We start from the raw sequence: 72,089 nt of genomic DNA, 5'->3' as shown, positions 1-72,089 counted from the left end.
CTCAGCTTGCTTTCTTATTGCTTCCCGGGACCAATTGTATGAGTAGTACTGCCCACAATGGGAGGCACCATCCCACATCAATTAACAATCAAGAAAATTCTCCCAGAGACTTGCCCACAAGCCAATCTGATCTAGGCAGTTCCTCAGTTGACTTTCTACTTCCCATATGACTTTAATTTGTGTGAAGTTGGGGATAGAAACTAACTAGCACGAATGCTATTCTCAAAGTTCTGGATAGTTTGAAGAGATTGTTACAGTGTTATAAATATGGCCCATAAGCATAGGGGAATGATAAAACATTATAAAATCAATAGAAGGAATGTATGAATATTAATTGAGCCACATTCTACTTTTACAGAGTTCTTCATCTCTCTGGCTTCATTGAATTAGTCAAGACAGGTAACATGCAGCTATATATAATATATATATATATATATTATATATATATATATATATATATATATATATATATATATATATATTGGCTTTATCATACAGTCAGGACATTTTTGTCTGTCTTCACCAGATCCAATTTTCATTATTTCACATTAGAATCATTTCAAAAGTGATTCATAATATTTGGAGATAACATAATAATAATAATAATAATAATAATAATAATAATTGCTGTGATTTTTATTTATTTATTTTGATAATTCCATTCATGAGTATTTTGTTTATGTCATTTATACCCCCTCTCACCTCTATACTTCCTGCTATGCCCCCAGTCTCTATTATATTCATGACCTCTCCTTTCATAATTATAATTGTTATACATACATAGATATTTGCAGAACTTTCTGCATCTGTGTGCTGAAGCTCTTAAGTACATGCATTTGGGGCTGAACACTTGGGACTGGAAAAGCTATCAGGGACTCCTTTCCAGAGAAGAATGACTTTCCTTCTGTCAAGCACTGTTGATTGTCTATGGTTCTTCAATTATGATGGGGCCTTATGAAATGTTCCCAATCTTTGTTGAATTATTAATTTCCTTTTACATATAGACCTCGCCTCAGTGTCTGCCATTCTATTTAATCACTATAATTCAATACATTGCAAGTGTCCTTTACTGTATATCTGCAGTGCCTCAAATGAAGAATGCCAATAAAACCATGTTAACTAAATAAAGGAAGTAGAATTAAATCTCTCCCTCAGCCATCCTTGTCAGTGCCTTATGTCACATCAGTAAAACAGTGATATTTTAAAAATAGTAAAAAAATTAAAATTAATGTATTTTAGAATATATTTGAGTTTTATATTTTCTTCTCTGACATATTAGTACCTTCCTGCTTTCTCTTGGCTATGAAGGCACATTGTTCGAAATTTGGGCCTTGAGGCATTGTCCTTTGCACTACATCTCATCCAAACTATTCACATGAAGACCCTTTATAGAAAGGAGCCAGAAGTCAATGTGTGTACTTACAATGTTAGTGAATCATCTTGTACCTTTAGAACTGGTCTTTCTGGATACAGTGACAGTCTCCCTAGACAGTCCATTCATGAGCAAATTACACTGTGGATTCCTCCTGCCACACTTAATCACTGAGGCCATATTCTCCCACAGGAACAGGTTAGACACCAACACCAGGAGCAATGACCCTGCAAAGGGAGAGAAGCTCATGTTCTGTCTTATCTGAGGTTCTTCAGAGTCACCTTGTCAGTGGAAGACTTGTTTGCTCACAGTGGCCTTCTTTGTATACGTTGGTATTTTCACTGGTGATGGGCAATGCACATTTTCCACTGTGAAAGTTTATCTACTTGATTCTATTTACAAAGATTCAGATTTTGAAAAGGCAATGGCTTTCTGTATCTTTCATGTAACTCCCTGGAGGACTTCTGAACTCTACTAACTTTTGGGTCTTAGGTTGAGCCAGGGTAAATACTTTAATGTCTTGTGGGATTTTTCTGATATTCAGTAATACTACAGTCATGGGCTTGTAATGTTAGCTCAATGCCTAACATTTTGTAAACCAATGTCATAGGGAGAGCACAGTTCAGGCATTTGCTTCTTATTTAATCTTATTTCCTGATGGAAATAAACATATAACTTCACATTTACTGAAATTGAGGATGAAGAGAATGGCATCATAAAACAGATGGCATAGCCTGGAAACACCAACTTGGCTCCCTAATATCATCCACTTCAACCTTCCTCAGAATAGTCAGTTCTTTTTTTAAACCATGGATTTAGTGTGTAGAATAGCTTAGACCTTTTATGGTCATAAAACTATGATGATAAAATGGCCTGCAAAGCTTATGTGATTTTCATAGTTTCGATATTGCCATTCGAGGCAGCATCATGCTCACCCTGGGGACTGTGTACCTCGCCTGATGTCCTGTGATGCTATATGTAAAGAATAACACATTGTTCTTGATGACAGTATAATACTGGCTCTGGGAGATTTATTTTATTTTATTTCCCTGTCTTGTACAACACATGTTGAGAATATTTATTTTTTAACAGTGATTAGTATTGGAATCCCATAAATTTATTTTCACAGGTGGATTAAAAACAGAATTCTGGAATAGCAATAATTTGCACTCTCATGGGGATGAATGAACCAGCATGTATATGCCAAAGAGATAATATATTTAAGTTTAGCGACACTAGTTTGAAAAACCTCTGCAGTAACAAAGCTTTGATAAATGTGATTAGAGATGTGGAACACAAAATAACAGAATTAGCAAACTTTATTCATAGAAATATTCAAAATAAGAAAAAATAGAAAAACTGGCATAATTTACAATATATTCATCACTTTTTAATTCCAAAATATTACAATTATTTTGAAAACTCCTCTTGTAGAATGGAAACTTTCTCAAAGTTATTTCATGCATGATAATTATGTCTAAAATCTATGCATATGTTACATCCATTATCATCTGAAGGATTTTCAGAGTGTATGAAAATACAAACGACAAATCATTCACAAAATTAATTTATGGTTTTTACCAACTCATTTTATTAGAAATACTATCAAGCAAAAAGTTATACCATGATCTTCCAACTCCACTTTTGGTTACTTTTCGATTGCTGTGAAAAGATACCATGACCAAGGCAACTTCTAAATTGGAAAGTTTTTACAATTACAGAGTGTGAGTCAAAGATCATCATGGCAGGAAAAATGGCAAAAGGGATGCAGGGTGCTGTAGGAGTAGCCGAGTGCTTACATCCTGATTCACAGCTTGGAAGCAAAGAGAGAAACTTAGTCAGATCTGGGCTTTTGAAATCTCAAAGCCTACCTCTGGTGCTATACCTCCTCCAACAACCAACTTGGGACCAGGATTCAAATATATGAGCCTATGGGGAAATTCTTATTAAAATCACCTCACTCACTTAAAGTGGTAAGTCAAGACTTACACACAAACCACATCAAATCCACTGAGTGCCTTTGCCAACTCATCTCCAGACAGACAGCCTAAATTCATGCAGTCAGTTCCATATACTCTGGCAAACTCCACCGACCTCCACTCTATATTCCTGGCCTTTTCTCTAGACAGAAACAAGACTCATGCTACCAATTCCTGTAGCTCATGCCTGTAACTCTAGAACATGCATCTCAAATACCCATTAATCAATACAGAGATGAGTGTTTCATTACCAAGAAACACCACTAGGGACCTAACTCTAAATGCCTAGGACTCACCACAAACACAAAAGCTTGCAGTGCCAATACTATAATTGTCCACTCAAAATTAGTGCTACTATAGTAATGACCCCTGAAAATCAAGCAATAGTCATATAGCATACAAGTAAATGGATTAAAAATATCAATAATGAACATGATTAAGGAAGTCATCGAGAATAGGAATAAGTATCCTACTGAAGACCATTAACCATACAATTAGATGAAAAATGAAAACAATTTAAGATGAAAATTAAATTCAATAAAGAAATAGATTCTCTGAAGAAAAAGTGAAATAAAGCATGAAATGAAAATTTCAGGAACTGAAAGGAAAAAAATTCAGAGGAAAGCTTTATAAATAGATTGTATTAAATAGAAGACATGAAAATTAGGTCTTGAAGACAAGACAGAGGAACTTGATAGTTCAGCCAAAGAGATGCCAAATCCTTTCCATAAAATAAAATGCCAAATCCAGAACATGTAGAAATTCCAAGGCTCTATAAAATGTTCAAATCTGTGAATAAAAGTTATGGAAGGAGAAGAAATCCAAGTCATGGCACAGAAAATATTTTCAACAAAGTTAAGGAAGAAAACTTCTGCAATTTAAGGAAGGATGTCTATAAAAGGTCCATAAGGCATACAGAATAACAAATGACAGGACCAGAAAAGAAACTCTCTATGTCATACAGCAGTCTGAATACTAATTGCACAGAATCAAAACCAAAACCAAAACCAAAACAACCACAACAAAAGAAATATCAAAGTTCACTATCAGATAAATAGTTGTTTTCAATAAAGACTCTGAAAATTGGAAAAAAAATAAATGGTTTCTTTACAAACTGTGAAAGAGCACAGATGCCAGCCAAGACTACCATACTCCAGAAAGAAAGAAAGAAAGAAAGAAAGAAAGAAAGAAAGAAAGAAAGAAAGAAAGAGAAAGAAAGAAAGAAAGAAACGACCAGTCTTATTGAAGGAGACAGGAAAACTTTCCATGACAAAAAGATATTGAAGGAATTCACAATCACTAAGAAACCTCCTCAGAGGGTACTGAAAGGAATACTTAGGACTGGAGAGAAGATTAAATCCACTGAAGAAAGTACAAGGACACATCATCAAAAGAGGTCTAATGAAAACTGCAAAAGTGATAAAATACAGGAATTAATATAATTTTTTCAATAATAACTCAACATTAATGTTTTCAACTTCCTAACAAGTAGGTACAGATCAACAGATTGGATAAGAAGACAGGATTAATCTTTTTACTGTCCCTAAAAAACACACTTCACAACCAACAATAGACGCCATTTTAGGTAAAAGAATGGATAAACATATTCCAAGCAAATGGAACTAAGAAACAAGCAAAATGGACTTCAAACCAAATGTAATCACAAGCGATAAGTGGTGAATTTTTATAGTTATTAAAAATATGCTACAGAAAAAAATACCCAACAGAATATCCCAGCATATTTAACAAACACAAATCACCCAATTTCAAAAAAAAGTGTTTGATTTAAGACAGCAGACTGACCACAATGGGTGATTTCAATACTCCATCCTCACCAACGAACAGATGATCATCTGAGAAAATCTAAATTGAGGAACTTGGGAGTTCAATGACATAAAAAGATACAGTATTTCTAACAGAACATTTCACCCACATACTAAATAATAATGCTCTTCTAAGAAAGCTATAGAACCTTCTCCAAAACATACCACATATGTGGACACAAAACAACTTAGAAAGTAAAGGTCAATTGAAATCACACTCTGCATTACCACTGACAACCATGAAAAAGGCTAGATATTAAAAAATAATATACATAAAATATAAAAAGAATGAACAAACTCATGTGAGCTAAACAATAAACCTCAGATTCAAAATTAAGTGAAGAAATCAAGAAGGAAATTTAAAACTATTTTAGAATTGAATGAAAATGAAAATGTGATATATGAAAATCTATGGGATATAATGACAGGCAGCCATGACAGGTTGGAGCTGATCCAGAATAAATGCTCCTTACTGGCTTTCTCCTCATGGTTTATTCATCCTGCTTTCTAACACCAGTGAATATCAGCTCAGGAATGATACCTCCTAAAATGGTCTGGACCCTCCAAACACTATTAGGAATCACTAATGAGAAAAATGCCTCATAGGCTTGCCTACATCCTGGTGTTATGGAAACATTTTCTCTGTGTGAGGTTATCTTCTCTCAGATTATTTAGCTTGTGTCAAGCTAGCTGAGGACATGGTGGCACACAGGTGGATAGAGTGCTGGAGACAGAGAGCTGAGAGTTCTACATCTTGCAGGTAATAGGAAATGAACAGAGACACGGGGCATGGCTGGAGCATCTATGAGACTTCAACATCCACCTTCTCAGTGACACATTTCCTTCAACAAGGCCACACCCACACCAACAAGCCACACCTCTTAATAGTACCACTCCTAAATTGGGAGAATGGGGAGAGGAGGGAGGGTGGAGGGGGAGTGGAGAGGGGAGAAGGGGATGGGGTAGGAGAACATGAGGGATAGGGAAGGTTGAGTTAGAGGAAGGACAGAGAGGGCTAGGAAAGAGATACCTTGACAGAGGGAGCCATTGTGGGGTTAACAAGAAATCTGGCACTAGAGAAATTCTCAGGAATCCACAAGGATGACCCAAACCAAGAATCTAAGCAATAGTGGAGAGGGTATTGTTAACTGCTATCCCTCTATAATCAGATTGATTATTGCCTTAATTGCTGTCATAAAGCCTTCATCCAATAACGGATGGAAGCCTACTCAGAGATCCACAGTTAAGCACTAGGCCGAATGCCTGGAGTCCAGTTGCAGAGAGATTTGGAGCAATAATATGAGTAAAAGAGTCAAGACCATGTTCAGGAAACTCTTAGAAACAGCTGAATGGAGCAGGTAGGAGCTCACTGACTACAGACTGACAGCTGGGGTACCAGCATAAGATGGAACTAGGCCCCCTGAGTGTGGGTAACAAATGGGGCCTTGAACAGTTTATGGGGCCACTGGCAGTGGAACCAGCATTTATTGCTAGTGCATGAACTGGCTTTTTGGAGCCAATTCACTATGGAGGGATACCTTGCTCAGCCTAGATATTAGGGGTGGGATGGGAGGGGGCTTGGTCCTATGCCAAATGTTGTCACAGACTTTGGTGATTCCCCTTGGGAGGCCTCACTCTTTCTGAGGAATGGATAGGGTGGGGTCGGGAAAGAATGAGGGGAGTAGAAGGAAGGGAGGGAGAGGGTACTGGGATTGGTAAGTAAAATAAGATTGTTTTAAAAATAATAAAAAATAAATATAAAACAGAAAAAATATAGTTCCACTCCCCTTAGGTGACATTTTCTTTCAAACCATCACAGAAAGCATTATGTCAATTTATAGCATAGCTGCATACCATATATATATATACATACATATATATATGTATGTGTGTGTGTGTGTGTGTGTGTGTGTGTGTGTGTGTGTGTATTCCCATTCCCCGCCCCATTTCACTCTTTCTGATCTATTATTCTCCCTTTCATTTTCAGAACACATATGTTCTACTTTATTCCTTCCCTTTACATCTCATCATTTCCCACAGGTATCACATTTTCTCATATATCCAATAGTAGCTAGACAACTAATCTATTTCCATTTATGTATACCATAAATAAAGCTACAATGCTCATGGATGAAGATGTATCTCTGTAGTCAGATATAGAAGCCTTTGGATAGGTGGTCTGGAGTGACACAGCTGGGTTACCCATAGAACTTTTCCTAGCTTCTTAAGGAAATTTTACAATTTCCATGTGGGCTCTGTCAATTTCCACTCTCACATCAGGCTTACTACACTACTCTCACTACACACCTTAAATGTGGGCAGCATCATTTCAGGTACTATGTCTCAGAATAGTTAAAAGACACAACAATTGGGGTATCAGCTTTCACCTGTCTCTGCTTCCTGATTGTAGAAGCAGTGTGACCAGATACTTCATCTACTTTGGTATGATGAACTGTGTCCTCATACAGTATAATTCACAACATACTCTTACTTGCTACATTTCCTTCCTTCCTTCCTTCCTTCCTTCCTTCCTTTCTTTCTTTCCAATTTATTTTGTCAGTTTTTTATCACAACTGTGGTAAATGCTATTGGTACCCACAGGTCATGTGTCTTTCTAATTTTGAGGCACATCCATAGGACCACTAATATGCCTTGATATAAGCAGCTACCATTGCTTGTACTGGATAAAACTAATTGGGAAACTGTTCCCATTCTCATTGTAGAATTGTGTTAGATCACCTGGATCCTTGTGTCAGATGAGATCCAGGAAGGCTCTGTGTTTGACAACAATGTGTTTATTACCAAAATCTATTCCCAAATAACTTGCTGAATTCTTCAGTCTAGTTGCATGCTTTAGCTATGTGAATATAAATTCATGGAATTTCTGAAATACAGTTGGGTCAGTGAACAAGCTATGCATGGATGCGGAGACAGAGATATGAAAAGGAAAAAGAATTCGTGCTGTGTAGTTGTGGGCACCATCCTACTTACCGTGTAAGTCCCATCACACTTACAGTGTTCATTTCCCAATTCAGGAAACACTGATAAAGATTCTTGCAGAAATACGTGATGTAACCAGAGTACACAGTGTCACCTCCTTGTGGGAAATGTATCTTGTTTTGTCCTATTTGGCTGTGGTCTCTTGGAGGACTGCACTTATATGAAGAGGAAATGGACACCATGCACAAAACTTAAGTGCAGATGGATCAAAAATCTTAACATAAATCCAGCCACATTGAATCTTCTAGAAGAGAAACTGGGAGATAACCTTGAATGAATTGGCACAGGAGACTGCTTCCTGAACATTATACCAGTAATATAGACCTTGAGATCTGCAATTCATAAATGGGACCTCCTGAAACTGAGAAGCTTCTGTAAGGCAAAGGACACTGTCAGTAAGACAAAATGACAGCCCACAGAATGGGAAAAGATCTTCACCAACCCCACATCTGACAGAGGGCTGATTTCCAAAATATACAATGAACTCAAGAAGCTAGCCAACAAAAACACCAAACAATGAAATTAAAAAGTGGGGTATAGAACTAAATAGAGATTTCTCAACAGAGGAATATGAAATGGCTAAAAGACAGTTAAGAAAGTGCTCAAAATCCTTGGTCATCAGAGAAATGCAACTCAAAACAACTCTGACATACTACCTCACACCTGACAGAATGGCTAAAATCAAAAACACCAATGACAATCTATGCTGGAGAGGATGTAGAGAAAAAGGTACACTCCTCCATTGCTGGTGGGAGTGCAAACTTGTAAGACCAATTTGGAAATCAGTATGGCGGTTGCTCAGAAAAAGGGGAATCAGTCTACCTCAAGATGCAGCAGTTCCTCTGTTGGGCATATACCCAAATAATTCATGTCCATACAACAAGGACATATGTTCAACCATGATCATAGCAGCGTTGTTTATAATGGCCAGAACCTGGAAGGAACCTAGATGCCCCTCATCTGAAGACTGGATAGAGAAAATGTGGTACATTTATACAATGGAGTACTACTCAGCAGAAAAAAATCAATGGAATCTTGAAATTTGCAGGCAAATGGATGGAACTAAAAGAAACCATCCTGAGTGAGGTAACCCAGTCACAAAAAGACAAACATGGTATGTACTCACTCATATATGAATTTTTGACATAGAGCGTAGTTACCAGCCTACAATCCTCTTCACCAAAGAAAGTAGGAAATAAGGAGGACTCTAATGGACAAATGCATGGACCCCAGGAATGTGAAGGGGCAGTATCTCCTGAGCTAATTGGGAGCATGAGGGTGGGGAGAGGGAGCTGCCAGAATGATGGGAGAAGCAGAGAAGATGAGAGGAGAGGAGGACACCAATGACAATGGAGGAGCAGAAATATTGAGTTGGGGGAAGAAAAGAGGAAATCAGGATGAGAGATACCATATTATAGGGAGCCATTACAGGTCCAAGGAGATCTGGCACTAGGGAGATTTCCAGAGACCTACAAGGATGACACGAACTGACAATCCAGGCAATGGTGGAGAGGATAACCAACATGCCCTTCCCCTATAATAAGACTGATGACTACTTTTTATGCCATCCTAGAGCCCTTATCCAGTGGCTGATGGAAGCACAGGCTGACACCCACAGATATACACTGAAGTGAACTCTGGAACTTATTTGCAGTGAGGGAGGAATGAAGATCAAAGCAGTTGGGACCAGGCTGGTGAAACAGAAACAGCTGGCCTGTATAAGGGGAAGCATATGGACCCCAGACTGCTGTCTGGGAGGCCAGTGCAGGACTGATCCAGACCCCTGAACATGGATGTCAATTAGGAGGCCACCATATTCTAGGGGTCCCCTGGTAGTGGATTAGTAGTATTTTTCCCTGGTGTAAGAAGGGACTTTGAGAGCCCATCCCACGTGAAGAGATGCACTGCCAGCCTGGACACATTCTGGAGGGCCTAGGTCAGGCCCAGGATGATGTGGTGGACTGCGGGGAGCCCTGTCGAGGCTCCTACACTGCCTGGGGAGTGGAGGGTGGATGGGGTGGGAAACAGGTGAGGGGTAGGGGAGGGAGATGGAGAAGGGATTGACATGTGAAGCAAGAGTGTCCCTAATTTGAACTAATAAAAAATTACAAAAATGTCTAACTCAAAGTAGCAATCAAAGAACAAATGGAAGAATTGCTACTAGACTAATTTCCTGAAGATAGCCTCACCTTCATGCTAAATCACTCAACAAACAGACACAGACACAGACACAGACACAGACACAGACACAGACACAGACACAGACACAGACACAGACACAGACACAGACACAAACACAGACAGACAGACAGACAGACAGACAGACAGACACACACACACACACACACACACACACACACACACACACACACACATACACACCAGTCCCAAATCATATCTTGAGCATAGAGGCAAATATTTTCAATAAGATATATTTAAACCTAGTTTAACATAGTAAAAGATCATTGATATTAAAAGTGTTGTAATTAAAAGTAAAAGTGTTGAAATTAAAAGTGGAATAATACAGAACATAACGTAAAGGACAGAACTCAAACTACCATCTCAATACAGGGAAGAAACAAAGCCAAAATAAGGAACAATAACCTTCACAAATTTCAATATTCATTCACCATGACACCCCTCATGGAGCTATTAGTAGATGTCTAAGTTCTATAACTTCACCATTCCTCAGTGGTTGGCTAGGTTTAGATTACCAGGCATTAATTCATTCCTATTGAGCAGACCTTAAATCCAATTAGACAGCTATTGGTTATACCCAAGATATAAATGCTGGTCATTGTTATAGTCACTGAAGCTTACATAGTCATTGGAAGCTTACATAAAACCTTGTAGTACTTTAACAGATACTCCTAGGGAGGAATCTTCTAGGCTAGTTCCAGTCCAATTCATCTATTCAAGTGTGCAAAGTGTTTGGATAATCAGGAGTATGGATCTACTTTCAAAATCAGTGGGGGGGGGGGGAGGAAGTGAAATGACAATAGCCTATACTGTTTGGGAAATCTTTTGGAATCCTTTGACCAAAATTACAGAAGGATGATTCTCATGCTTGGTACAGAAGAATTTGTTGGGTTTTGGGGGAAGCATTATCACAACTAGCAGTGTCATTTTATGTACATGGAGAAATGTGCATGTGTAATAAAAGCCCAGGAACAGATATTGGGGTTCAAGCTGAAGATCAGAGAGGGAAACAGCCAAGCCATCAGAGAGATTTTACCTCTACCAAGGCTGGGACAATCCTCTCCTTAATGTGCCTGGAGACTAATTACCAGCAGTGAGAGACCCTGCTCCTGTCTTATATACCTCTTTAGTGCTGGGATTAAAGGTGCGAACTCTGTTTCTCTTTTAGACTGATTCATTCTCATGTAGCCCTGGGTGGCCTTGAACTCACAGAGCTGCATCTGCCTCTGTCTCCTGTGTCCAGGGATAAAAGGTGTGTGCCTGCCCTGCCTGGCCTCTACAGATGTGGCTAGCTTTGCCTTCTGATCTCCAGGCAATTTTTTCTAGATCATAAACCATATGTCACCACATGCATGTGCATGCACACACATTAATTTTAAGTAAGCGAAAAACATGTGAATCCCTATGACATTTTAAAATATCCTTAGTGTCCCCTCCTCTCCCCTCTTCCTCTGCATTTTCCTCCTTCCCTACTCTTCAGTTAACAACCACACCTTCCCCTACTTTTTCCTTTTGTAGCATCTGCAACCTTATACCCTCTCTAGATCTCATTCTGCACCCTGTTTTCCACAGTCCCCCTTTCCTTTCCTGGTTTCTATGCTTACTGAATGTTATATATCCTCATCTGAACATTTACAGCCAGGAAGCACACATAAGACCCTACATGTAGCATTTGTTATTCTGGGTAAGGTTGATCTCCATTACTATAATATTTTATAGTTCTATACATTTACTTATGAATTTCATCACTTCATTATTCTTCAGAGTTGAATAGAATCCCCTTGTATTACATGTTCATTGTCTAATCATCAGTTGAAGGCCATTTAAGTTGCTTCCATTCTCCTTATTAGTGAGAACAGAGCAGTGATAAACATGACTGAGCAGGTTTTGTGGAGTTGGATGCTGTATCTTTTGGGAAAGTCCGAGGAATTGGTATACTTGGATCATATGGTTTCTTACTTTTGATGTCCTTTCTACATACTGATTTTAGAGTGACTACAACAGCTTGCAATTACACCATGAGTCAGCAGGGGTATCTCTTTCTCTATATCATTGCCGGCATTTGCTGACAATTGTTTTCTTCATCTAAGCCATTATTACTGGGATGGGATGAAATCAGATGAATTTTAACTCTCATTTTCCAAATTTGTAAAGATGCTGACTACTTCTTGAGATGTTTCTTTGTCCTTTTAATTTATGTTTTGAGTAATATATGTTCAGATGTCTAACCCGTTTTATTGTGTGTTTTGTTTTTTGCCTCTGTTTTTGAAGTTCATTCTGTATTCTAGATATTAATCCTATGGTAGATATATAGTTGGCAGATTCCTATGCTATCTACCGCTCGAATGAAGTACCTCATGGGGCCAGAAGAGAGCATCAAATGCCCTGGAACTGAGGTTACAAATGCCTGTGATCAGCCCTGTATATACTAGACTCTAAAACTTAGTCCTCTGGAAGAGCAGAAAATGTTTTTTACTCCAGCCATCTGTCTGGGCCCTCTGCCATGTGTTTTAAAAATGTTCATTTTTTGGCATAATTTTTATACTTTGTCTTCAAGTTCTGTTACTATTTCTTCTACTTGATCCTTCTACTTGTAATGCTTTCTACTTACTTTTGTAAATGGGTTAGTGAACTTCTCAATTCCTAGTTTCAACTTGAGTTTTATTCAATATCACTATATCTTCACTAAATTCTGGATTTTCTTCATCATTTCCTTCATCGATAGGACATGTTTTCTTTGGGATTACACAGACAAATTTATTCCTATTTTCACTCAGTCCATTGAACTATGTATTACTATCTTTTAAAAGTCCTTGAGTTTTTTTATTGAATTTATTCTTTTTAAAGTATTGTATCCTTTGGTTCATTTAGGCAATTTGCACTGGAGAATGTTTCAGTATGACTGATGGATTTGAGGGGAGGTTTCTGACTTTGTCTTTCACATTATTTATGTTTTTTTATAATGAGACCAGGGCATGCTGACTTCCTTCCTGAATGTGTGTCTGCTGTGAGAATCCAGGCCATCTAACACTAGGCCAATGTACAGTCTGAGAGTCTAGGGTTGTGGTTTGGCTATGGTGCTGGCAGATATTTTTCCAAGAACTCTCTAGGCTGGATATATGCATAGGCATACATCAGGGGCAATGCCTACAGGTTGGATGTAGTGCAGGATGGCTATGGTTTGGGGAGCTACCATGGCTAGACCTGTGAATAGGATGTGCAGCTATGGCTAGGTCAGGAGTTTGGAGAAGATGCAGGTGTGTTAGGTTGCAAGGAACTCACTCCACTGATCCTAGGCATACACTGTACCACCAGGATGAGGCCTGCAGGTTGATGTGGTGTAACACCTGAAGTGGACAAAGACTGGAGAGAGAATTCTTGTAGTCTACCTGGGTGTTATACCCCTTATGGTGGTTATAACATTCCTAGTAGCAACTGGGAACCACGTGGCCATGGTCAGTGGTCAGTTCTAAAGACAGGAAGACAAGCTGAGAGAAGGGGAATCTAGATTTTATTCTGTATGTTTGTGTGTTTATTAGTGTGTGTGTATGTCTGTTTGTGCTCCTGTCTATGTTAAATGAAAGCTGAATCAGGACTATGATGTTCAGGGAATCGTCCATCTACATAGGGGAGCAGGACTGAAAAGGATGTACTTTCAAGAGTGGATATGTCAAAAGTACAGTTATTTAAGTGAATGAAAGTAGCTTAATATAATACAAACATTATTAAAAATAAATTTCTAAAATGTCAATTAATCTCAAGGTGGTCATTACCATGAAACATTACATAAGTTTTTGAGTCTCATATGCAGTTATCTCTACTCTATCCTTAGATTAACTTTGTTTCTTGTTTGGGATCAGCCATGTTAATAAATTGAGCTTAGTAATTTGTATCCGTATGAAATTCTAACAAATTCAGCAGAGACTCCTTGAATACAGACTTTCATAACCTCTTATTTCGTTCATATTGTCCACATAGTGTAATGCTAACCTATGAGGTTAATTGATTTCTAGATTTTCTGTGCTTCTGTTGGAATAATTATTGCTGTCATTTACTTTGAGTGAGTTGTTTGGGTGAAATGTAATCTTCATGGAAGCCCATAGCAAGAAAAGAAAGAAGACCCAATTTTTTGAAAAGAGAGTAGTTGGCATATCCCTAAGTATTTTTTCTGGCTAGTCTTTACCTATGCTGTACAGCATGCAAGACTGTACTCAATCTTTTCATAATATTACAAAATTCAACTAAATATTATAACCATGCAGAAGACATTCAATAAACATTCAATGATTTGACCAAAGTATTAGATGCATAAATGAAAAATATCTCATGGTTTCATTTTTAGGCATTGCTAAATTTCATCCCTGGCAATAATTCTTAAAGGCATTGGAAATATTTTCAAATTGATGGAGGAAATTTAAGTGGAAACCAAAATAGAATTTGGTTTTCCCAAAAGCAAATATCTAAGGTAACATTTATACACATGCTGAATATAAACTTCTGGCTTTTACGGAGCGGGGATGCTGAAAGATGCTAATATTTCACATGCATGCAAGAGATAGCTAAGGGGTTGATAGACTACTTTGGGACATTGTATTCTCAAGTATACTGAAAAAATGGGGTCACAAACATTAATGGCAGATGAAGGACTTAGGTAAAAACAACTTTAGTATTAAGAAAGAGATTGCATTGGCTGAACAATGAATTTGTAAATGCAACTGACAATTTTTTTCTTTTCAGTGCTACAAATGTCCTTGTTGTCTCACTCAGAGTGTGACTATAGGGGCTATAGCCACTCACCAGATGAAGGCAAAGAACACTGTGGTAAATCAACTTTGGAGAAAACAAGTAAAAGTAGTAATATATATGAATGAAGAACATGGGTGAATATCATGGTAGATTTACCTTTTGAGCAAGATCATATTTTAGTAGCATCCTTTGCTCATACCATGGCTCTCACTAATTTTCCTTCTAATAGTCTTTCATTCCATCACTCCTTGGGCCACAGTCCAATTCACTTCATTCTACACACAACTCTTTTAAATGTCCATAAAGATTTTGTTATCTCTCATTATTTAGAAACTTCTATGAAATCCATGACATCAACCCTTTCCTAGGAAGTTATTAGCAAGTTATGTGGACATTAGGAATGAATATATACATTGGACTGAATCTACCATTTACCTCAAAAAGGAAGTATGTCCTTAAACTGTAAATTACCACATTAAATGTTGGGAGCTCTGGGGCTTTCTTGTAGCTCATTAAAGCAAAGCTATTCTTTCTTGGTTAGAGGAACAGAATCTGTGCTTTTCTTCCAGACCTGGACAGAGACTGGACATTCTAGGCTATGTAATGGGAAGGGGAAATAATTATTTTCTTAAGAAGATACTGAACCACTGTACTTTTGCTTCCCAAACTCCTCCCTACATCATTGCAGATGTTTGCAGTCACATGCAGAGAGTACTGCAGTGCCAACCTGCTCACTTTTCTGAGTTTTAACTCCAAAAATTAATGTTTCCATTTCATACTTCCTATCCTTCTAGTTCAGATACAGTCAAGATGCCATTTGTCCAAGATGCTCTGGACATTCTCTGTCAGCTTCTCTGAAGCATATCCATCACTTGCACTATACAGATACTTGCTAAACTCCAAAGCTGTATCTGCTAGTTTCCTGGACCCTAACTTAATAGCAGTGTGGCTTTCCCTCTTTCACCTTCTTTTAGGCATCTGCCAATATTCACAGTTTGTCTCCTCATCTGCTTATTGCTTTTTTCAAAATTTAGCAAAATTGGATCCTAAAAAATATTTCATGCCTAAATTCTGTTATTTCTACACTGTTTGGTTGTTGTATGCCAATGGCATAGGCAGACTTGGTATTAAGTCAACCAATTAACTTCTTAGACTTTGACTTTTCAAAGACTCAAATTTTATTTTTATTTTTTAAAAAAGAGATCCCTTATATCAAACATGCATTCAAAAGGGAAAGATCTTATGTCTCACAACAACAATGGGCCAAAAGACATCTCAGACTATCTAACTTCTCTTAGGTTTGCGGATTACTAGGGGGTTGATAAGAACTCATGATCTCGAAGTAAGTGTGAATCTTTTGGTAATCTTTATGCAGGCAATATAAAGAGTTATAATAAGCAAAAGTACGAGTCTTTTCAGAATGTGACCTCAAGGATGGCAGCCTATGCCAGATAGGGTAGTTCCAACTTTCTCTATTTGAAATCTGAAACTGATCACCAGAAGGAGAGTTAGTTAAGTACCAAATATATTTTAGTAATTTTTGCTGCATATTCCTTCTAAATATTGAATATGTTTGTGTGTAAAATGATTTGTGAAAAGTGAGATTTATTAAACACACATGGATTTCCATACATGTGGGCTAGACAGAATATACACCATGAATAGGATTCCTGCATGTATAACATAACAAAATATTTCCTCATAGGAGTTGACAGATAGATAGCTGGCAAATTGTTCCTTGATTTTAGACATAAATTAGATAAAGTGACAATGAAGGAACTTTATCTTTTTCATATGTCATTTGCTCAAGAAACTTTTCATGTCCTCAGAATCTAACTAGTCTTTGTGAATTATGCATTCCAATATTATAAATTTTCCTTCCTTATTTCATGCAAAATCAGTTCTGCATCCTAAAACGTAGTCCAAGTAAAGGTTTCCACATGATTAAGATGTCAATAATCAAAGGATGACTAGGCTAATGTTGTCTATAGACATTATGAGAAATCTGTGTTAATATTCAGAAAGCTAATGTTTGAAATACTGTATGGAGAGCCGTTTTCTCCTAAGATCCCAGAATTTGAGTTTCTGAGCAAAGTGCCCCTGAAGAGTGGAATACCAGCATCTGTTGATAGTGATGCACTTATTTTGATACTAAAATTTCTTTTTTGCAAAAGAGATGCATTTCAAAATTCAATTGTAATTGTACAGGTCACCTGGTTAATTCATGAGGGAATAGGATAAGTGCAAGCAGACTGCTTACCTTGTGAAGAATGTTCCTATTAATCCCTAGGAGTATTAAGGTTTTATCCCGAAAGTATCTTCCCTTAGAGACAAGGAAATGAGAAGCTCCATATAATCGTGATGATCCAGTCATCAGAGGGTACATAGGCATAATCCAGGCATTCAGTAGTTTTGTCACCAACTTCGGTAGGGCTCTTGACTAAGAAATCAGAATCCAAACACATTAAAACTAGAGAAACATAGCAGCATATAATGGATACATTTCTTCAGGTACATTTCAGTTATGACCCAGGTACAGACAGAACAACCAGGCATCAACTCTTAGGAAGAGAAGCAGAAATAGAAACAGGAGACAGTTGAAAACCAAGAGCAATTGGTGAACTAGTCAGTCTACAAAACTGCCCACACAGGGTACAATAGTAACATATAAGAAATATACCTGTGTTGGCATCACATAAGCATACAGCAGCATTATTTAAATATAAATGTCATTGTCACTTGAAACATTTCTACAGAGTAGTAAATACAACTAGCAGCATACCAAAGCCAGTGAATAGCGTCAGTACAAATAAGCTAACATCAGTAAGGACTCACTTTCATGTGTTCAGCTTGTTTCTTATTTTCTGGAGTACAAATAGAAGAAGTGTGGCATTTTCCAAGGACCATGTCTGTGAATTTTTGTCCCTTAACATATGTTGTCTCCTGAAAGTATTTAAATATTCAATGACTTGGGGATTGCATGTTGAAAAAACAAATCAGTGATCAGATAGCTGATACATTAGATAGATATTGAAATAGAAAAGTTCTGAAAAATAAATTTAACATACTAAGTAAAAGACCCCTTTACCTACATTCCAGAACCTGTTCTATAGTCTCATGTATAATCATCTAACTTTTGAAGGCCTAAGACTTTTCCTAGCTTACCATTCTCAGCCATCCTAAAAGTTGATATTTTGCAAATAGGACTAAAACTGTCATCTCTAACACCCTGGCTCTCAACTGCAACTGAGGTGTGCCTTCATGAGTAGCCTCTCATGGCCATTTTGCAGAGCAATCAACCCATCACACTTTGTCAAGCCTTCATTGGCTGCATTTTGTATACATTTTCAAAGCATATTGAGGAAAAAAGGTCTTTTAACTCCACTGATGTTTGAACTCACAGTTTACAACTGAGGAAAATTAGAGCAGGAAGTCAAGCAGGCACAAACCATGGAGGCAAGTTCCTGATTTCTATGAAATTTCTTATATAGTTTTTCTATGAATTTTGCAGACCATAGAAGGATGGTATGCCTACATCAATATGCTATCAAGAAAGTGTCCCACATCCATTCCCAAAACAACTGATCTATGCAATTTCCCAGTTGAACTTTCCTTTTATGAGACTACATAATTTGTTTTAAGTTGACAATAGAGACCAATCAACACAAATTTTATGAGTGTATTTTCTGATAGTTTGAGATTAACATTATCATTACCGTGATTTAGAGCAATGCATGATCAAACAAGGGCAATAGTAAGAAAATACTATGTAAGTGAGTAACAGGAATCTACATATTACAAACATTGAACCATGTTCTCACATGCCTTGGAATACATATAACTTTTGGCTTCATTGACTTAACTGGAAAAGGTAATGTACAACCTTCAAAATCCCTTTATTATACAGCTAGAAGGTGCTTTGTTTCTCTCTACAGAAAATAAAAGACCTTTTTGTTATATCATATGTCTTAGAATGGGGGCATGTGAAGGCCAACTAATCTTTTTATACTATTTTTGAGAATTTCATCCGTGAGTACTCCATTTGAATTATTTCAAGGTTTATGACCTCTTATTCTATAATTAGTGTTGTTTCTCATAGAGACATATATATAAAAGCTTTGAACCCATTTACCACTGTTGCTCTTACATACATTTATTTTGGGCAGGCCACCTAGGATTGGATAATCTACAAGAAACTCTTCTTTGCAAAGACTGGTTCTCCATCTCTCAGTAGCTGTTGATTGCCTTCAGTTTTTCAACTGCTGGTGGGATAGCGTGACATTTCCCCCTTTACCTTGAATGACTGATCTTTTTTCTCATACAAATATAGCCTCAGTGTCTTTAACTCTATTTAATCCCTCAATTCATGACAGTGTGGTTTTCCCGTTTTACTGAATGACTACAGTTCTAATTGAAGAATGCCAACTGAGCCCTATCCACTAAGAGGAAAAGATCACCAACTCTCTCTCCCAGCCATGTCTTTTAATGCTTTATGTAACAAGAATGAATTAAAGTGATAGTTTAAAATATAGAAAAATTAACTGATTGGATTTTAGCTCATAGCGGAGGTTTCCTGTTTGCTTGTTCCTCTTATTAGTAGCCTCTGCATACGTGTATGTTCTGAAATTTGTTCACTATGCTCTCCCTTTCTCTCTACATCCATTCCAACCATTAGTATTGAAGTCCTTTAATGGAAGGAAGCTGGAAGTGAGCAGAGTACTTACATATTCAGTGAGGGCACTCAAAACTTTATCACTGACATTCCTTAATGGATTGCCATTCTAAGCTGGTCAATCATGGACACACATTGGTCAGAATTATCTTCACAGGTGGGTGTTGAGCTCACACTCTCCCACAGGAAAAGATGAGACACCAGGTGAAGGTACAGTGTCCCTGCTACAGAAGAAAAGAAGCAAATATAAAGTAATAAACTTTTCTGTGCAATTTTAGTTACCATTTTGTGCAGGCTATCTGTATCTTTTCTATTACTTCCAGAAATGCTGTGGCATTCTCCACACTCTTAGAGCTTGAGTGGAGTCAGGGCATTCAAATGATTCTCTTCAAATAGGTCAATGCCCCGAGGGAGTCTGCAGATTTCAGAAGCATCCCATGATGCTTCCCCTGCAGGGGATGTTAACATCCGGATTACAATGAGGACAAATACAGCTGTATTTACATTGTCTAATTCCAGGAACATTACTAGGGTCCATGTCATACGGTAAATGGCCATAGTTATCTTTACTCCATGAAGAATAAAACGATTTTCATGTCCTATGAAATTAGATACCTCTAAGACCTTCATTCTGTCTCCATGACAGAATATTTATATTTAGGAAATCAGTTCTTAAATGTTTGCTGAATCTGGGATGCTGAATAAAATTATTCCATTGCTTCCTGAGCATTGGAGCACAAAATCAAGTACCTATAATATGCTAAAAATAAGTGAAAATATTAAAAAATGTAGCATACCATATTTTACCAACTTTTGCATCCAAAATAAATATTATCATTTCACATACTTTGTATTAAATAATGTAAACTTAAAATATTATGGTGGTTTCCACATTTATTTTATTCATGATATTTATGCATAAACATTAAAACTGTATTCCATTTATTTTCATGTGAAGGATTTTCCCAGTCTAAAAGGAATGGATGGAAACTAATCATTTTGGCTTTCCATTTTATAAACTAAACTTGAAAATAGTTTCAACAGCTGACTTGACCAAGTGGGAGCACATGGACCCCAGTCATAGAGCTGGGGAATGAGCATTGGACAGAACCAATGCCTTCTGAATGCAGGTGTCAGTTAGGAGGCCTGGGAAGTCTATAGGACCTCTGACAGTAGAGCCAGTATTTATCCATAGTGCACAAATGGACTTTGGGAGCCCATTCCTCATGGAGGGCTATTCTCTTAGCCCTAGATACAGGGTAGTGCCTAGGTCCTCCCTCAAATGATGTGACAGACTAATGATCCCCCATGGAAGCCCTGACCTTCTCTGGGGGTGGATGGGGCAATGGATGGGGGGGTCGGTGGGGGACATGGGAGGATGGGAGGGAGCGGGAACTGGGATTGACATGTAAAATAAGATTGTTTCTAAATAAAAGAAAAAGAAAATGGTTTCAAGAAAATAAAGGCAAATAGTATAAAGGCAAATAGTCTTTTTATAAAATATATTCGGTTTGAAGGGAATTGTTGAATCTGTATAGATCCACATGCTAGCCTTGTCTACTATGTTCCCCAATCAGAAAATATAATTAAGTTAATTGAAATCATTCAGCTCATAAAGGAAACTATGAACTAAAGGAAGAATTCTACTTTCTTCCTTTAGCAACTATTCAGATTTGACCCATTGACCCTTACATTCTCATTCCAATAAATGTCTCATTTTATAACTTTCTGAGGTGTATGTTTCCATTTTCTGACACCCACTAAGCAATTCAAGGTTGTGCATAAATATATCTGTTCCCTTCACTAGACAAATTTTATACTCTCATTTCTACCGCATACCAGTGAGCAATGTAAAATGTCTCTCTCTATATTGTTACATGTCTCCAGTGTAAGACATCTCCCTTCTCAACCACTGGTATGTTTTGAAGTTGCTTTCTACAGCAATGATTAGAAAGCCCTTTGCAGCTCTTTCCAGCTTTACTTCTCTGGTTGCACAGAGAATGGTCACTCGCTCCAGATAAGGCAAAGGAAATACCCCCCAAAAGTAAACTGCCTAATCCAGGTTTGTAAAAATAGTGCATTTTTAAAAACTTAAGAGGATGAATGTAATGGAGGGCAGATACTTACAGAAGCATGGTTGAGTTAAAGAGAGCAGCATCTCTAAGGAATCTAATCAGAGCTTTGGTGGTGACTCAGGAAATTAGTCTTGGTGCAGTTGTGCCTTCAGTTAACTCCATACTTCCTATATATGCAGTACACAACAAACAAGGTCGCACTGCTAGGAAGAGTGATGAAGTAATGTCTAGAACTGTATGAGCTCCCCATGACTTTTTCCCTGCAGGGATGTTGACATTCTCATTACTCTGGGGAAAAATAGAGCTGTTTCTGCATTACCTTACTTCAGGGCTATTGCTACGGCCCATGTCATGTTATAAATTCGAGCACGGTTATCTCTGCTCCATGAAGAATAAAGGCAGTTTCATGTCCTAGGAAAATATATGCCTAAATATTTAAAGATTTATCCAAGATAGTCATTCTTTTTTCAAGGTAAGTGTGTATATTTAGGTTGCCATGTCTTAAATGTTTGCTGAATTTTGGACACTGGATATAAATATTCCATTGTTTTCTGAGCACTAGTAGTAATCACATATTCTAAGAGACTGGATCTCAAGCTGTGGGTCACTCGATAACTCTTCTCTAGGGGTCACATATCCTGCATATTAGATAGTTACATTATGACACATAACAGAAAATGACAATTTTTAAGTAGCAACAAAAATAATTTATGATTGGGGATTGCCACAACATGAGGAACTGTATTAAAGATGGCAGTTGAGAAGCGCTGTTCTAAGCAATTTATCACATATGAACATTGCAAATATTCACAGAAAACTGTACAGAGTTTTTCTCTACAAATTAGACAGAAAAGAACATTAATGGATGGTGCAAACACATATGTACAGAAGGTCTTTGTGTATGTAAATTATATCCCTTTATTGAAAAGTCATCAAAAGAGTTCAGATGGATGCTAGAATATCTATGACCACATGTTTACAAGCAGACATACACTAACAAGTATAGGTTTTGTCCATGGATCTGGGCTTAATTCTAATCCAAATACATTTGGTTGTACCTATAACAGTTGAAGCACTATTGCATAACTCATTACATCTGGTTTTGCTTGATAATTTTCTTAACTTTGAACAGGTCTCTTAGTGAAACTTCACAGCAGTATCCAGCAAAGTGATATCTGTTGGTACAAAAGACAACAATGCAGAATCTTCTACATTTGCCACAGTCAAGAATCTCTTTATCATTCAACAAGAACATGTGGCATCTCATTTCATTGTCTCTTACATTTAGTTCTTTTTACATCTAACAAATTGGTAACTGTATGCTTACAGAGGATGATTATGTGCAAATTTAACCATGGAGTCTAGTCAGCATTGCTCTGGGCCTACATATGTAGGCAACAGTACCCATTCTTCCAAAAGTTGACTAGAATGATCTCCATGAAATGAACTCTCTTTACTGCAGTATCAGGTTCATTGCTAACAACTGTGCCTCTTCTTATCTTCAGTGAGCTGTTCTCTTGGCATTTTAGTCTTCCAGAAATACATAAGTAAGTGTTATATCTTGCCCTTTCCAAACTTTCTCTAGAGATTTGGCTTTGAAGCTATCTGCAGCCTCCCTAAAGTTCTTTCTTGATCCTCCTTCCCCTCCCCTATTCCTCCCATCTCAATTCCTTTAGCAATTTCCAAGCCCAAATTACTCTCCAATTCCTGTTACTCAGATCCACAAACCCTCTCTTGTTCCTGTGTTGTAGTCCAAAGAGAGAATCTAAATAAAAGCATGCACCATTTCCTGCACCTCTTGTTATATTACCATGCCATATATTCAAAGTTTCTTGTTTACCAGGCACAGACAAACTCGGGAACTGATGACTATATCTAAGTAAATACACAACCTTCTTGAACTCTCTACTTATTAGAAGAATAGGCCTAGTAACAAAGAAGTATACCAGGCATGGATTTCAATAAGAATTTTGATTAGAAGTTATAAATTTAGCAGAGATTCTTTGTTTTTGATACTCACCGGAGCTGTAATATATAACCTCAAAATTTATCCAAATGATTACTTTATGTATAATAAAATAAACAGTATGTGACTCAATTTCCAAAGTTTATCTCTTATTATCACCACATATTGCAGGGTTATACCAACTGATGCCAAATATCTATGTTACCTAAATTGTAGCACTAGAGATTAACTATAATCTGAACAAATTAGGAACTCGGGTTTCTGTGAGGAAACCTGGGAAATCTACGGGACCTCCTGTAGAAGTTCAGTACTTATCCCTAGCATAGGTGTGGACTTTGGGAGCCCATTTCATATAGAGAAATACTCCCTGAGCCAACACACATGGGAGTGGGCCTAGGCCCTATCCCAAAGGATACAATAGACACTGATGACACCCTATGGAAGGCCTCACCATCCAGGGGGAGCAGAAAGGATATGTGATAGGTAGGGTTTTAGTTGGGGTGGTGGTAGAGGAGGACAGGAGAGAGAAGGGAACTGGGATTGTCATGTAAATCAATCCTGTTTCTAATTAAAATAAAAGGTTTAAAAAAATGAAAAAATAGGTTACAAAGAGCAGTAAATAAAGTGATTGTTATGATAAATAAAATGTAAATGTTCCTGTCACGTAACCAAAAAAAGTCAAGAATTTTCATTTCCTTAGGAATGGGCACTTTGAATACAAAACCCACATATGGACTGTAAGAGTTCACCAGGGACTCTTCCACTCATGAAAACTGGGTAACTAGATAGTGCTGACAGCTAACTAAATGAACTGCTAAAATGATCTTTCTAATAAGTAGCTACAACTTGAAGGTGACTAACAGGGAACAACATCACAAGAGACTGGAATTTCCACCATCTCAAACACTGGGAACAGTTAATCACTGTTGGGCTCCAGGATGCATTGATCCTGAACTGTTCCTGGACACATATGTCCATGAATCTGTTGTTTCAGTTTTTTTATTTTTCCCAAACATTTGGGAAACACATATCATTTCCATTGAAAGAAAATGGATCATTTTGATTTATCCTGGACAAACATGTTGGGGAGAGAGAAATCAATTTAATTTCATTACCTGTTTCTCTTTTGTAATTTATCCAAGATAGAGACATGGGATATATCATTTATATATGGGAATGTAATAGAACCCTATTGGAAAACTCCAAGGGACAAGGTATGTGAGCAATCCAGGTTGTCTCTAATTTCTATTATATAAACAGGCTTTGTGGGATATATTTTCTTCATTAATTATGGGCTTGACAGATATTGTTTCTAGGTCTATTCTTTTATACCTGGAGAGCAGAAGGCTTCAACTCTCTGTTTTAGGAATTCTTGGTCTCTCCATCCCTACAAAATTGACAAATCCATTCCATGTGCTGCATCTCAGACTGAATAAAAAACAGGAAGTAGGGCAAAAGTATCCGTCTGTCTCTGCTTCCTTTTTGCAGAAGCAATGTGGCCAGCTGCCTCATAGTCTTTGTCATGAGGAATTGTGTCCCATTGCAACAAAACACACAAAAGATCCTCCTTACCACAGTTTCTTTTGTCAGGTTTTTTGATCATCATAGCAGTGGTAAATGCAATCTGCACACTTCTCTTTACTAACGACTTAGTAGTTTTCCTCATTTGTGACTCATTCACCAGACCACTGAGTTGCAGAGGTATAGGCAGTTCTCACTACCTCAGCTGTCCAGGATAATTATGGGATTGGGCCAATCCTTATCTGTAAAACTTTGCTATGTCATCTGGATTCTTGTGTCCAACTGGCTCCAGGCAGGCGGAATGCAGTCTGTTAGTCACTGGTGTCTGTCTGCTAAGATATCCCAGGGCACAATGAGCAGTGCTTACATGCAAAGGCTCTCATGTCTTGCAAACAGGGTTAGATAATTTCACATACTTAGGTGACATTCTCCAACTCTACTATTCATCATGTGCCCCAGTAAGATACATAGCTAAAGCTTTTAATGTAAAATGTATACTGAGTAATATTTTTTATTGACCTAATTACCCAGTGATGCTTTATGCTAATCCATTACAGTTTAAATTATCCATCTCTATATATCTGTACCCTGCTACTCACTGTGTCTGATGAATCAAAAGATTGTCATGAAATTCTTTTCAATAAGGTGAACACTTGCCACCTTAGAAGCAACCCAGCATGTTAGCAGAGGGTTACTTTCAACATAATTACTAGGAATGTTCTGCAAAGGAAATTCCAAAGGTGAGTCTCACCCAGTTACATTTTTTCCCCATGAGAGCTTGTTCAGTGCTAACATCTGCAACTCTCCTATCTTCAGCGTTTGGACTTGTGGTAGCTTTCTGTAATGATTTCTGCTATGAAAAAATGTTTGTCTGGTGAGAAATTAAGGTGACACCTATCTTTGAATAAAAATACTTATTTAGAATATAGTTAAAGAATATTCTGATTTAATGAAATGGCGTAGTTAATTCTCTTACATTAGCTGTGGATAGTTGGTACCAGGCATGAAATAACTCCTATTGAGTGGGCCTTACATCCAATTAGCTGGTTGTTGGGTAACTCCAGGATATGTGTGTCACCATAACCCCTTTAGGGACATTCTACCATTCTGGTCATTGTTGTTTGTAGACATTAACAGTTCTGAAGGACTGTTGATTGCTTTTCTCCCTTATCAGCCTGTATAGCCCCTTCTGGTACTGGTGTTGTGTCCCTCAGGAAGAAGTTTTGTGTAATTTCCTACATAGTTCCTCCAAGTCCCACATCCAAGATTTGTGTTGTCTTCATCAGTAAGGCAGAGTGTCCCAATTCTGCTTCCCAACTACCCTGAAATTGTCATTTAGTACACAAAGGTAAAAAATACTTGTGAGGTAAATATAGTTTTGCAGAAGTAAACGAGAATAGTAAGGGATGTGAAAGGTGAACATGGGATTACTTGTGCCACTAGGCTTTAATATTAAGGTATATTTAGCTTTTAACCAAGTTTAGTGTTCTGGCAGCATCGATTGTTCATACCATGTCTTTTAACCATGTTTTTCCTTATAGTCTTTCTTCTTTCCTCACCACACATGTTGCTTAGTTAATCCATGACACATTTTAAGTATTTTAAATGAAAATTTATTTTTAAATTAAATTTATTTTACATCCGGATGGCATCATTCCATCCTGCCACTTCCCCTTCACCACCACCCCAATCCATTCCTCCTCTCTTTCTGTTAAGAAAGGGGCAGACCTCTCATGAACATCAACAAAGCATGGCATATCAAGTTTCCGTAGGACTAAACATCTCTTAGTGTAGTAAGACTAGGCAAGGCAATTTAATATGTGGAATAGGGTCCCAAAAGCTAGACAAAGCATTCGGCAAAGCCCCTGCTCCAACAACCACAGAGCCTACATGGGGCCTACTTAGTCCCTCTACATATATGTGATGGTTATGTAGCTTCATCTACTTGTGGGAATCCATGTCATTTTATTTCATGTTTCTGAGGATTTTTACTGGGTTGTATTTCACTGTCTAGAGAAATACCTACAAAAATCCTTAATATGTATTGTGAAAGAGCCTGGAAACCATTCTTGCTTTTTATGTTCTGAGAGTGAAGAAAGAGAAAATCCTAGTTCTCATAGAGGCAGAAGACAACCTGAGCTACCCTTAACAAACCATCTTTCTCCAGACTGAATAGAAAATCTTTTCATATATTACTTTAAGCATTAATCCAAAGGAACAGATCAATGACATTCTATCCTTTAGGTAAATGTATGGACATGGATTTCACTTTTTTGTATTTAATTTATTCATTTTGTTATTTATGTCCAAGGATATTTTTCTTGCATGTATACCTGTGAACCAGATGCATGTAGTAGTACTTACAGAGGTCAGAAAACACTTTTATGATCTTTGAAACTAGAGTTATTCACAATGTGTGTTCTGGGAATCCAACCTGGGTCCTCTACATGAATTGTCAGTGACCTTACCCATTTAGCCATATGTCAAGTCGCAAATTTTCTTTCTGAATCAATTCTGAGTCTAGATGAACAAAAGGAGAAGAAATGTGAGAACCCAGAAGGAGAGCAGGAGTGATCTACTATTATTGTAGGATGTGATTGATAACCAAGACACTCTTGAGTGCTTGTTGGAAGAAACCAATTTTTTTTATTTGAATTAGAAACAAGATTGTTTTACATGTCAACCCCAGTTCCCTCTCCCTCACCTCCGCCCCTAACAACCCCTCTCCCCAACTAAAACCCTACCTATCATATATCCTTTCTGATCCCCCTGGAGGGTAAGGCCTTTCATAGGGTGTCATCAGAGTCTGTCATATCCTTTGGGATAGGGCCTAGGCCCACCCCCATATGTCTTGGCTCAGGAAGTATCCCTCTATGTGGAATGGGCTCCCAAAGTCTACACCTATGCTAGGGATAAGTACTGAACTACTACAGGGGGTCCCATAGATTTCTGAGGTTTCCTCACTGACACCCATGTTCCTGGGGTCTGGATCAGACTCACCCTGGTTTCCCAGCTATCAGTCTGGGGACCAAGAGCTCCCTGATGTACAGGTCAGCTGTTTCTGTGCATTTCACCAGCCTGGTCTGTATCCCTTTGCTGTTCACTTGTCCTTCTCTGCAACTGGATTCCAGTTCAGTTCAGTGATTAGTTGTGGGTGTCTGCTTCTACTTCTATCAGCTGCTGGATGAGGTCTATCGTGTGGTGTATAAGTCAGTCATCAATCTCATCAGGGAAGGGCATTTAAGGTAGCCTCTCCTTTGTTGCTTAGATTGTTAGCTGGTATCATCTTTGTAGATCTCCAGACATTTCCCTAGTGCCTGATTTCTCTGTAACACTAAAACATCTCCTTCTGTTATGGTATCGTCATTCTTGTTTTCTTCAATTCTTTCCCCAACTCAACCTTTCTGCTCGCTTTTGTCTTCTTCACCACTCCTCTTCTCATTCTCCTAGCTCCCTCCCCCCTCTTCCTGTGCTCCCAATTTGCTCAGAAGATCTTGTCCCTTTCCCCTTCTCCAGGGGACCGTGTATGTCTCTCTTAGGGTCCTCCTTGTTTACTAGATTCTCTGGCAGTGTGGATTGTAGGCTGGTAATCCTTTACTCTATATGTAAAATCTACATATGAGTGAGTACATATCATGTTTGCCTTTTTGTTATTGGGTTACCTCACTCAGAATGGTTTCTTCTAGTTTCATCCATTTTTCTACAAATTTCAAGATTCCATTGGTTTTTTTTTCTGCTGAGTAGTACTCCATTGTGTAAATGTACCTCATTTTCTTTATCCATTCCTCAGTTGAGTGGCATCTAGGCTGCTTCCAGTGGAAGAAACCAAATTTTGAACCATTTTTTTTACACAGTGAAGGTAGAAAGAGCAGATTGTAATGGATGCCATATATTATGCAGCTGTTCTACTAATAAAGACACCAAACCTTTAGCTGGCTCACCTATGTCTGTCTTGGGAATTCTTTAGTGTAACTGCTAATGGGAACACATGCTACTTCCAGGGACTGCAGTTTCAATTATAACCAACAATAAAACTTTGCTATCATGTTATGAGCCACTGAAATTCTCAGAATGTCAAAGAAAATCCAGAATAAGGGAGGGAATGACATCATGGGGACATTTTTTTTGTCTCAATTTCATTATGCCAAATACCAGAGGATTAGAAGAAAGTAGTACACATTGTGGATATAAGCTGAAGTTGATGGTGGCCTACAGAAGCCTTATTAACCCAGTCTAAATATAAAACACAAAATTTGTTAAGATGAGGCTAAAGAGACAAAAATACATAGGACACTTGTTGAAGAGAGTTGTAGAGAAGTCAAGAGGCATTTCCTAGTTGTATCATGCTATATTTCAGAGTATGTGAACATTTCAGACTATTTAAGGATGGACTGGTTGCATACTACTTGTTGATCAATTCACTGAAAATGTGGGCTGTCAAAAGTGGCTGGATTTCATAACAGATCCAGAAAATTCTATGTTTGGTGGATTGATTGATATTCATGTCACTCCTTGTTTCTAACAATTTGACACACGTTGATATTCTCTCATTCTCAAATAAGTTGTGAATTAATTGTGAAACATTCAGCTGGAATATAACAATGCTATTATGACCAATTCACTTCTTAAGACTCTGGCATTTCAAAAGTGCCAATTTCTAATATTAAAGAACAGGCTCATTGACCCCAGCATGTTGTAAAGAGAAAAAATAAAGGTTACTTCACCCCAATGTATCAATTTATGCTCCTGAAACAGAAGACTTATATTTGAAATGAAAATATTATGATGAACCAATTGTTTATTAATTAAATGATCTTGAGATAAACGCCAATCTTGCTACAATGTTTGTCCAGGCAGCCAAACAGGCTAGAAGAAACAAATAGTTGTCTTCATTGGCTGGCTGCAAGGACGTGAGTTTTAGTCAGACAGGACACTAATTTTCTTCATCTTCAGTCTGAATCTAATCACCAAAAAGACAGTCATTGAGCTAGGATCTACATTTTAGTAGTTTTAGACCCTTATTGATTTTAAATATTGAATACAGATTTGAGAAAAGTAAGGGTTATCAAATACATATTTTTTTTTTTTTTTTTGTGGATGTGGACCATCATACCAACAAGTTGCTACTTGTTTCTAGATATGTATTTGCCAAATGGAGAATGAAGACGCTAATTTCATTTCTATTACTAAAGGAATTTTATATTGCTTAAGTAAAGTCCCTGAATTATTCTTTATAGCTTATGGGTTCTGAGATTACATCAATTTTCTTTCTTAATTTCCGTGAGCCCAGTTCTCCAAATAATGCATGAGTCCTAATCCCGAGAGCCAATGAAGTTTGCACTTGATGGTTTAAAGATGCAAATAGTCAAGAGATAACTGTTCAAAGATCTGTTGAGGTAATTGAGTGCTATGGGAATTTTGTCTGCCCTGTGGTCTGGTGTTCAATGGAGTCAAGGGTTGGTTGGAGAGCCAGGGTTCTCATTCATCTGTTTGGAATAGATCATGGAGTTCCCTGGCCAACTGGGGAGAAAGGAAAGAGAGGCTCTAAGAAGAAGAGGTGGGGGCTGAAGGATTATTCTGGCTTTTCAAGCTAGGAAGAGTTTGTTGGCAAAGTGTTGTGGTTTTACCCTTAATATTTATCCATGTTTTATTTTTGAGAAATTATAAAGAAATCACATAATCATCTCTCTTTCTGATTAAGAAAGGTACTGCAAGAACAAGCTGTTTTTTACTGAGATCCCAGGATGTGAAGTTCTGAATAAAAAATCTCAAGAAGGGTGGAGTTACTAGCATTCCCCTAATAGTGAGGCTTTGATATATGTGGAGGCATAATTCCTTTTCTTGCAAGTTATAGCATTTAAAAATGCATTTCTTGTCACACAGATCTGACTTAAGCATGAGAAAAGCTAATAAGTGTCAGCAGATGGTTTACCTTGTGAAACATTATCTTATGCCCTTTGTTGTCTTTTTCATTTATTTGATTCTTCTCAATCTTTCTGTCTTTGGAACAGCAGGGGCTCCTTTCAGTACAGACAATTCTGTCACTAGATGCTACAGACACTTTTCCAGGCACTCAATAGACTATGTACCACTTTTAGTATGGCTTCTTGTTAAGCAACTGTAGTTGAATGATCATATTGACGTACATACAATAGGTTAACATAGAGGCATATTTTGCTCAAAGTGACTGAAAAAAACTTTTCCTTTGCTTTGCATATGTGTATTGGAAATATTACTTTGTAAATGATACGAATCTTAGAACTGTAAAATGTAGCCATTGACCTTGTGCAATAAAATTTTAGGATTAAGTTCAAAACGGTCAGTAGAGTGCTTTGTGAAATCTCTAGAAAGTCACTAACTCTCAAAACAATATCTTGTTTCCCTCAAATTTAATTTTTCACAGTTTCTTTATATCACAATTTTAAGTGAGAATTTTAGGTTCACAAAGTGCTTCGGCCTTTAAACAAAACATGGAATATGTGTCAGATATGTTGGGAGGTGAAGTGATAGAATAGAAAATAATGGCTGAATTAAATCATCTTGAGATAACTTATGATGGGGAATCAGACATGGGTGATGATAACAATTATAAATAAGATTTGGCATGACGTGTAGCTTTACCATTACACAGGGATGCTGGAGAATATAATACAGAGCTTATTGGACTTCTTTCCAAAGTGACTTTCAGTCATGACACAGGTGAAGTCAGAGAAGTCAGTTAGGATTTAATACAGGAGCAAACAGGAATAAAACCAAGAGAGTGAAGAAAAGGCGTGAAATGGTGAGTTCTATAAACTGCTGCCAACACCAGCCCCATTAGCCACATATGGTAAACACTGGCCATCAATAAGCTTTCATTAATATATAGTATACTGTGAGTGTGAATGTCAGTTCATACTTTCACACAGAATAAGTTGCATACTAGGGGATAGGTATTGGTGAAAGGCTCTTATCTATTTTCCAATTTATAGATCAGTTAAAATAGCAATTTGAAGATTTCACTTATTAATTATAATTTATATTATACAATTTAATTCTTTATCTGCCAGACTTTCCCTACAGATGTGATTGTGTACCATAGTGCCTATAATAACCTAATGTAATGCAAAGCCAATGTGCTGATTCAGAATATTTGGTGAAGAAGTACCCTGGGTGAGGGCACACTCTCACTGCTCAACTTTGCTACTTGTATTCTGGAATAGTGAGGAAAGACGTATGGCAAATGATGAGGTTCCTATGAGTGAACCCTTGGGTTATTTGTCCCTGTTTTCCCTTGTTTACTCTGTTCTCCCTAGCCTATTCTACTCGACTCTTTCTGATCCACTATTTCTCTTTCATCCTTTATACTGCTGCATTCTATCTTCCCTCATGCATCCCATTTCAACTCTTGTCTATCAAAAATTCAAAGAAACTCTTTATACCAGTGGTTTCTATCTCTTGTCCCTTGCAAGCCATGGTCTGTTTCTGCTTAGTAATTTCCTGACCTCTTTGGGAATTTCAAAGTCTTAAAGACGGTATCCAGCTGGGTGGTGGTGGTGCACACCTTTAATCCCAGCACTAGGTTGGCAGAGGCAGGTGGATCTATGTGAGTTTGAGACCAGACTTGTCTACAGAGTGAGTGCCAGGATAAGCTCCAAAGCTACACGGAGAGAAACCCCGTCAAAAAAAAAAAAAAAAAAAAAGATGACATCCATAAATTAGAGAAAAAAAATTATGTCTTGCTGTTGTTGTCAGGTCTGAATTTCTTTACTTAGAATGATTGATTGTTTCAGGTCCCATCCATTTACTTGCAAACTTCATAATTATGTTTTTCATTAAAAAGCTCAATTACACTCCATTGTATAAATATAGCACATTTTTGTTATAAATTCATCAAGTGATGGACATCTAGGTTGGTTTCATATTTTTTTGGCTATTGTAATCAGTAGGTGATGGGGAATGTACTGTGTATATTTATCTTATTGATTGTTAAATAAAATACTGTTTGGCCAATGAGAGGAAGTTAGACAGACTAGGAGTCAAAGAGGATTCTGGGAAATGTAGTAGAGAAATGTGATCCAGGCAGGAAATGACATAGCAAGGAGACTCATATTTAAGCGAAGGAGAAACAGGAAGAGCCCCTTTTTCCTTTCGCCTTCTCCAGCAGCTGGATGTGAGCCATCGGCAAGGAGGGACGCCATAAGGCGTCCGATAAGATAAGTCTTATAAAATATATAGATTTATGATAATTAAGACTGAGCTAACAGATGAGAAATCCTAGTCATTGGCCAAGCAGCTTTGAACCTAATACAAGTTTCTGTGTATTCATTTGGGCCTAATCGGGCGGGCGACTGGTGTAAAGCTCACATGTGGCGGTGGGGCTCAGGCGGCTTTTGGCAGAAAGATTTATTGTAACAAGTAGGAGTCTTAACGAGATACTTACCTGTCATATTGCACAAAACTCAACTCCAAATGGGTCAAGGACCTCAACATCAACCTGATACCCTCATTCTGACAGTAAAGAGAGTGAGGAATACACTTGAATCTGTTTTCTTGCTCCACCGGTTAGCAGTTGCTGTGTTTTTTTCCTTGTGAAGGTTAATGGTTTAATATTTGGATCATGATGATTTCTCTTTTAAGCTGTATTGCATCATGACTATTAGCATGGAGGCGGCCAGTTTGGGAGAAAAGCTGCAGGAGGTCAGTGACATATTAAAAGTTCAGGGAACATTCCTTCAGCTTGGAGATTGATATGATAGACATAGTTATCTGTTCAAACATTCCTTTAAATCACATCTGGCGGTGGCCATTTGTCATAGCACATGGATATAGAGGGCATGCTCTGTCACAGGGACAGTTTAAAACTAGCATTGGGGCACTTGCTAAAATAGCAGAGTGATTCTGAAATGTCTTGCTCTGATTACAAGGTTCCCAACAGTCACCATCTCAATGGAAGTCTTACCAAAGTGTCTTCCTTTGTGTAAATTGGTGTGTTATGATGTGTGAGTGAGGAACATTTTCCTCTGTGAAACATTAAGTATTATATTTTCATAGATTTGTATTTGAAAATATAAGTGTTCCTGTCATCACCATCACTGTCACCAGTGCTTCTTTATTTTTCAAACATTTGATGCTGCAGGCATCAAAGATGGAAGGATTGGGCCAAACAAGCCCCATAGAGCCAAGTTGATTGCATCATGAATTCCAGATACCAGACACAGGGCTTCAGGGTTTGCTCTTTGTACTGGAGGTTATTTCTTCAGTGGTATCATCCTTGATGTTTCCCATTCCTGTCGTTTGAAATGGGAATGACAATTGAGGTATTGCATATTGGAACTGTGAATTGTGATTTAATTTTCTAGGATCTCACAGTTCAGTGATTATTTTGAGTCCCAGAAGAAACAGTGGATTTAGGACAAGTGTTGAGAATATGAAAGGCTATAGGGTTTCATGCACAGACTCAAATCAATGCATATGTTATAATGAGTGTATGAGGTTATGGGAAAATGAGGAAGAAATTTATGGCTTAAAATTGTATGGCATTGTGTCATGTGGACACGGTTTAGATTTGTGATTGTCAATGGAGATTGACACCTTGATATGAATTAGAATCACCTAAAAGACAAATCTGTGGACATATCAGTGAGGAAATTCTATACGCTATGATAGAGGGGGAAGGCTCTCTGTAAGTGTGAACAGCACTGTTTGATGTACTGTATGTGTCTCTGAGTGAATAAAGACAAAACTCACAAAACAGCAGGATCTCTCTCTGACTCTCTGTCTCTGTCTCTCTCTGTGTCTCTGTCTCTATCTCTGTCTCTCTCTCTGTCTCTGTCTCTGTCTGTCTACTTCCTGACAATGGGAGCTGTGGGAACAGCTGTCTCACCTCACCTGCAATACTGAACTGTGTCTCCCTGCAATATAACCCATAATAAACTCTTTCTCACTACAGTTGGGTTTTGGGTTAGATGTTTGATCATAACTGTGATTGTTCTCATCCATAATTTAGTCTCTCTCATCTTCACACACATCCATAGAATCACTGAAGGCTTTGATGGTGGTAGTTCCCAGTACTTGAACTTACCAGTGCTAAGTGTGGTATTGAACCCCTCATGTTCAGAATTTTGTCTTATCACACGGCTTAAATGTGTCTGACTGGCTCCAGGCTGGCCCTTTGGCCACATCCTGTTTACGTGCATGCTTGTCTGATAAAGAGCCCAGGGCTGGTTGAATAATGTCCACAACCAAAGGCTATCATTTCCCATAAATACAGAAGTTTAATTCAATTTTATGTGGAAAGGCAATACTCTTCAATACTCTGGTATACTGCAGATTTCCCAATAGGACATATATCACAATTTTAAGGGTTTTTCAAATTAGTAAGTACATGGTCTGATATCTTTGGTATACATAATTACCTACTCCTACCTTAAGATAAATGTATTTTACCTTATTTCTATTGCCATATCTATACCCTTTTGTTCCTGTCTCTGAGAAATTTCAATCTTGTCATGAATCAATGCTCAACTATTGGCAACATTTTCTCAAACAGAATTCAGTTTATTTTGATAGAGTAATTGAAATTTAACAGTGTGAGTCTAATCAGTAGTGCTTTGCAATTACATAGGCAAACACCATTGACCATTCCCCAAATGAAATGCCTGGGATAATTTCCCCACTGGTGGCATTTTCTTCACATAACAATAGGCTCAGTTTCTAAAGATAAATGCCTCCATGTCATTATTGGGGAGCTGGTGATCCTGACAAAAAAGTCTGACTACACCTGGCACCCAACATCTGGCCATGTATATCCATATAAAGCTTCAGAAAGCTTTTAAAAAAAGTTCATATCATGGAATCAAACACAGCTTCCTGGTGACTGCCATCTCTCAGGTAGGCTAGATGGCATATAGAGATGAAGTTAATGGCTACTGCCTGCAGTCTGGAGAAAGCTGCCAGTGGCATGAGCCAGCACCATGTGCTATGCTGAGCTGTGCCAGTGATTGACATTGACATAGAAGTTTAAAATTTGTCATGCAATCAGAGAACACTGCAGATGCAGTAAAGACAGATCCAGATGGAGAAAAAACACTCTAAACAGGTTACAGTGTGTCTAACAATGTGTGTAGGGTTACAAAAATGGGTACAGTCATAAAAAATAAATAGTTTAAAAATAATAGAGTGTCTAAAGAGAGAAGTAAAGTAATAAAAAAAAGAGTAAGCCATGTAAGAATGGAAAATATTATAACACTGGGAGTTTGGACCTTATATGATGCTTTGCTAATTTTTAATTTTTGAATGTTAATGAGCAGACAACAGCTGCTAAGAGATACTGAATTGTGGAAAGGAATGCTGAACTAAACCAACCTATATATTCTAAAAGTGTCTTAAATTAAAAATGAAAGTTAAAAAATTGTTGCTTTGTCAAAGAGGCTCTGCTTTTGTTTTCATAGAAAACAAAAGGATGTGGATTCATTCATAGTTGTTACAGATCAGAGTTGATTGGGGAAGACCCCCTTAAAATCCTGGCCACAGACTTTAACCTAAAAAACCTACAAGACAAGTAACATATAGTTTACCTGCTCAATCATAAAACAAGAAAAATCTTTCTTTAGATGGCTTATGTACAACATACAGTCCATACTTGTCTTATTGGATATATGTAAGTTATGTTTGAAAGTTTATGTGATTCCAGAGCAAGGATACCAGATACCAATGAAAACAGGTGGTCCAGGTGATGCAGCCTCTCAGAGTGCCTCTATTGCAGTTTCCTCAGAGTTCTGCATCCATAACATCATGAAGGCTGCTGGCTGAGATGGTCTATTCTCACAGATCATGCTACTCATGTCTTGAACATTATCTTAATTTTTTGGGGGACCTGCAAAGATTCCAGTGGCCCCCGTCAACAGGAAACAGTATATAGAACATGACACCCACATTTCTGAGAGATGGGGTGTGTTGTTTTTGGTCATTTATTGGGTTATGCATATTTGTCATTGTTTAGGGGGGTTGGTTACACGTTGTTATTGGTAATGGTCAGGAAAAAAGCTAACAAAGGAGATTAGATTCAGGCTCTCATTTTGAAAAGAAAAAGAGGGATAAAGATATGATAGGATAAAAAGGGTAGATTATTGAATCTACTTTTAAACTAAAAGAGCAACTACTAACTAGTCTTGTATATTTTACATTGGTAGGGATTTTCATATATTGATATAAATTTATGTTTATTTTTACTATACTGTGCCCATGTTTCTATTCTTGTTTAAGGTATTATACCTATGCAGTTGAATTAAAAATGTATTGTAAAGTTTCAGTTCTTGAAATCTTTTTGGGATAATAACAAAGTACGGGTTAATAGTCATCTATAACAATCAAACTTATAGTCATGCTATGCATATTTTTAGATATATTTTAGACAGGTAGATGATCTTGAAACACTTCAATTACCTATATAATATAGCACTTAAAGTGTTATAATAACAAGACTTTTCATGATAGTAAGACATATCTGCTCCTGGCAGCATGAGTCTACTTCAAAAAAGGATGATGGTCATCAAAGAACCACCATAAGGAGCATAATGTTTTGTTGAAAATGCTAGCCATTTGTGACAGAAATTGCCCTTGCCTCAACTGCTGACTGTATTATATCCTAATTGGACAAGGAGGACACAAAAGAAGGAGACTGCCAAACTTTGCCAAGACAAAGTAGGAGAGTCCTTCAAAAGTTCCTGCTTCACAGAAAATTCTATCAGATATTTCAGACACATAGGCAAAAGATGGATGGCCCAACATTACAGGGTAACCTTGGATGACTGTCCAGGAGTCAGCTGTTTGCGTCACTTCTATAGTTTTGGAAATTGTTTGCTTTGTACTTCTTCTTTTCAGATATTTTTATTTGAATTAGAAACAGGATTGTTTTACATGACATTCCCAGTTCTCTTCTCCCTCCCATCCTCCCCTACAAACTCCCCAACTAAAACCCTACATATCACATATCCTTTCTGCTCCCCCTGGATGACGAGGCCTCTCATAGGGCATCATCAGAGTCTATCATATCCTTTGGGATTGGGCCTAGGCCAACCCCCATGTGTCTTGGCTCTGGGAGTATTCCTCTATATGGAATGGGTTCCCAAAGTCCACACCTATGCTAGGGATAAGGACTGAACTACTACAGGAGATCCTGTAGATTTCCGAGGTTACATCACTGTAACCCATGTTCCAGAGGTCTGGAACAGTCCCATGCTGGTATTCCAGCTATCAGTCTGGGGAGCAAGAGTTCCCTGATGTTCAGGTCAGCTGTTTCTGTGGTTTTCACCAGCCTGGTCTGGACCCCTTTGCTCATCGCTCGTCCTTCTCTGCATCAGGGTTCCAGTTCATTTCAGTGATTAGTTGTGGGTATGTGCTTCTACTTCCACCAGCTTCTTATGAGGGCTATCAGGTGGCATTTAAATCAGTCATCAGTCTCATTATTGATGAGGGGAGGGCATTTAAGGTGGCCTCTCCTCTGTTGCTTAGATTGTTAGCTGGTGTCATCTTTGTAGATCTCCAGACATTTCCCTAGTGTCTGATTTCTCTGTAAACCTAAAATATCTCCCTCTATTATATCTCCATTTTTGTTATCATCTATTCTTCCCCTGACTCAACCTTTCTGCTGCCTCATGTCCTCTGCATCCCTCCTCTTCTCCCCTTCTCTTTCTCCTAGCTCCCTCCTCCCTCTTCCCCTGCTCCCAATTTGTTCAGGGATTCTTGACCCTTTCCCCTTTTCCATGGGACCATGCATGTCTCTCTTAGGGTCTTCCTTGTTTACTATCTTCTCTGGCAGTGTGGATTGTAGGCTGGTAATCTTTTACTCTATGCCTAAAATCTGCCTATGAGTGAATACATACCATGTTCTTCATTTTGTGATTGGGTTACCTCACTCAGAATGGTTTCTTCGAGTTCCATCCATTTTCCTGCAAATTTCAAGATTCCATTTTTTCCCTGCTGAGTAGAACTCCATTGTGTAAATGTACCACATTTTCTCTATCCATTCTTCAGTTGAGGGGCATCTAGGCTGCTTCTGGCTATTACAAATAGTGCTGCTAAAGTGGCAGGATACAAGATTAACTCAAAAAATCTGTAGCCCTACTATATATGGATGACACATTGGTGGAGAAAGAAAACAAAGAAACATCACCCTTTACAATTGCACAAACAACATAAAATACCTTGGGGGTAAAACTAACCAAAGAGGTGAAAGACTTGTACCCTAAGAATTTTGAGTCTCTAAAGAAAGAAATAAAAGAAGATACCAGAAAATGGAAAGATCTCCCATGCTCTTGGATAGGCAGGATCAACATAATAAAAATGGTAATCTTGCCAAAAGCAATCTACAGATTCCATGCAATCCCCATCAAAATCCCAACACAATTCTTCATTGATCTTGAAAGAACAATCCTCAACTTTTATGGAGAAACAAAAGACCCAGGATAGCCAAAACAACCCTGTACAATAGAAGAACTTCTGGAGGCATCACCATCTCTGACTTCAAGCTCTATTACAGAGCTATAGTCCTGAAAACAGCTTGGTATTGGCACAAAAATAGACAGGTAGATCAATGGAATAGAGTTGAAAACCCTGATACTAACCCACACACCTACGAACACCTGCCTTTTGACAAACAATCCAAATATATACACTGGAACAAAGAGAACATCTTCAACAAATGGTGCTGGCATAACTGGATGCAAACATGTAGAAGACTGCAGATAGACCCACACCTTTCACCCTGCACAAAACTTAGGTCAAAATGGATCAAAGACCTCAACATAAACCCAGCCACAATGAACCTATTAGAAGATAAAGTGGGAAATACCCTTGAATTAATTGGTGAAGTAGACTGCTTCCTGGACATTACACCAGTAGCACAGACACTGAGATCAACAATTAATAAATGGGACCTCCTGAAACTGAGAAGCTTCTGTAAGGCAAAGGACACAGTCAGCAAGACAAAACACCTGGAAAAGGTATTCACCAAACCCACATCTGACAGAGGGCTGATCTCCAAAATATACAAAGAACTCAAGAAGCTAGTCTCCAGAACACCAAACAACCCAATTAAAAAGTGGGGTACAGAATTAAATAGACAAGTCTCAATAGAGGAATCTAAAATGGCTGAAAGACACTTAAGAAAGTATTCAACATCCTTAGCCATCAAGGAAATGCAAATCAAAACAACTCTGAGACACCATCTTACTCCTGTCACAATGGCTAAAATAAAAAACACCAATGACAGTTTATGCTGGAGAGTGTGTGGAGAAAGGGGAACACTTCTTCACTGCTGGTGGGAGTGCCAACTTGTACAGCCACTTTGGAAATCAGTATGGTGACTCCTCAAGAAAATGGGATTGAGTCTACCACATGATCCAGCAATTCCACTCCTAGGCATATACCCAAAAGAAGCACATTCATACAACAAGGACATCTGTTCAACTATGTTCCTAGCAGCCCTATTTGTAATAGCCAGAAACTGGAAGCAGCCTAGATGCCCCTCAGTCGAAGATTAGATAGAGAAAATGTTGTACATTTACACAATGGAATACTACTCAGCATGAAAACACAATAGAATCTTGAAATTTGCAGGAAAATGGATGGAACTAGAAGAAACCATTCTGAGCAAGGTATCCCAATCACAAAAAGACAAACATGAATATGTACTCAATCCTATGTGGATTTTAAACATAGAGTAAAGGATTACCAGCCTACAATAATACTGCCATAGAAACTATTAAACAAGGAGGACCCTAAAAGAGACAAACTTTGTCCCTTGGAGAAAGGGAAAGGGACACGATCCCCTGAGCAAATTGAGAGCATGGGAAGAGGGCAGAGGTAGCTACGACAATGAGAAGGGAAGAAGAGGAAGGATGCAGAGGTCATGAGGGAGCAGAAAGGTTGAGTCAGGTATAGATTAGAAGAAAGGATATACGATAGGTAGGGTTTTAGTTGGGGGGGTGGTAAGGGAGGATTGGAGGGAGAAGGGAACTGGGATTGTCATGTAATTCAATCATGTTTGTAACTCAAACAAAAAAAAAGAAATAAAAAAACAAAAACAAATAGTGCTGCTGTGAACATCGTTGAACAGATGTCCTTGTTGAGTGAAAGTGCTTCTTTTGGGTATATGCCTAAGAGTGGAATTGCTGGATCTTGTGGTAGACTGATTCCCATTTTCTTGAGGATTCGCCATACTGATTTCCAAAGTGGCTGTACCAGTTGGCACTCCCACCAGCAGTGGAGAAGTGCTTTTTTATTTCTTGTTTATTCATGTAATATCTCATCCTTCTTGGGTCTCCAGTGGAGATTGAAGACTAGATATAGTTTTACAGTTTTCCTTGTTACCAAATTCAGAAAAGAAGTTTACTTAAGAGATTAACCTTTTTGTATATTGTGAAGATGTTTCACTCTGGTTGGTTTAATAAAATATGAATGGCCAATAGCTAGGCAGGATTTCCAGGCACAGAGGATATTAGGAAAAATCAGAGTGGAATGCCAGCCAGATGGAGAGGAAGCAGTATGGAATTTATAGATAAAGGTAACCAAGCTACATAAAAGAATGTAGATTAAAAGTTATGGGTTTATTTAAGTTATAAGAATTTGTTAGGGAATAACCTATGCTCATGGCCAAGCTTTCATAGTTAATAATGATTTTCCATGTCATTCCATGCTCCCAATGAAAATGGCTGACAATATTGGGCCTCTGTTCACAACATGAGTTAGTTGGAAATAGAAGAGGTCTAAGGAGTAGTCTTCTCCTAAGTAGTGGTAGAATGCTGGTGTTTGGGTGAATGATGTATGAAAGAAAACCAATCCATGACAGTCCTAACATGCATTTGGAACTCTGAGGAGCACTGGATGTGTTTAGATCCAGAGGCTTGCAGATGAAAGTGATTTAGTATTTTCTTCATTGAGCAACTATCCTTTTCAAGATAGTTAACAGTGCACTTTGTCTAGCAAAAGAAAATATACCAAGGGTGAGTTTGCAGCTAGGATTCTTGATCTATGGCAGAATTGGAGAGTTTTGCCCCAAGGGATGAGATATAAATGCAATGTGAATGTCTGAAGGAAAGGAGAGCCTTTGGGGAAAATCTTTTGATATAACCCTAGACACATTTAATACATAAGAAACAGTGGGTATGGGCTAGTCTACAGGTCATGAGAACCGATGGACCTTCTAAAGAAGAATATGGAGTGACAGCAAGATGGACCTGCTCTTCAATGCCCCCTACTGGGTGCAGCACTGAATTCCTCCCTCATTTTCCATTCCATTTCCTTTTGAAGGGTCACCATATAAGAAAGCCACTTATCAAGAGAGCTAAATATATTAATTACTCCCTCTTCCCCATTTTATTCAACATGGACCTTTTGAGAAAATAATTGAAATAAGAAATGCAACAAAGATGTCCACTGTCTCAAAAACAAATTCTGTAGCAACCATGGCTATATCTGTGGAGCTCAATACCAAAGTCATGATGTTCAGTGTTGGCTGGGGCACCTGGAAGTCTCAGACAAAACAAGTCCAGGAAACTATAAAGGTGGCCACTGATGCTGGATATTGCCCTATTAGCTGCATATACACACATTATAACAATAATGAAGGGGGAGAAGCCACCCAAAAAAAGTTCAAAGAGAAAGTTGTGAATCATTGTCAGGAAGTTGTGACCCATCTGCTTTAAGGAAAATTGCTAAAGGAAGCCTTTCAGAAGACCCTCTTAGATATGAAAATGAACAATATGCATCTATGTCCTCTGTACTGGCCAAAGGGACTTCAGCAGGAAAGGAGTTATTCCCCCAAGATGATAAAAGCAGTGTTCACACCAATAAAATAATGTTCTTGGGTGCTTGGGAGCTGGTAAAATAACCAGCAGATGAATAAGTAGTAACAGCCCTGGAGGGCCTGCCTGCTGCCTGAGACAGTGAACAGAGAATATGCCTACAGTGCAGAATATTAAAGTTAAATCACCTGATGAGTATGACCGGCAGATTTCTTCTTTGCTGATGGAAACCTCACTGCTTTTGAGTCTTTTTAAAGATAAGCCTGTCTGATAGAATGCTCTTATGGCCTTAGCATAGGATAAAAAAATCTAGGCAATGCTCTATTTAAATCCTCATTTTCAACCCGCTGCAGAATGTTGTGGGGGAAATGTGTTAGAGTAACAAATGAACATTTCTTTCACTAATTTGGGTTGATGACATTTTTGCCAAATACCAGTAGTATTTGACAGTTATCCAAAGTCTGGTAATATTTGAGAGTATAAAAAAATAATAATAGTAACAAACATTAAGATAGATGGAACCTTTTTAAAAACTTTTTTGAGAATGTCATACATAACCACACCACATATCATTTCTACTCCTCTCCTTCTGCCCCAACCTTTTCCTTATCCTCCTTACTATACTCTCTTTAACCCATGACTTCTATAATTGTTTTTGCTGTACACACCACATCTCACAAACACACACACACACACTCACTCTCTCTACTTAGTCTTAATGTATCCTGTGTGTGTGTGTGTGTGTGTGTGTGTGTGTGTGTGTGTGTGTGTGTGTGTGTATGTGTGTGGTGTACTTAGACCTGACCACTTAGGATTCGTAAACCTAACATGGTGCTTTTCACTGAAGAAAACGGATCCTCCCTTAGACATTGACTGCTTATACCTCAAGGGATCGTACCTTAGAAGATTTTGCCAAGTGCATATTGACTAGTATGGCTTCATGTTTGTTTTGTTTAGGCAACCACATTGTTGAGAGCTCACAGGCACAGCATCCCTGTCATATCTAGAATACACTATATTGCTGCAGTCATCCTAGTCCTCTGACTTTTACCATCTTCTTCCTCTTCTGTGAAGTCCCCCGAGTCTTCAGTGTAGTGGTCTTGTTATAACTGTTGCATTTGGATGGTGTCTTAGTTAGGGTTTCTATTGCTGTGAAGGGACACCATAACCATGACAACTCTTATAAAGAAAACATTTAATTGGGATGGCTTGCTTATAGTTTCAGAGGTTCAGCCCATTATCATTATGATGAGGAGTATGGCAGCATGCAGGCAAACTTGGAGCTGGCTACATCATGATCAGAAGACCACACTAAGTGGACGGTCATACTGAATGAAGCTTGAACAAAAAAGGTCTCAAAACCTGCTGCCTCAGTGACAAACTTCTAACAAGGCCACACCTAATAGTGCCACTCCCTTTGGGATATGGGGGCCAATTAGATTCAAAGTACCAAAGATTTGTCCACCTTATTCTCTGAACTTTGAGCAGTGAAAAATAAGTTGAAAAACTAGAGATATAAAAAAAACACATTAATATATGTAACAGGCAATTCTTTAGCCTACATTTTAAGATAGAATTAATGCAAACATTTCCCGTAAAACTGGAAATAGAAAAAAGATCATCCACTCTGTAATTTTATTCTACTTATTCAGTGAAATCTGGATTAGATTAATAAGGAGGAGAAAAAAATCAAGAGACACAAATATGGAAAGCAAAAGTCAAATTATTCTAATTTCATATGACATTATTCTATACTGAACAGATATCAAGGATTCCAAAGTAAAGTTTCACAACTGAAAAAGACATTTAGAAATGAGCACAATGCAAAGTCTGAGAAGATAATTGGTACCTTTGCCATATACCAATATTGAACTTTCTGGGAAAGTAATCAGACCAATTCCATGAATAACATCAACTAATAAAAATTAAAGAACTAAGAATAAACATAAACAAATGGTAAAATATACCTCAGCCTAATTATGATAGAATAAACAATAAATAAGTTGAAAACATGCTAAGTGAAGGAATTCTTCCATGATCATGAAATGGCAGAACTGATACTTTGAAAGCAGGTGTATTTTTAAAAAGTCCATGGATTCAAGCCAACATGCACAAGCAATTTTTATCAGAACTAGAGAAGCAAATGCAAAATTCACACAGAATCTCACACATTTTGAATACCCAAAGCAATTCTGACCAAAATAATCAGTGCCTGATGGATCAATGCACAATTCTGAATTTAAAATATCTGAGTCATAGTCATAAACAGTGAAAGAAAGGAAAGAACTCAGGGATACTGGTACAAATACAGGCATGCATATCATGGAAGAATATAGAACAATAAAACAGTAACTTCACACTCAGCCTCTTTATTTTCAACACATATGTCAAAATCACAGGGAAAGCATGTCTTCAATAAATAGTTTTGATAAAATATATATCTTTATGCAAAGAAGCAATAATATACTATGTAATGAAATATACTTCAAATGAAATTGTTAGATAGCTAGGGCAAAAGCTCATTTCATAGAGTCCTTGCCATACAAAAGGACCTAAATCATATCTATGTAAACAAACAAAATCCCAGGCACGGTGTCATATCCTTGTAATCCTAAAAGTAAAAATACAGAGACAGGGGAAGACATAGGCCTTGGTAGCCTGATAACTTAGCATAATTGGTAAGCCTCTGTCTCAAAGAAAGACTCAGTGTCAAACAGTAATAGCAATAATAATAATTGGATGACACTCTAAATCTACATAAATGGGTGAGTACTTGCTTTGTACCCAATCATATGGGGATACACATATGAAGTCATACACAACCTCCCAACACACCCATACCAACACTCAGGCAAACACTGGGGAGAAAAGTAGTACATGACAAAAGCACAAAATCAGGAGGAGGACATGTTGATTTTTAACTTTGAGAAAACTTTTCAAGCTAATGTTAAATCCAAAGTTGTTAAGCAGCCAAGGGTGATCTCAAACACTTGAAATCCTCATATACACTACTCAAGTGATAGGTCTTCAAGTCTAGACACTAGATTTATTCCATTCAGTATTTAGGCTTGAGTGTAGGTTTGTGGAGTGTAGGCATACACTGTGCCAGAATATCAACATCCCCAGCCTGATGTTATTACTGTTGCAAAGAGTGATAAGTAAAACAGCAACAGCAAAATACATAAAACCACATTGTGTTCAGAAAGGACTAATAGACATATGTACAGTTGTGGTGTGGGTATTCAATACCCTATTTGATAACAGAATACAATGACTTGCCTTTTCTAAGTAAGAAATTGAAGAGAAGAGCTGAACCAAGCAGGCCCTATGCCACAAATTTGAACATGAATAGCAAAGTAAATCCTATCCAAGAACCTATGAAAAAGAAATCAGAGAGAGATGAATGTTGATGCTCTTGATTTTTACTTTCCATTAAGACTGAGATATAAAAAGAATGTTAGGTCTCACATTTAGGGCATGTCTTCCTACCTCTGTTATCCCAATGTAGAATCTCTCTCTGAGACATGCCAAGGACTTTGTTGTTACAATAAATCTTTCTGCCAAAAGCTGCCTGAGCCCCACTGCCACATGTGAGCTTTATGCCAGCCGCCTGCCCAAGTTAGGCCCAAATAAATACACAGAAAGTTGTACTAGGTACAATGCTGCTTGGCCAATGACTAGGATTCTCATCTGTTAGCTCAGTCTTAATTATCATAAATCTATATATGTTATAAGACTTATCTTATCGGACGCCTTATTGGCGTCCCTCCTTGCCGGTGGCTCACATCCTGCTGCTGGAGGCGAACGGGAAAAAAGGGCCCTTCCTGTTTCTCCTTCGCTTAAATATGGGTCTCCTTGCTATGTCACTTCCTGCCTGGATCAGCACTTCTCTACTACATTTCCCAGAATCCTCTTTGACTCCTAGTCCTGCCTAACTTGCCGTTTCATTGGCCAAACAGTATTTTACTCAATAATCAATAAGATAAACATACACAGAAGTACTTCCCCCATCACTTTGTATCCTCCGTGGTTGATCTTGTGAAGTTGACAATCAATGTTAAAAAATCACAATACGAACCCTTGACAATTTGTCACTCTCACACATTTTACCTCTAACTTCTCACCATCATCCTCCATAGGATCATAGACATTTTATAGGGAATGTGTATTCAGCCCAGTTGTATATGTTCAATGCTATTGTAATAGTACCAATGTTTTTTTAAACTCTAAATTCTCTGCTGAAATTCATGGTATCTCTGAAATATGAGATCCTAAAAAATCAAAACCAAGATACAGCTTTTAATATGCAAAGTTAAGAGGCACTATTCCAAGTCCAAGAGGGAGAACTGGGTGGATAACAGGGAAGGTCAGAAAAAAGCAAGATAAATGCCCAGTGGGCAAAGCTACCAATCCTGCAGCTATGTGTTTGCCATCTGGGTGTCATTAAATATGAGATAAAATCTTTTTTGGTGGATTTGCCCTCTAATATATGAAGCTTGTATAACCAACACTTCTATGTTGAGCTGGGTCTAGTCCATGTATACTGTTTTCACCTGAAGACATCTAAGGGACTTGGCATCTCCCATAAACTAGGGGTGGCATTGCTGTTTGGGCTTTACCTCCACAACTTCACACAGAACTTTCAAAAATCAGAGAGTCTGACTCTACAACACATCGCTCCTCCTCAGTGGTGAACCACAACTTTGAGGCAAGGTTAAATGTGCCCTGTGCCCTTTCCTTTCTATGCCTATAACTCCAGGATAACATTTATTGTGCTGCCAAGTACTGTGGCAAGATCAAGATGAAGACTCTTATGTTTTTATCACATTCTCTCTAGCTCACTTCAATTTGATAAGGAACAGGAACTACACTAGTGCTTTATGGAGAACTAAACAAGAAAGTGCCTCTTATCTCCCTTGCTGTATCAAAAGTTTCCCACTGTAGGAAAGAAGTAGAACAAGCAATAAGATATTTACATGTTTTATTAGATGTTCCCCCCTTAGTCATTTCCTCTATGTCTAACCTCTTTGGATTCATAGATTGCACCTTGGTTATCATTTAATTAATTACTAATATCCAGATATAATTGACTACATACCATATTTAACTTTCTGGGTCTGGTTTCCTCATTCATGATTTTTTCTAGTTCTGTGCATTTGTTTTCAAATATTATGATGTCATTTTTTAAAGGTAATACTCCTTTGCATAAATAAACCACAATTTCTTTATCCATTCTTCTGTTGAGGCACATTATTGGTATTTCCAGTTTTTGACTATTACTAGTAGAGCATCAATGAACATGGTGGAGCAAGTGTCCCTGTGGTAGGATGAAGTGCCTTCTGGGTATATGTATAGGGTATTTTCTTAATTAATGATTGATAGAGAATGACTCAGCCTATTGTGGGTAGTTCCATCCCTGGGCTGGTGGACCTGGGTACTGTAAGAAAGCAGGGTGAGCAAAGCATGAGGAGCAAGCCAGGAAGCATCACTTGTCTACTGCCTCTGTACTGCCCGGACTCCAGGTTCTTGTCCTTTGAATTTTTGTCATCTTTGAGTTCCTGTCATTGCTTCTTTCAATGATGAATGGTGATACAGAAATATAAGCCAAACAAGCCTTTCCCTCCCGAACTTGCTTTTTGTCCATGGTATTGCACCACAGCAATAGAAACCCTAACTATTGAACTGTTGAAATAGATATGTAAGAATATGAATAACAGGATGAAGATCTGGTAAATAACTCTTTCCAATTGGTCATGAACTTCTTATCAGTTTTCAGTGAATAAAAATGTAGAAAACTATGATCCAGCCCTAATTGTTTCCAGAAAATAAGTTAAACAATAAAGATGCACCTAGCTTTGTTGGTTCTAAAAACTCAATTGTTCATACTCTCTGAGTTGAGATTCATAGCACCTTCAGCTTGGATTCCAGACATTGCTCCTTGCTGTCCTCTAGCAATATGTAGATGTGGTGATGGCAAATAAACTACGCAGGAAGTGGAAAATTAGATAAGGACAGTTCTTCAGGGAAGCTGAAATGAAACTGCTTTATGGATTTTGCAACTCATCTGCAGTATGACTTCTCAGAGATGTCGTTCTCTAGACTTCCTGCTTCCATGAATATCTCATCACACAAAGTACTCTACATTTACTTAAATACTGCACTGTTTTTTTTTTTAAAGATTTCATGGACTTTTTTGATGTTACTTTGACTTATATGGGGTGAGTGCACATCTGTTTATGCCTAAACTGGAGGAGTACAGACAAAAGTAGCTGAAAAGTTCTTTATAATATTCACTAGAATATAGCACCATATATTCTTGGATTACTGATTTTGTAGGACAAGCCTTCTTACCTTGAAGACAAATAACAGCATGTACAGATATTTTGTATTGTCTCAATTTATCTGAGGTAGAAAAGGGAAATAGTACTTCTTTCTTTTGGGATTTGTATTTACTACAAATACACACACACACACACACACACACACACACACCACACCACACACACCACATCACATAGAACATATATTGATATATATATATATATATATATATATATATATATATATAATCTAAACTAAGGAATGATGAATCTGAAAACTAAAAATTTCAGATATTGAGTTATTAGACTAAAATGATAAAATAAGAACACAAAGATTATTAGTCAAAATACTAATGACTGAAGAAGGAAAACAGTTTAGGACTGATCCTGACCCTCTGACCATGGGTATCAGTGAGGAGGCCTCAGCAATCTATGGGACCTCTGGTAGATCAGTATTTATTCCTAGCATAGGAATGGACTTTGGCAGCCCATTCCACATAGAAGGTTACTTTCTCAGCCTAGACACACTGGGGAGGGCCTAGGCTTTATCCCAAAGAATATGACAGACTCTGAAGATCCCCCCTGGAATGCCTCACCCTCCCTGGGGAGCAGAAAGGAGGTGGGACATGGAGTTAGTGGGGGGAGCAGGGGAGGAGGGAAGGGAGAGGGAACTGGAATTGACATGTAAAACAATTTTCTTTCTAATTTAAATAAAAAACAGGAAAAAAAGAAATCAAGAACCTTGATGATCCCCCCATGGGGGGCCTCTCCCTCTCTGAAGAATGGTAGGGGTATGATGGGATATTGTCGGGGGAGTGGGAAGACTACATGAAGAAGGAACTGTGGTTGATATAAAATAAGATTGTTTTTAATTTATATAAAAAATTAAAAAATAAATCAAGAACCACTTAATAGTTGTGTCCTGAGATGTTTGAAACTTTTTGAAAACTTTGCAATATTTGGAATTGTGCACACCCATCATTATCATATTGTTTTTCAGAACTCTGCAAGTTGTGTGATCAGGAGTGTGTGGCTTTTGTTAATCATCCCAAATATTCCTAGTTTTATAGGCTCACTAGAAGATTCCTAAAAAACACCATTTCTTGATTCTTAAACTTTGACAAACAATAGAAATTCCCAATTGTTAAATTAGTTATGAAATGTGTTGGTTGCATGTCTGACTTCCATTACTTGCAAGTACGTGATTGGAATGTGTTTAGTATGGATAGAATGTTACATTAAATCACTAATAGAAGTTTTGACCAATTCACCATTGAGATTTTTGCACTAATGGAGCCACTTTCTATTTTGATTTTTTATTAAATGTATTTATTTTTATTTCACATTCTGACCACTGTCTCCCTCCCTCCTCTCCTCCTATTCCCTTCACCTCTTCTCCTTCCTAAGCTCCTTTCTTTGCATTATGGCTGGGAACGACAATCCAGCATGAGGAATAGGTTCCCCAAAACCAGACAAGCATTAGGTACCTGGTCTGGTCCCACTGTTAGGAGTCCCCAAGTAGATCAAATGACACAACTGTTGTACATATGTGGAGAGCCTAAGTTGGTCCCATGCAGGGTACCTAGGTGTTGGTCCAGACTCTAGGAGCTATGAGCCCTAGAGCCCTATGAGCTGTGGGTTCCCTTGTGATGACCTTGATGCTCACGGCTCTTACAATCCTCACTCCTCTACAATGGGATTTCCAAAGTCCGGCCCAGTGCTAGGTTGTGAATCTCTGCATGTTTCCATCAGTCACTTCATGAAGACTCTCTGATGACAATTGGTGTACTCACTAATCTGATTACAGGAGAGGGCCAGTTCAGGCTACCTATCCACCACTGCTAGGAATCTTAGCTGTGATAATCCTTGCAGATTAGTGGAGCAGTGGAGATGGTAATTTGAGGAATCAAGTTAGGGTCTGGATGGAGGGGGAGAATACTGAAAGGGATATCTTGATAATAGGTGATATTTGGTATCAGGTAGAAACCTGGTACAAAGGAAACTGCCACTTTTTATTTTTGAATGAGACAACAATAACATTATGAAAAAGTTAAAAAGTTTGAAGGATGCCACATATTTCAGAAGCAGATCAGACGGAAGAAGGCTTAGCAGTTGTTCGGTTTGGAAATGTTGCACTTCAGAATGTTGAGATAAATGTCAATCTTCTTAGAGTCACGGTTTAGGCAGCTGATCATGTTATAAAATGCCAAAATTCGAGCATCTTCATCGTCTGACTGCAAGGATGCCAGTTCAGTCCAGGCAGGGTAGTTTTCAGTTTCTCCATTTCCAATCTGATCACCAAAAGCATAGTCAACTATCAATTATATATAAGAATTTTTGGTGTACATCCTATCTAAATACTTAGTGAAGATTTGTAAAAAGTTAGAATTGCCAAAAGCAGCTAAATGGATGAATTTTCATTGATGTTGGACAAGGTAAACACAAAGATTTGGTGCTTGCAATTTTTATCTGATCAATTACATTCTTACAGAAGTTGAGAGATCAGTAAGTTACTGGATTTTAAACATGGATTTGAGGAAAGAGAATGAAAGAATAAATGTCCATCATGTCATTTAAGAAATGATGCATGTCCTCAACAGTCCCTGACTTTTCCTTTATTTCTTAATAAGACCTGGTATTGAACTATTGTTCTTTTTCATTTATTGAAAATACATTTTTCTAACAAAATATATTTTATTTTCAACCAATTCAACTCTTTATATAATGTGTACATTGTTACCTGAGATGTAACAATTTTTATGATTGATGGTTTAAGATGCAAATAGTCAAGGGATGATGCTGCTAAAAATACCTGCTCATGTACTTAGGTGTCTGTCTTTCAGAGCAGAAATGCTACTGTACAAATTTAAATAAGGAGCACGTATGTTTAAGATCTGAATAAAACTCACCACAGAAGGTTGGAGTTGTCAGCAGCCACTTAATAGTGTGCCATTTTAGATATTTGTATGCCAAAGTATTTGTTTTTTTGTTTTCATTTTTAAATTAATGCCATTATTTTTGTTTTTGCAAATCAAAATGCTTCAAAACTCAATTATCCTTGCTCTTGTCACCTCGTTTATGAGAAGAAAGGCAAAGAGAAGTGTATGGGAACATCTCACCATGTTGTAAAGGTTCCTAACCCCCTCCAGCAGTCCAGAGTCCTTTTCCTTGATGGTTTTGGCTTTGGAGATGACACCAGCAGGGACTCCTTTCAAAGTAGCTAGTTCTTTCTGTAGGTGTTGCAGAGGATTGCTCCAGGCACTCAAAAGAGTGTTCGCTGATTTCAGTAAGACTTCATACTAAGTAACCACATTGGAATAATTACATTAGGATAATCAAAATAAAAATTGTTAGATACAGGCATTTTTTCTTCAAAAGAGTGAGAAACTTCTCCTTTGCTATTTAAATATATATTTTAAATAAAGTTTTGTAGGTGATACCAACAAAATGGCATTGTGAAAAATGGCATTGTGATTTAGAATTTTAGAGTAAATTAAATTCAGAAATGCCAGTAGAATGCCTTATGAAGCTTTTAGAGAAGTGTTGACTCTCATGAAACAGAATCTATTTATTCATTTTGATGTTTTTCACTTTCCTTCATTATTTCATTTGGCTTTAATAAGAATTATAGAGATACAAAATATTTTTACCATTAAGCACAGCACAGAGGACATATTCTAAATGTGGAGATGTATAATGCTGTATGATAATATTTAATCTAAATAATATTGTGATGATTTATGTAGGAATTCAGAATTGAGAGATAATAAACATAATGATTTAGAGGAGCCAGAAGTGCAGACTTATAAACACAAGGTTGTATGGCTGTACATTACTGAACACCGCACAGTCTATATTGTACTCCTTCCTTTAGCTGACTTTTAGGCATGGCACAGGTAAGGATAATTAGGAATGAAGTCAAAATCAGAAACAGAAACTGAAACAGAAGATACTTAGGAGCCAAGAAGAGATGGTTAACTGGTTTTTAAACACAGGTTCCATTACTAACACAGGATAAATACAGCTGTATTGGCATTGTCTAAGTCTGCGTCTGAGTCTGCAGATTCAAGGACATCTTTATCCTTGAATGTCAATGGCAATTTAAAAACCATAGCAGAATAATATGAAGAATCCCATTGATGGGTAAGGAAAAAGGTCCTCAACATGGGAGGACCTCAAATTTAAACAACAACTGTATAATGTAGTTTTTCCTTTTATGTATATTCTGTTTCCATTTTTCTGGAGATATGATTATCATGTCTATGACAATACATTTTACAGTACAATAACCCAGTATAATGTTTCAAAAGTTTTCTTTAAAAATACATGGAGTAAGGACTCACGTTTGTTTTCCTGGCTTGTTGCTTGTTGGCTGGAATGGGGAGGGAAGAAGTGTGGCAGCTGGTGACCGGTGTGTTCTGGAGCCCATGGACTTCAGCATAGTGGTTTTTCTGAATTGTGAAAATATTCAGTTGAGAGTGGAAATTGTGAAAGGAATAAATGAGAAGAAACCTAATGCATTTAAAGTAAGAACTAAAAACGGAAACTAGTTATTAAATAAATGAGCTTTGAGAATTATTTTAATTAAAATACAATTATGTGTTTCCCTCTTCATTTTCTTGTCTCCAACCCCTCCCATGTCCCTTCTCTCTAACTCTTCCTATCATTTCCCTCTTTCTCTTAATTCTTTGCATGTTATTATTTGATCATCATTGTTACACCTACACACACACACACACACACACACACACACACACACACACACACACACACACACTCAACCCGAGAAACTGTTTAATGTTACCCGTGTATATATTATTGCAGGGATGATTATTTGGTATTGAATACCAAATTAGTGGCTCATCCCTGGGGAAGACTTTTAACATTTTATGTTTTATCTGTAGTATCAGTTTAAATTCATCAAATTTCCCAAATGCTTTTCACTATTTTCAATGTTTCTTGAAGTTGTGATTTGTCAAGCAGATGTTAAAATTAGCAATGCTCCTAAACACCATTGTTTTATGTGTCACTTGTAAAAGATGCCATGCCACAATGTGTAACATTTCTTGCAAATAACTTGGCATATACGCAAAAAAATTTAACCTAGTTCATTAGGGATGCAGAAAACTGTTGTGTTGGTTGTGACAAAATAAGTCTTGAACCCTGCATATAATGTGCTAGGAAATATGAGCCAACTAAAAATGGAAATTATTTTGCTTTTGTATACTAATCAACATTTAATTATTTGTTATATGCATCCCTACTCTTTATTATTTGTATTATCTATGATTTAAAACTACTATTAGAGAATTATTTGATAGTTTCAAAATATGTTTAAGATGATCTTGGTGGTGACTCCTATCATGAAATGTAAATGAGAGAATCAATAGCGTGTAAAATGAGTGACAGGAATAATAGGCTTTGCAAGCATTGAACTGATTCCTTACAGCCCATTGATGTGAAGAAGTCATTGACTGTGACTTCATTGACGGAGGTAGAACATCTAACATACAGATTTCAAAGTGTCTTCATCAAAAGACCTAAACAATAGCCCTGCATGTATATGCCATACTCCCTTGCTAAAAATCAAATATTTTAATTCATCAAAAATAGCTCATAATGAATGATAGAAATGACCCCTATCTGGCACTAGGGAAATGTCCAGAGATCTACAAGGATGACCCCCAACTAAGAATCCAAGCAATAGTTGAGAGGGTACCTTAACTGTCCTTTCCCTATAATGAGATTGATGACTACCTTATATGCCATCCTAGAGCCTTCATCCAGTAGCTGATGGAAGCAGAAGCAGGAACCCATAGCTAAGCACTGAGTTAAACTCCTGGAATCCAGTTGCAGAGAGAGAGGAATGACAAGCAAAGGGATCAAGACCAGGCTGGGGAAACTCACAGAAACAGTTGACCTGAACAAGGGGGAGCTCATGGACCCCAGTCTGACAGTTGTGAAACCAACATAGGACCAAACCAGGTCTTCTGAATGTGTGTGTCAGTTAGGAGGTCTGGGCAGTCTATGGGGCCTCTGGTAGTGCATCAGTATTTATCCCTAGTACACGAATGGACTTTGGGAGCTGATTCCCCATAGAGGGATACTTTCTCAACCTAGACACATGGGGGAGGGCCTAGGCCCTGCTCCAAATGATATAACAGACTTTGATGATTCCCCATGGAAGGCCTCACCCTCCCTGGGGAGCAGAAAGGGGATGGGATGGGGGTTCAGTGGGTGGCATGGGAGGATGGGAGGGAGAGGGAACTGGGATTGATATGTAAAATGAGATTGTTTTTAATCTAAATAAAAATAGCTCATAACATTTGGGAATATGAAGAGCAATTATCAATTTTCTTGCTCTCTTTGTCTTTGTCTCAGTGTCTTTAACTCTATTTACTTCTTACAAGTCACTACAATGCAGTTTCCTTATTATAGCTCTGTAGTGTCCAATAGAAAGGGGAAGGGCTAGAATAGTAGAATAAATTTAGGAGAGAAAGGGGATATGAGAAGATTGCTAAAATTAAAGGTCTTTTAAGAGTAGCATGAAAACCTATACAGTGTAAGCTTTCTAAATATATATATCTATATATGAAGTTGATCTAAAAGAAAACTTCAAGTACTGGTGGAGACAGATCCCCATATGGTCACCTCTTGGCACCAAATGAAGCTTCTAGTACCAGTATTGGGTTATATCTAAATTGAGTTGTAGGCCAAAGGAGTTAGAAACCATCAAACAACCTAGGCTGTATTTTTTCCAAGACTATAATTTGCTTCCCACAAACTGATGACAAGGCCCCATTGCTAAAGACAACACCTATAGAACTCATTGAACATGGATAAATTGATCTGGTGCCTCCATAGGCCATCCCTCCTGTGTTCTAATATCTTTGGAACAGGAAGGAACTCTGTGCACTATCAAAAGAGAAACATAAAGACCAGCTCAGCCACAAACTCTTCGTTATACAAACATATCCTTCCTGTAACATATCCTACGGCAACAGTGGTACATAACAAGCAATAACTGATTTGACTTAAGACCAACCCCAAGAGAGGTTAGATCCATACCCAACACCGTGTGGGTGACTGAGAACCTGAAACTGGACCTAGGATAAAACAAAATACTACTTTCTTAAAACAAACAAACAAACCAAAGAAAAATGTAAAAATAAAATGACTCCTAATGATATTCCTCTATACTCATAGATCAGTGTCTCATTCAACCATCATCAGAGAAGCCTCCACCTGCAGAAGAACAAATACAGAAAGCCATAGCCCGGCATTATGCAGAGAGAAAGAGACCTTGGACCAGTAAGCCCTAAATGAAAATTTTTTCCATCAAAGTCCTCTACTCAGATGTCAGGGAACCCTGACAAAGAGGAGATAGGAAGAATCTAAGAGCCAAAGGGAAAGGAAGACATCAAGAAACCAAGGTCCTTTAACCATTAAATCAACAAAATTTATACACATATGAACTCACAGAGACTGAGGCAGGGTGCACGGGGCCTGCGTAGGTCTGCAGGTCTGCATCAGGTCCTTTGTGTACATCTTATTGCTTCCAGTTTGATGTTCTTATGGGATTCCTGAGTGTATGAACAAGTGGGTCTTTGTTTCTTGTGCCTTCTCTTGAGCTCTTTTATTTGTTCTGATGTATTAGTTTTGTTTTATCTTATTTTATCTTATTACTGTCCCTAAGGGGCATTTTTTTATTTTTTTCTAATGAGAGACACAAAGGGAGTATATCCAGAGTAGGGGACATGGGGAAGCTCTAACAAGAATAATGGGAGAGGAAACTGTATGTGAGAAAAATATCTATCTTCATTAAAAGGTAAAACAAGGAAATGAATAAATAAAGCAATAAGTGTGACTAGTAGCCCACCAGATAAAGAAAAAGAGAAACATTTCTTTTGTTATGCCTTGAATGTCTTTAGGTCATAATAGTCAATTAAAATGAATGTTAAACTGTAGATAAACATTAAAATAATAGTGTTTCAACTCAGAGGCTACATTTCATGCAACTGCCCTCTTACTGGCTCCACAGTTCGGGAGCTGCTGTATTCTTATCCTTTGAGAAGGAATGCTTGTCTAAGATTTAGATCATGGTGTGCTTTGCTTCAGGCTATACAGTATCACAACAATTGTGATGGAGGCTTGATTGATTAAGAAGCCAGAAGTCAGTGGGGGTACTTACAAACTCAGTGAGCATTCCTGAAACTTCTTGACTGATTTCATGAGACAAACTGCCTGCTATATGAAACATGTCTTTTAAGGACACAAAGCAGCGGCCATTCCTCATTGCACACATGGGTACTGATGCCACATTGTCCCATAGAAGCAGGTTGGACAGTAGTAGGAGCAGTGTCCCTGTTAAAGAAGAAGAGGAAACACTGATATATATTCCTGCAGGGCTGTCAAAAGTTGTCCTGTCAAGGGAAGCCTTATATGGTCAAAGTGGCTTCCTCTGAAGACAGTTTTTAACACGATAGGAGTAATAGATAGCTTCGAATAGGAAAATTAATCTAAGTAATCATATTTTCTCAGATTCCTATTTTGAATCATGGATGTACTTTTTACACTTTAAAAAATTATGCCCAAGAGTATTCTGCATTATAAAAATATTTGGTGCTTAATTTAAGTCAAGGCAGGTTGTTTAAGCCTTTCTGTTCAGATCAATTTGTCTAGTCAATTGCTGCTGATTTTCTGTAAGAAGAGTTAAGTCATGATTTTGTAACATTTAAAAATATGTTTATTTTATTTTACATATAGCAGTGTTTGGCTTACACATACATATGTGTCTATATATCAGTTCTCTGAGAATTAGAGGTACATATAGTGAGAATCCATGGGGTGCCGAGAACTAAGCCAAATAGCAGCAATAGTTATTAATCACTGAGCCAGGCCCTATATTTGTCTAATATCAGTTTGGGGCACTAGTGTAACAAGGCAAGCTCAGTGGATTAGCTTTACCTTCAACCTATAGGGGAACAAACACACAATTGTATACCAATACTGACAATGTAGACCTATGCCACAAAGTGACATAAATAATTTGGTACCATAATGTCACGTTTCCTCCTTTGTCAATATTTCCCTACTTTGTATAACACACAATTTTAACATTTTTTGATAATGATAAAGATTGGTATCATTATCAATTTACTTTTGAATGATGGACATATCCATATCTAACAGCTTCGATATGCTAAATCAGCATTATTTAGTATAAAGAAAACTTATACCTTTGGTGACACTAGTTTGAAAAACCTTCTTGCAAACAAAATCTTTGTGAAATGGATTTGGAAATGTGCAACTGAAAATTAGGGAATTGGTAAATTTTATTCATGGAAAAATATTAACTTTAATACTCAAAATAAATAAAAATATCAAAATATTCTGTAGCATGCAAGATAATCAGTCACCTTTAAAAGGAAAAGCAAATATATTACACATGCACACACACAGAGACACACAGACAAACAGACACACACACACACACACACACACACACACACACACACACACACACACACACATGTGCTCTCTCCTTTATCGTCTATAGGATTTTAAAAACCTAACAGGAGCTAATGATTTTGTTTTACCACTTCATACAATCTAGTTTATTCATGTTGGTAATCCATCTTGCTGGTAAATAAGAGGAAATAAAAGCAAGTGGACCTCCTTTTCTGCTCTTTAAGAATTTTTACGTGTTTTGATGTTCACGTCACATTCCGCAGCTCTTCCCAGGTCCATATACTACACAGCTTTCTCACTCACACAACTTTGCGTCATTAGAAAAACAAAAATGAAACATCCAATGCCCATGTGTGCTACCCAAATATTGTTTGATGTACACTCTCTACTAGAGCGTGCTCAAATTACAAGAACCTACACATTGAAAAACAAATCTTATCCCCTCCCAACAATTGCCAATAGCTTCAGGGGTAGAGGATTGTGTTTCCAATTCCCCTTCTCTTCTGGTATTTGGTCTTGTGTAAACTTGTACAGCTTTTATGCATGTTGAAAGATTATTTTCCTAGAATGATCTTTTTAATACTGTATAAATGTGTATTTGTTAACCTCATTGACTTGTCGCCAGGATAAAATATGAATACATCATTCCAGTCAACAACTCATAACAAAGACATCATAATCACTTTATGTTACTTTTTCCTTCTGTAATTGTTAGGAATTCTACGTATATGCATTACAGTTAAAATTCTAAATTTCTGGAATTTTGACTTTGTGAAATTGATAATTCCATCCTCTGGAACTTTATTCATCAATCAGAGTTCTGTAGACATACAACTTCCTGCCACTACACACACACACACACACATAACATGCCTCTTTTCTACCTTAGTTAAGCCATGATGATGCTAAATGTCTCTAGACACTGCTAAATGTCTCCTGGGAAGGAAGGCTCCCCTTCAAGAACCACTGCTCTAAGAGGGGCTGTATAGCTACTATCTAGAGAAATGATTAGAAAGTTCCTCTAAACTTTACCTGTTTTACTTCCATGGGCCAGTTATTAACAAATATCTATTCACTTCATATATGGGGAAAATAACACCATAACAAGTAAACTGTCCAAACCAGCTTTGTACAATAATGCAATGATTAAGGTCAACTGGCGGAAGTCTGGAGAAGAGCTACTTACAGGAACCTGGTTGAGTCAAAGACAGCTGCATCTCTGTGGAGTCCCGCCACAGCTTGGCCGCTGACAGGAAAGCTGCTCCACCAAAGTTCGGTCTCCAGTTAACTTTCCACCTCTTATATAGTGCAGCACATCATCCCCAAGGCCACACACTGCTAGGGGGCAGGAAGAAGCAATGTCTGGAATCCAAGTTGAGGATACCATTACTCTCACCCATCATTAGCTAATAGCCTCATTGCAACAATGATTAACTTAGGTATATGGGCATTATTTCCCTCATTTTTAGGTCATGACAAGTTCAAGTTATGTTGTAAATCATCAGAGCCATTTCTGATCCATGACAAGTGATGTGAATTTCTCATTACATCCATGGTCTCTCTGATAATTCTTTTGATTCTTACAAATGATAAACATAGGAAATGCTTATGGAGCTGTGCTTACATCAAATCCAAACATATTTTCTATTTTCTATTGTTCTAATAGCAGTTTTTCCATTCTTAGGCGAATCTATATATCTGGCTTGTGTTGGTAGTGGCCTTCCTGGACTCAACAGGTCCCTTAGTGACACGCCATAGCAGTAGCCACCATAGTGCCGCAAGATACTATAAAACCCACCCATCAATATGATACCATCAATATGATATCTTCTACCTGTCTCATAAGGATATATATATATATATATATATATATATATATATATATATATATGAACATGTGGCATCTCACTGAATATTCTCTCATATTTAGTACTGTTTGCATGCAATTCACTGCCAATATTCTGTAGTATGTGGATGTCAAATGGAGCTTCACTATTGTACGGCTCAGGGGAAACTAAATAAATTAACGATGAAATATTTCAGCAATCTTGTGTGTTTAGCTAATACTTCTTCCACCCATGCTAGATAACTACTTTCAAATTGTTAATTGCCATCTTTGCTTGGCCATGGATTTCCAAATCGGTATAATACTAGATGTTATCTTTATACAGTGGAACCTTACAGATAGTTGTCAGAATCAATGAAGGCTAAGTTTTCTCTGCAGCAAACAAATGCACGTTGAATTGAATTCAGTATTTTCTTCCTGAAACGTTAAACAAAAAGCAAGCTCCTATTAATTTTACGATAAATAATGTATAATCACACTAGTTATTTCATTTGTGTCCTCTAAAAAGCAAAGTTGTAGAAGACAAGGCACCTCCCACATTGCCTTATTTAGCTAAAACAAAACAAAACAAAACACAACACTTCACCATTATTTTTTATAGTCACCAGTGAATTAAATGGATTAAGAATAACCTATGAGGCTATGATGCAAAACTGCTCTATTGTCTGTTTACACAGTGTGGTAGCTTTTGCTTCCTTGTTCTGTGAAACATTATTATTGTTTGAAGTTAGGAGATGATATTTTCTGCCTCAGTTTGTCATGCATCCCAGGGATTAAAGTTTTGACACCTAATATAGACTGACAACATAATATGAGTGACTTAGAAGACAAACCTCTTGCCACTGCTCTCAGGAAGATTATTTATCTGGCTACTTCAGTGGTAAAGAATTGCCTTAATATGGGTAGCAGTCCTCCCTGAGCTGTACCTCAGGTAGAACGACAAGGAAAAGGGAAATTCAGCAACAATAATTGTATCCTGCAGCTTCTTGATCCTGGAAACAGTATGAACAGCTGTCTCACCTGTCTTGCCATAGTCAAGTGTTCTCTTGCAATATGAATCACAATAAACTCTACGTCATCAAAGGTATAGAGGGTTTATTTTTATAAGATTCATCATAGAAAAGAAAAATGAAATTTTTACAAATGTCATCACTTATTATAATATTAGTGATCATCATCTTGAGGCAATTCCATACAGCTATTGAAGCATCATTGTGTAGTAGGTCCCCAATGGTTGTCCTGTAATGGGGAAAATTGGGGACAGGGTCCATTCCCTTACCTAGGAGTTTGTGACATCACCTGCCTTCTTATGTCTGACTGGCTCTAGGCTGACCCTTTGGCTACATCTTACTTATCAGCCATGTATGTCCGCTGAAAGGTCTCAGAACTGGGAGAACAGTGTTCATACCTAAAGTCTCATTTCCTATAATAAGTTCAACTTGGTTTCATCTCCATGAATGATTCTCTTTAACATTGGCATATATCATGCATCTGAACAGGTTAAACACATTTCCACGTCATTTGTCACACATTCTACACATTGTGATATGTTTGGTAGCCATAATTGCTAGCTTAAGCTAAATCCATGTCACTTTAATGTTGTTATGTCTATATCTATGTTCTGCTGATCACTGTCTCTTGTAGAATTCCACAATTATCATGAAATTATGCTTAATTAGGTGAGTGTTCACCAAAGCAGCAGCAGCCAGTGCATTAGTATGGGCTTAATGCATCTAGTCAGAAGTGCTTTGTGCCCATATATGCTAGCAATACCAGCCATTCTAAAAATGAAATGCATATATCGATTCCTACCAATGGCATCTCTTTAGCACAGCAGCAGCTTCACTGCTAACACTTGTATCTCTTCCTCTCCTTCACGGAACTGTTCCCTTGGCATTTGAGTCTTCAGAAATATGTAAGTGAGATGTCTATCCCTCCACCATTTTATCCCTAGAGACTTTGCTTTGATGCCACCCCAAACTATAAAATGCTTCCTGCTGGAGTCCCCCTTTCTTTACTCATCCTGTTTCAAGAGCCCTTTACATGCTCAATTTTCACTCCAGGCACAGCTTTACACCGGACCTTGTAAAGCTCTGTTTTTTAGCTCAGTCAGGAGAAGCGATAATCTGAAGAAACACAGAAGAGTCCTTTCTGGGCCACTCATACCATGACCATGTTTGTAGTCACAAAGGTCATTTGTTTTCCCACCACATAGCGAGTGAGAGCTGATATCTACATTTGAGTAAATATATAACTGTGTATTTATAAAGAAATGAAATTGTGCCACAAGGAATTCTGCCAGGAATGGAATTCTTCTAGAATTATAGTTGAGAGCCATAAAATATAGCCCAGACTCTTCTTTTCCCATGCATTAAAAATTATAATATAGAGTTTCAAAACGTATTCTAGTGGTTATCACACAAAACATTTAAAACAGCACCTGATCCTCTATTTAAACCTCATAATTCATCTCCTCTCATGACTTACTGCAAAGTTATTTCACATAATTGCAAATGCTTATTTGACTTTAATGTAGAGATAGAGATTAAAATAAAATCGGAACAGATAAATATAAAAATCAGGTACATAAAATAATAAAGAAAGTGAGTTTTCTGTTAAGCAAATGCAAACTCTCTTGTTAAAAAAGCAAACAAAACACAGCATCTGCACATATGAGCACCAAGAGGAGGGACCATTAGACATTTTAGATATAATGGCTCACTATGGACTCTGTACCTCATGAAATTAAATAGCTAAAATATTAATTGGCAATAAATAAAATAATAAGAATTTACATCTCAAACTCAGAAGCTACTGTTATCTTTAACTTTTAAAATTATGTTATTTATAGGTGACCAACATTTGAGGGTGGTTGAAACAGGAGAAAATATCTCAATAGTTAGAATTTAATCCATTTCAACCACTGGGACCAGTCAATCAAAATTCTGTTTCAGGCTGCATTGAGCCCCAACTTCTACTGAACATCCAAGTCCATAAAAAAGTTAGTTTATCCCCATATTTCCAAAATATTTTGAAACAAGCTGTTAAAATAAAATAATTGATTGATTTTATCCTGGAAAACATTGAGTGGGAGAGGAAAATTGGTCTAACTTAATTACATCTTCAATGCCTGTTGCAATTTAAAAATTTACTCTAAATCATGGATATGGAATCCATCATCTATGGATGGGAATGTTAGAGATATTAAATGGTGCTTTCTAGAGACAGTCTTAGGTTTTCCCATGTTTCTACTGCACTACAGATATTGTGGAGTATAAAATCCTTACACTTAGAGGTGTGTAAGATGCTGTGTTTTTTTTCATCAATTCATTAGAGCTAAGAGTGAATCACTTTTAAATATGTTTAAATATGAATTGGGAGCTCAGGATCTCCCAGTTCTTCTGTACCTGTCAAAACTACAAATTTGTTAAATGTTCACGAAACATTCTGATACATTAATGGTAGAACTTTAGAGATTCTACATAGGTTATCTCCCTTTGAGCCAGTGATTCAACATAGAATGACATTTAGAGCAAAGGACACTTTGATGAACCTCAGTGACAGAGACTGTCATTTAACTTGGTTTTTTAAAGTGCTAAAACAGTCAAGATGGATGAAATGAAAAAAGAAAAAGTGATTACTTAAAGAAAATATGGCAAAGATCATGCTGTTCTGGTCTCAAAGCAAAGTTTTAGGTAGTATTAATAGAGTGGCCATTTGAGGGGTTGTATGGAAATAATACAGTAAAACTTCCATGTGTATGTTATCTAAATGAAATAACCAATAATGGTGGAGATGGAGCCCCAAATGGCTACCCCTCATCACTAAATACACTTTCCCATTCCAGGAATGTGTTAACTCTAATTGAGTTGTTGGCTGGATGAAGGTGTCTCTTCCAATTCTCCATGCAAAGGCTATTAGTGGCTTTCCATAAACTGTTGGTAAGGCCTTATTATTGAAGACAACACCTAAAAAACTCACTGAACACAGAGAAGTCAATCTGGTCCCTACCTAGAACTTATAGCCCTATGGACTAATGTTCACAGTACTGGGAGGTACACTGTCCTAGAGGAGAAAGGTAAATTCCAACTCAGCTTCAAACCCTTCAATCTACATTGGTGACCTACCTACAAGATATGCTGCTGCAATGGTGGCACAAAACCTATGGCAGTAATCAACCCATGTCTGACTTCACGTAGGACCCACTCCATGAGACTGAACTCATATCCAATGTTGTTTGAGTGGTGAAGAACCCGCGACCAGATAGAACAGTGTTCTATGTGCATAGTAATACTGCATAGTAATAAATACTGCATAGTAATAAAATGGCTCCTAATGACACTCTGCTCTATGCCTAGATCAATGCCTTGCTCAGACATAACTAGAAAAGTTGTCTGCCACAAATGGGAAAAGATAAAGTGACCATCACTCAGACATGTAGAGAGTGAGAGATCATTGACACTCAGCCCTAAAAGGAATGTCTCCATCAAATCTCTCCCCTCAGGGCTCCGGAAACTCTGTGGAAGAGGACGTGGAAAATGTGTGAGAGCCAGAGGCATGAAGAACACCAAGGAATCAAGGCCTTCTAAACCCAGAAAAGCCTGGTATACATGTGGCATCATACATAGGGCCTATACAGGTGAGCTCCAGATGGGGTCCTAGAGCTGAAGAGAGAAGTGGACACATGCCCTCATACATAATCTACATGTTATCTCCAATTGATAGTCAATCACAAGTGAAAACATCGTTTTCTTCAAGGAAGTCTCACTGGGGAAATAAAACACTCTTTAGTAAAGTCTCTATTCCAAGAAGAAAATCACCAACATGAAATAAGCTCAATGCCATCTTTAGGGATTCTTTGTCCAATAAAGTTGTAAGGACATTTTTTTTTAACCATATAGGTCCTCTGTGTGTATTATGACTTCCAGATTTGTGTTTTTATGAAATTCCAGTGTGTGCAAATGTGTGTTTCTGTGTCTGTATGTGTTTCTTTTTCTTTTTCTTTCTTTTCTTTTCTTTTATTTTGAGACAGGGTTTCTCTGTGGTTTTGGAGGCTGTCATGGAACTAGCTCTTGTAGACCAGGCTGTTCTAGAACTCACAGAGATCCTCCTGCCTCTGCCTCCCGAGTGCTAGGACAAAAGGTGTGCACCACCACTGCCCAGCCTGTATGTGTTTCTTATGTTTCTTCATTAGCTCTTCTATTTGTGTGTTTGTTTTATCCTATTCCAATTTATTTGTTTTTGTTTTATTTTATTTTGTTATTATTCCTTAGATATGTGTGTGTTTTCTAAGGAGAGGAAGAAAAGGTATATTGCTGCAAGGGAAGGGAGGCAGAGAAGAACTGGGACTAGTATGAGGAAGGGAAACCATAATCATAATATATCATATGAAAAAATCTATTTCATAAAAGTGTATATTAATAGAGCACCAAGGTTTGTGTTCCTAGATTCCAGGAGACTCTAAAGTCTGAAGAGGACTCTATTGATTAAAGGAAGCCTTTCAAATAGTGGTGTTCTGTTTCTATTTCTCATGACACTGCTTTGGTGAATGACAGTTCACTGAAAATCAATGCATGCTAATCCCTAAGTGTATGCTGAGATAACGGAAGGTGAAAATGATTTAGCATTCCCTATGTTGGGTAAATATCCTGCCATAGATTTTTATATTAGGCACATTATTTTCCACAAAAGAAAATAACCCAAGAGTGGAACTACTGCTTGGACTTATTTTATTCAACTCTGGAACCTTTCATCATAAAGTCTGACCAATGAAGCGGCAATGACCATGGGTAGTCTTGATGTAATGAGGAGTAAGGGGCATCCTGAAGGAGCATCTGACTTGAGTTCTTCCCTAATGATTCACTCCATTGTTCATATGCACCCTTTCCAGAGAAGGAAGAAAAACTGACCATGAGAATGACAGTTAAAATAGAAAACCAGAAATGATAATGCATCCCGTTAACTCAGGTCTTTGGAGGAAATAACCAATACAGCAATGGGACTTATTTTCTGTTAACTATAGCTCATTTTGATTTTGTTGATGTTGTTTATTTTCATCACCTTAAATTGGGAATATAAATATCATCTCACACTTGCTGGGATGACTTTTTGGGTGTCCAGTGACCTGGTTCATCCTCTGCAAACTTCCATTATGTCATAACAACTACTGTCTTAGAGACACAGAGTAACGAAATCATACATAAAAACCAAAAATGTGCAGATGGGGACTTGCAGGAAGACACCAGGCATGAGTAGAAAAAGCACACCAAAATCATGAGATGACTGAAGGAATATGTGCAAGAGTGTTTACTTTAGTACTTAGTTAAGTCTTATTGGTGATGTTAAGGTAAAAATAGGAATGATTATAGGCTAACCCTCTGCATCAAACAACTAAACAAATGTCTCATTTTTGGAATATGCCAATTCTCATTCTTTCAGAACTCAATACATGACTACAGTTCTTTGTCTATTGATATGACACTGTGACATTTCCCCCGTCTCACATTAACATGGCCATTGACACTGCTATTGTTCTGGACTTGTTTATGCTTCCATTTATAAGAGAGACTAAAGGTTTTGTGTATTCTGACTCTTAGAATATTTTTAACCCCCTTTCTATGATGGTCCCTGAGCCATAGACACAGAATCCATACAATCTACAAAAAACAGATTCAGTGGTGTGTGTGTGTGTGTGTGTGTGTGTGTGTGTGTGTGTGTGTGTGTGTCTGTGTGTGTGTGTGTGTGTGTGTGTGTGTGTGCGCGCGTGTGTATTTGTGCATACACATACAAATATAATCAAAGGAAAATCATCTTCAAAGCAAAAGTGCATGTGAAGGGTTTGAGAGAGAAAAGGTGAAGGGAGGAAAGGGAGGGGGAGTAACACAATTTTAATTTAAAGATTAAGAAAGAATGACTAGAGGAGAGCCAAACAGTACCTATAAGCAAGATGACAGAAGTTTTTCCACTCTATCCTGATTTGATTAACTTTGAAATGTTTAATCAACTAATCACAGAAGAATAATAAGACAGCATACATACCATTTCTTTTCATTATCATTTTTATTCACTGCTCAGAAATTTAATGTATGTATGCAATGTGTTTTGATCAAATCCACCCCATACTGTTTCCTCTCCAATTATTTCCACACTCATTTACTACTTTCTCTCCCAAAATCACGTACTTGTGCAACCTACTATGTTCCCATATTGCTGCAAGTAGGTATAAGTGTATAAGGCCTACTACCAGAGGCCCCATAGATTTCCGAGGCCTCTTCACTAACACCCACATTCATGGAGTCTGGATCAGTCCAATGCTGGTTTCCCAGCTGTCAGTCTGGAGTCCATTAGCTACTTCTTCAGGTCAGCTGTTTCTGTGTGTTTCACCAGCCTGGTCTTGACCCCTTTGCTCATCGATCTGCCCTCTCTGCACTATGGGGCCTCTGGTAGTAGATCAGTACTTATCCCTAGCATAGGAATGGACTTTGGGAGCCCATTCTACATAGAAGGATACTCTCTCAGCCTAGACACATGGGGGAGGGCCTAGACCCTATCCCAAAGGATATGGCAGCCTCTGAAGATCCCCCATGTATGGCATCACCCTCTCTGGGGAGCAGAAAGGGTATGTGATAGGTAGGGTGTTAGTGGGGGGGGCAGGGGAGGAGGCGGAGGGAGAGGGAACTGGGATTGACATGTAAAACAGTCTTGTTTCTAATTTCAATTTTTAAAAATGGGAAAAGGCGGGGGGGGGAGATTGTGTAAGGCCACACACAGCCTATCAGACCTGCATCTCTCTGTAGAAAACTTGCATTCCTTCCACAGAAACCATCAATTTACAAAGCTTATCAGCTGAGGAATGGGACTTTGTGAGTCTCTCACTTTTTCATTCTGGAATATTATCCATCTTGATCTTGTACAAATGTTATGGCGTCAACCATGGTTGTTGTGAAATCCTGCATGTAAAGGGTTTATACTGTCCAGAAAATACTTTCTCAAGCATGCTACACTAATACCTATAAATGTATATAAATGCTCTTCTCAGATGAGTGTTGAAAGCCTCACTTATCCATTGGTATAAATAAAAGTATTTAGGTGGCAGTTTAATTACTTCATCCATTTATCAGAAATAAAGTGGTAGGCACTTATGACCTGTCTAGTCACACTTTCTTGAACCAACTAACAATGCCAACCATGAGTTCTGCTTTGACAGATGGCCTGAAGTCTAGTCAAAATGCTACTGGATACTCCCATAACATTCTATCCACTATTACAGAAATGGGCATTTATTGCCATGCAAGTTTTCACCATAATAGCATGGTTCCTAGCAGAAAATATTACTTTTATAGCTAGGAAAGCAAATAATACATTCCAGCACTATGATAGCTGTTCAGTAGGAATGAAACTGGGTTAGTAAAGGCTTGATATCTCCAGGATGCAAATGCAAGATGTCTTTAGCAATAAGATCTTTCTGTCATTTTCCAGAGGGTAACTAACAGTGATAGAAACCCTTTTCATTGTTTTAAGAGTCTGTGATACCCACTTGCCAGTACCTCAAACATGGGTAAAACACATGTGACCAGGGTTTATGTTTGATGGCAAATATACAATGTAGAAGAGGAATTATGAAACTGCATAGAATAACTCAATTTATATTCTTGATACATGTATATTTTGGAGGATTCTACAACTGTGAGTTTGCACATAGCTTTTTCAAAGAACTTTAGTGTTAATTGTACCCATTTCAACCCTGTTTCATCCCTTTGTCCCTTTAGATAACCTGTATTCTACTATCCTTTTTAACTTTGCCTATGGTCACTTGTTAGTTTAGTGACTTCCACAGACACTATTTAAACCCAGTATCTAAATATTCTAATCTTGCATCCACATATGAAAGATAAAATGAAACATTTGTCTTTCTGGCCCTGGAATACTTCTCCCACAAGAATTTATTTTTGCACTTCTACCCATTCATTCACCTGAGAATTTCATTTTTATTTACAACCAAATAATAAACACCCCATTGTGTATATGTGCCACATCTCTTTCATCCATCCATTCGTTGATGAACAATCATGCTCTCTCCACTCCATGGCTGCATTGAAATGAGTAAGTATCCCTGTGGTAAGATAAACAATTCTTTTGGTTAAGTCCATGAGTAGTATAGCTGGATTATATGTCAGTTCTGTTTCTATTTCTTTATGAAAAATCCACAGTGATTTTCATAGTCACTGCACCATTATTGCTTTCTAAAAATCAAGATTTATTGGCAATGAATAACCATTCCATGGGCTGCTTCTCTCCCTGAAGGAAAGTGACAAAGCAAGAGGAGCAACAGCCTTCACATTACTCTGCTTCCTAATTGTGGAAGCAGTTTGACCAGCCACCTCACCTACCGTGCCATGATGAACTGTGCCCCCTTGAAGCATAAACCATTTATAAACTCTTCCTCATAAAAGTGACTTTTGTTGGGTTGTTGGTCATAGCATTAAAAAAAACAGAATTTGTATAAGTCATTAGTCATTACCTATAAGTCATTAGTCTGTATTGTCTTGAGGTACTTCCCCAGGACCACTGATCTGTCTTGGTATAGACAGCTCCTATTGCTTACACTGGTCAGGACGAAAGGGCCCATTCTCATCTGCAGAACTTACATTATACTACCTGCCTCCTTGTATCTGACTAACTTCAGGCTGGCCCTATAGTCATATCCTGTTTACCATTTCCTCTTTTCTGCATGCAGGGCCCAAGGCTTAATGAACAAATCTCACATGCAATGTCTCCCATTTCTCACTTACCATATAAGTTCAACTTAAATTTCATATCTTTGGATGACAGCCTACAATTTTAGTACATAGAACATGCCCCAGAAAGACACCTACCATAAGCTTAGTATCTCTCTTTATAAAAATTACCATATAATATTTGGTAGACATGATTATCTGTTCCTAGCTTAAGCAAAATCCACTTAAATTTAATATCTCTACCTTAGTTTACATACTCAACCACTTAGTCTCACTGATGAATTTCAAGATTGTCATGAATCTATATTCTACTAAGTGCAGCTTTTTGTAGCATGAGAAGCATTTAACACATTAGCAGGGGTTCAATGCTTCCATAATCTACAATGAGAGTCCAGTTACTAGTGTTCTATGACTATTTATGAAAATAATACTGACTATTCCACTGAGGAACTGCTTGAAACGATTCAGATCCCCAGTGGTATTTGTTTTATCATGTTATGAATAGCTGTATCTCTTCCCCTCTTAAATGTATTGTCCTGTTGACATTATGGCCCCTTACAAACACATTAATATCACATCTGTTCTTCTATCAAATATTCTCTATAAATCTTTCTTTTTTAATATAATGTATTTTGGTAACATTTTCCTTCCCTAACTCTTCACATATCCTCCCCATCTCACCATTTAATCCTCTTCCTCCCTTGCTTCCTTATTTCAGTCTCTTATCTCTCTATGTTTCTCTCTCTCTCTCTCTCTCTCTCTCTCTCTCTCTCTCTCTCTCTAGAAACAAACAAAACAAAGAAAATCAAAAGAAAAAGCAATAGGACAAAAAATGACCAAACAAAGTAATATGAAACAAAAGCCCACAAAACAAAGCAAAAATACAATAACAACAATAACAAAGTGTTGGCTAGTCACTCCTGTGCATGGAATTTGTCCTGAATTGTGACTGACATACTGATTTACTTGGAAAAAGCTAATTTTGCCTTTGCTAGCAAGTATCAGTTACAAATAACTTCTTGGTTAGGGGTTATACCCCAAATCAACTTCACTGTCTCAGTGTTGTGGCTCCTGGCTTCAACCATTGCAAGTCGTATGTATGCTTCCATACAGGTGCTGAGAGTTCATATGCCCATCAGTCCTGTTGTATCTCCTCAGTGTCATACATCACAAGCCTCTTACAAAATTTCTTCTTTCTTTTTGCATAGATCCCTGAACCTTGAGGGGAGGATTTTAATACAGACATCACTTTAGGCCTGAGTGTTCCCATCTCTCCCACTCTCTGCACATTGTCCAGTTTTGAATATCTATATTACAATCTACTGCAAATAGAAGTTTTTCTAATGATTGTTGACCAATGCACTAATCTGTGAGTATAGTAAAATGTCATTAGGAATCATTTTGTTGCTATGTTCCTTTATCAGGTTAACAGCAATACAGTAGTATGTTTTTCTTTAGGCCCATGACTTACCTGGTCTCAGATTCTTGGTTATGTTAGCAATATTAAGTATGGGTTGTATCTTATTAAATGGGCTTTAAATCCAGTTTTTGAAAAGTGGTTGATGACTCCTATAAT

At 37.7% G+C, this 72,089-nt stretch overlaps 1 protein-coding gene across 1 annotated transcript; it reads right to left on the bottom strand.

Moving 5' to 3' along the window:
- Positions 1-51,564: 51,564 nt before the first annotated feature.
- Positions 51,565-60,147, bottom strand: LOC100761279 (prolactin-2C5-like). The gene is made up of 5 exons (XM_027409562.1): positions 60,117-60,147; positions 57,651-57,823; positions 53,803-53,910; positions 52,579-52,758; positions 51,565-51,750 (listed from the first exon to the last, which is right to left on the bottom strand). Exons 1-5 carry the CDS (start codon positions 60,145-60,147, stop codon positions 51,565-51,567), a joined length of 678 nt encoding a protein of 225 aa, XP_027265363.1.
- Between the last annotated feature and the right edge of the window lie 11,942 nt (positions 60,148-72,089).

This window comes from Cricetulus griseus, chromosome 3 (genome assembly GCF_003668045.3).
Source record: "Cricetulus griseus strain 17A/GY chromosome 3, alternate assembly CriGri-PICRH-1.0, whole genome shotgun sequence".
NCBI lineage: Eukaryota > Metazoa > Chordata > Mammalia > Rodentia > Cricetidae > Cricetulus > Cricetulus griseus.
Note: the sequence above shows the minus strand (reverse complement) of the source record. Positions and strands in the feature narration are given on the sequence as shown.

Excerpts from the sequence above, each read along its gene's own strand:
- LOC100761279 (XM_027409562.1), bottom strand. The coding sequence starts at position 60,147 with ATGCAGCTGTCTTTGACTCAACCAGGTTCCT. Across the intron at positions 53,911-57,650 it reads CAGGAATGCTCACTGAGTTT|AAAAACCACTATGCTGAAGT; the intron begins GTAAGTACCCCC and ends TTCACAATTCAG. Across the intron at positions 52,759-53,802 it reads AACAAGCCAGGAAAACAAAC|TATGAAGTCTTACTGAAATC; the intron begins GTGAGTCCTTAC and ends GTGGTTACTTAG.